At 38.0% G+C, this 63466-nt stretch overlaps 1 protein-coding gene and 1 non-coding gene across 2 annotated transcripts; both read left to right on the plus strand.

The window, feature by feature from the left end:
• Window positions 1-9739: 9739 nt before the first annotated feature.
• LOC114136115 (G-protein coupled receptor 22) lies at window positions 9740-34251 on the plus strand. Its single transcript, XM_028003912.1, has 2 exons — window positions 9740-10183; window positions 29676-34251. The coding sequence occupies exon 2, from the start codon at window positions 29801-29803 to the stop codon at window positions 31487-31489; it is 1689 nt and encodes a 562-aa protein (XP_027859713.1). The 5' UTR covers window positions 9740-10183; window positions 29676-29800; the 3' UTR covers window positions 31490-34251.
• A 3651-nt stretch (window positions 34252-37902) lies between these two features.
• trnaf-gaa (transfer RNA phenylalanine (anticodon GAA)) lies at window positions 37903-37975 on the plus strand. Its single transcript has one exon. It is a non-coding gene; the product is annotated as a tRNA-Phe (tRNA).
• Window positions 37976-63466: the final 25491 nt, after the last annotated feature.

A 63466-nucleotide genomic window follows, 5' to 3' on the forward strand; every position in this document is an offset into this window, starting at 1 on the left:
AAGGATGCATCAGTTTAGATAACTGAGGTCTTGTCCTGATTTAGTACATAATGTCTGGCAGGTTTCAAGCGATATCTCCACCCTGGATCAAATGACAACCTCAACTTCTATAAAACGTTGCAAACGACATTGATAGTGGCCTGCTACGATAACAGCTCAGAATATATATGAGATGAAGAGTACGGCGGGACTATTACTGCTGCACAGAAGGAGTCGAGTGTATCTCAGTGGGCATATGGGACAGGACTGACAGGCTGTGCGTGAGGATGAGGAACAACTAGTGCAGGTATGGAGACAGGACCATGCATGTCAGACAGGAGAGCAAGCCTCAGAGGAAGGGGTCAGAAAAGAGAGAGTCAGGGTGTGGAGGCAGAGGAGGGGGTAGAAGTGTCAGGTCAGTGCACGTGGTTCATCTTTCATCCATCATGCAGCCCCTTTGTGGTTCAATCAAACCACACATGGCTTGACTGAATTTGACTGCAGGTGCACAGCTGAATGTGTATTCATGCAGACATCTGCGCCTACTTGTGTGTTGTACAGTGAGTACTGAAGGTATGCACGCACTTTTTATGGTTTTTTTATATTACAACATCCAGCTCTGATGTGTTTCATTTGGATTCTCATATTAAGGACACAAAAATGGCAGAAAAATCATCCACGTCTTTCTGAAATTTTTAGTAATGCGAGCTTGAAGAACATGGTGATCATTTGTTTTCTGTCTCCTGAAGTTTTCACTTTGTAAAATTGTACCTATTTGGGGAAGTCTCTGCCAGCTTTGAAAATGGAAAAACAAGCCTGGAAGAGCCAATTTTTCCTTGCAGAAAAGTTAAATCTCAATCAAACAGGATGAATACCATCTATGAACAATAAGTTTTCTAAGCTTTACAGTAGGATCTATTTTAGTATTGAGTTTGGACTTTCTCCTTTCAAGATGTAGCTCCACCCACATTTTGATGTCTGACCATTGTTAAGGAAAAATGATTATTTTTAATGCTTGATACAGTTAATCTTAAAAGATATATGGAACACTCTTATTTTGAACAGGTTTGTGTTAAGCATTTAAAACTAAACCAGATGGGTAAGCATTCAGAGACACAGGAACCAAATGCTGATTAAGGGAGATCTCTCAATGGGACCCCCGCTGTGTGGTCAGACCACAGGCGAAGCCATAAGATTAGCATTTTTCCTTGGGAGACAGAGACTTCAGATTTCACAGGTATCTGTGAGGTCTTATCTCAGGATTTTACTGTACTCAGAATGACTGTGGGAGCCACGGGGGTCAGAGCGCAGCGGTTTGTTTCTTTGTCTCGGTAGAAGGCAGATGGTCCTTTGATCTTTGCGTAGATCAGGGGGAGTTTCCAAGTTTCTCTGACTGCTTAAGGGAGTTTCCAGTTGGTTAAAAAGAGGAACGCCTTGAGTGCATAAATTAAATAGAGAAACACCTCTTTACTATAAGATTTCGTGTTAAGAGAGAGCGGCCACCATTTTGCCTTTTTGCATTGGCTCTCTCTCCAAAGACGTCTTTGCCTTTTTGTTTGTCTTTTGTTTTGTGTTTGTTTGTCTCCCTTTGTCTGTCTTTATTTTTATGAGAAAATGCATATCTCTGTTCCTCTGCAGCTTTGTTGTTCATTGCTTTGTATGAGATTAAACTCTGTGATCTGTGACGTCAACACGCAGTGTTGTGGTTTCCTTGTCGCTGCACGTCGCCCACGGAGAACGTCACTCGCCGAGGATCCCGGGAAGATTAAAAAGAGGAAAGAGCCAAACGCTTTGTCTAAAGTTAACGTTAAATTAAACTCTTTTTTTTACACCATCTTTGCTGTTCCTGCAGTAAAAAAAAAAACATTCCCATGACATGATGCTGCCACAATGTTTCATCATGTGGTTTACGTGTCATGCATAGTGTGTTGCTGTATTCAATCTTGGTCTCCTGACCAGATCACCTTCTTTTACAAGTTTCCTGTGTTTTCTACATGGCATGTGGCAAACTGCAAATGGGACCTGTAGATATCTTTCAACAATGGCAATTTTTGCCAATTTTTTTTTCTTGTGGATTTGTGGCATATATGAATAATAGCTGAAATGAGTGAAAGCTCTATAGTCTCCCACCTGAACTCTGAATCTCTGCTCCTCATCCTCCTCTGATCAGTGTGCTCCTTGTCTCTTGGGATTTTGTTTTAAAATTCCTGCCTGATTTAAATTTGCTAGTAACTTCATCACTGACCTGTTTGCTGTGTTTCTTAGTCTTCATAATGCTGTTTTTTCTATGATGTTATTCACAGAAGGGCTGGATTATACTGAGACTAAATTACAAACAAGTGGACCAAGTAGCTGGATAAAGGAATGCATATGCACTCTGTACTTTTCAGATTTTTATATGTTAAAAAAACATTTAAACCATGTATTTCCCATCCTTTTTTCTGTTAAAGAAAACAATATTGAAATTTGTGTCTTTAATGTGATGAAATATGGAAGAGTTCTACTTTTGCATTGACTATCCACTGAGCCGTATTTCTTATTTATTAACCCTGGATATGGAAATGGATGTGCACATTTACAACGGGAAAATGTTTTAAATTGCTGTACTTTGTGTAAATTAGAGCAAAAACACTTATTTCCAAAGCCTGCCTTTGGGGGACACTGGGTATGGCAAAATTGTTCTGTAGCCATACTGTGTGCAGTGATAAAACTAATTTCACAGGCCATTAGACTTATTTGAAAAGCAGCAACCAGGCTCGCAGTGAGGTACAATGTGTCAAGAAAATTGTAGTTTACGGTACCTCCAAATACCAGTTAAAGATGATTGGCCGGCTGTGGCGGGTCATGTGGGCTCTGTCAGAATGTGACCTGCTGTGCAGGTCCAGGGCAACTTCCTGGGCCCGCTAATGAGGGGGTAAATCAAGCTGTCAGGCCACCCCCTCCTGAGCAAAGCCACCATGATGTTATACAAATACACCTCAGGGGTGGCATTTACTGAACTACCTCTCTGTGCCAACTCTTTGTGCTGGCAAAAGGTAAATTTGTTCACCTTCATTCATAATGCAGGGTGGTAATTGGCTGGAGCATCGATCAAAGAGCAGAGTCTAATTTTTTTCTCTGAGCTTGGCCTCTCTCCTTCTGTACTTTCCCCCCCTCCCTGTCTTTCTCTTCACTTTTCTTTACTGGCTGCCCTTCTCACTCCGCCTCACTGATAATCCTCTCCATCTGCCCCATACCCCTGGCTCAGCATTTACTTTGCTCAAACCTGGTCCCAAGGTCGTTTTATCATGCAACAGTGGCTTCACAAAGTGTTTTTCTCTCCCTCAAGCATTTTTCCCCTAATCAGGATATGATTATTTGTCATATCATCCAGTGCATTCACCTATTAGGGTACAGATTTGCAAAGTCATCTTTTTTTTTGCAGTATTAGTTTTAACTTCTCAGTTTATTTTGTTGCATCAAACCCTCTCAGCAGCTTCATTCATTGGGATTCAGTGGATGACAAATCCCTGCCTTTACTCCGGGATTTTTATTGCTTCCTCATCTCTCAGGTCTATCTGATCAATCTCGCCTCTTGTTTTCAAGTGCCTTTCATTTGAGCAGGAAGTGGCGCTGAGTCAGTGTTGGTGACATGGTGAAAATGTTGTGACATTTTAATTTGTGCTGCCTCTCTTTTTATGGGATGCTACATTCGGTGATCTTTCCTGTCTATCTGTAATAAGGTCAGCTTGTGTCCACAGCATGTCACAGTCAAGGGCACACCCGGCAGTTTGTGAATATAAATCATTACTAAAACGTAGCTCAATTATAATGTATATGAACTATGCTTAGAGTGAATATAAAAATACGTTTTTAAACCTGAAAGGTGGCAATCATTCCTGCTGTCGGATCTCTAGATGCTTTATAAGGAGGTAACATTTGCTTTTACATAAAGTGTAATTGAAATTTATGTTCAGTTTTTTTTTTTTAGCAATAAGGACCACAAACATTTATTTTTTAGATAAATATTTACATATTTATTATGACTGTTGTCATGAAGTGTCATTCAGTTATGACAAAGTTGCAATAAAAGTGCATTAAAAGTGTCAACTTAGCATTATTCTCTAAATTACACTTTCAATGCAAAGTTGCATTAAAACTTGCATTAAAAGTCCAATAAAATGATCAAATTGCATTAGAAGTATTATTATTATTATTAACTGAATGAAACTTCATAGCAGTTGTAAACATTCATGAAAACTCCTTCGTCTTCATGAATGGGGTTATGCCGTGTTTATAACAGTGTTATGTCAGACTTATGCACAACCCGTCAAATAAAGTGTTAACATATAATCGTAACATCAATGACAAGTTACAGGTGCCTTATGAAACTGTTCATACTAATTGAATCTTTCAACATTTTGTCATGTTTACAACCAAACACTTTAGTGGATTTAACTGATATTTAATACGATGATCCAACAAAAAGCTGCACATACCTCTGATGTTGTAGAAAAAGAATAAATGGTATTCACCATGTTACTGAAAAAATCTGAAAAGTGTGACTTGACTCGGATCTGAGCAAATTGTGCAGCTTATGAATAAAATGCATCACAAGCATCTCTTGTATGACTGCTTGGTAAAATGTTTTGATTATACTAATTTTTTGTTGAGCGAAATCAAGTTCCATTTAATGAAAGTTAATTATATGCATAGTGTTGGGAAATTTCACGTGAATGTCCATCAGAAGTTGGCTTGAGTAATTTCAAAAAAGCTGCAGGTTTATTATCTTCTTCCCTTCTGCATAGTCAGTCTGTAAATCTTATACAGAGCATAGTCTTTCTGATGCCTCAGCCCCAGTACTTTTCCTGCATCCTTTTCAAACCATCTTGTAACTCAGCTCTCCACCACAGCTCCTCCTTTCCTGAATGCTTCTGGCTTAATTTACGTCATGTCTGCGGCCGCTGATGCTGATTTGTTCTGTCTCTTAAGGGGTTTTTGCTGCTGCTCTCTCTGCCTCAGGCAATCTACAACTGCAGGTAGAAAAAGCAAAGAGTTTTCAGGACCTATGCATGTCCTAAAATACAAAATGCAGTCATTACTACTATTGCAGTAGTCAGTTTTAGTTTTGACCAAAATAATGTTGATTCCAAACAAGGCTTGATACCCATCCATAGGCACATTGTTTAGACTATGATGCCCACCCACCAACTGAAGGAAGCTAATACCAGCTGCTTGTATCATCTCATTCTTTAGTTCGTAATTCTTAACTTATGACCATAACGGATGAGTGTTGGAAAGAAGATGAACCGGGAAATTGAGTTTGAACTTTTAGCTCAGCTCTTTTTTCACCCCAACAGCCTGGAGCAGCAGATGTGTGAATACAAAGAAGGGCCCAATCCTTCTGCCCACTCAACACATTTTTCCCACTGTTTCTCTTAAACCTTCACAGCTCTCTTTCATTGAGATTATTGTCCATACATTTTCTATACCAGGTTACTTGCAAGCTCTAAAGAGGTTGGTGCCTATATCTTCAACAGTTAATGGGTGAGAGGCAGTACACAGCATGGACAGGACGACAGAGAGACAGATGCAAACATGCACACACACATCCATATCTAACCTAATTAACTTACACATGTTTTTGGATGAGCTGCACAGAAGCACAGGTGTTAACACTGCTGTTTCTGATGGAGTCCGCATGTTCTCAGCCCATAAACATGACTGTTAAGTTAATTGATTCCTCTAAATTGTCTTTGGGTGTGAACTTGTGTGTGTGTTTTTTTGTTTTTAGGTCACCTGTGATGTACTGATGACATGTTCAGGGTATAACTTCACCTGTTGCCTATTGATTGTTGGGATATATGCTGCAGCCCCCCAGCAAGATGAAAGGGTGAAGAAAATGGATGCATGTTTTTGGACTGTGGGAAACAACCTGAGTACCAGGAGAAAAGCCCAGCATACAGAGTGAGAAAATGCAAACTCTGCACAGAAAGATAAAACATTCTTGATGCAGCACAACAGCGCTAACATCTCAGATTACTGTCACACTGAAATCCACATTTCAGCATCTAAAATATACACATTTGTCAATGTGAATGACATAAATAACTCAAATGTTTCACATTCACATTGCTCATAATTGTAGTGTAGATGGCTTCCATTAGCCAGCTTGTAAATAAAAGATCAAATCCAGTGTTGAAGAATTTGATGACACCTTTAGGAAGAAAAATCGTTCTCCACCGGTGGTGACATTTGCAGAGTTATTAGCGAAGTATGACCTTTTGTAGACTCACCACATAAATTAACAAGGCTGCTTGCAGTTTGGTTAAAGATTTTTTTGGTCGATCCTGAGAATAAGCAGAGAAACTTTGACAGGCTGAGATGTTTTCAGGGCAGCTACAATGTCTTTTTGGTAGAAAACTTTTTTACGAAGGCACATCACAGATAAATGTCATAGTTTGATATCAGCTTTTAAAATCAAAAGGGAAAAGGCATTCTTTTCAGGCCTATCTTTCTGTTGTGACATTTAACAACTCCACGATATGAGATCTTGCACAGAAGGGGAACAGACATGTCACTCTCTGTTGACAAAGTCACGTGTTAGGTTTTGAGGTTCTTGACAGAAAGCCCTGCGGTTCAGCTATTGCTGCGCCACCTTCACCCACAGTTACAAGCTGCAGGTTGATGCCCCATCTTTTCTCCTTTGAGTGAATTGCAGTAAATATTTCAAATCTGTAAAATGGATCAGCTGGATTCTTTTATCAGAAGTCAGAGAAAGTGGATGGAACAAAAATCAGCAAATATAGTAAATGTATGCCAAAAGATATTTTCCTTAAAATGAGAAGCAATCTAAATCCACACTGAAGGATCTCTTAGCATACACTGCAGTGTTCACCCCTGCAGTTCAAATGCAAGGGTTTGTCCATACCGGGCTAAGAAACAGGTAGACATTATATTATGATATTTATGTATTTTCAATTTCTTTTAAGTGTTGTGTGTGCATGTTTGTATGTGTTTCTGCATTTTTCCCTCCTTGGCTAAGAGGCGCAGGCATATGGCACGTGGGTGTTTGGCAGATGCTCCTAATCACAGGCTAGCTTTGCATTTGTATGTGACTGTTTTCATAAGAGATTCAGATCCGTAGCAAGGGCAATGGGATGCAGCAGTGTTTGCTGGAGTTAAAAAAAAAAAGAAGAAAAGATGCAGCTGGGGGGCTCTGCAGGGTGCCCTCAATGTCTTGTGAAATATGTGATGTAGTGAAAGACAAGAAGTGGAAAAACGGGGTACACATTTTCAATGAGGAGGTGGGCCGTGAGGGGGGAAGACTTTTAAAGAATGACTGAATTACCTTTTAAACTGAGCGACTTAAAGTAGTGTGTGTGTGTGTGTGTGTGTGTGTGTGAACATCCTCAGACTAAAACTTTGTTGAACCACCTTTTGATTTCATTTCAGAATTTAAATGGCAAAAGACTAAAATTAAATTGTACAGAATCTGTTCAGCCAGAAACAAAGTTCAGCTGTTTTTGAGGATTTATTCACTAAGTTGCATCCTTGACTGACGCCATAATTTAAATCTTTAAAGGAATAATGTATTAGCCATGGGAAAGATAGAGATAGATAAACAGATATCAATGACTTGATGAAATGTGTAACAACAGAACTAATCTGGATGTTTTTCCAAGAAGGGAGAATCAGAACAGAAAATGGTGATTGTGGCGGCCAAGACACAGTCAGCCACACTACAAGATCTACAGGAATTTCTGCCAAGTACTTTTTGTATACATGTGGGAAGAGACTCCATTTTCTCTTTAATATGTCTATACAGAGGATGTAAAGCAGAATCATTTTCTTTCAAATGAATCACCTGGGTTTGACTAAAACCTTCTGGTCTGAAAGGAACCAAACTTGAGCTTTGAGCAGCAAGTCCAAGAGATAAAGAAATAGCATATACACAGAAATAACCAGAAGAACACCATATCTACAGTGAAATGTGGTGGTAGCAGTGTATTGATCTGGGTTTTCTTTTTTTTTTTCTTTTTTTTTTTTTTACAAAAACTAGGCTTTTTGTCATGTTGAATGAAAACATGAACAGTTCCACATGCCAGTCAATTTTAACCCAAAAGATGAGGGATTTCAGCATCGCAGATACTTCAAACATTCACATTTAAGTCGAGAAAGACATTTCTTAATGGAAAAAAAAATAAAGTTATACAGTTCTCTAACTGGAGTACAGAAGTAATTTTGATTAAAAAAAAACTTTGAAGGCACCAGAATGAGGTTTTGGACAATTATGTTCTCACAATTTGGGAGCCTTTGCAAGGAACTGTGGGAAAGCATGGTAAATCAAGACATGTCAAGTCATCAAAAATGCTGAAAACAAGCAGAAAAGTTCACCAATTTTTTTTTATTTTAAGCTTGTATCCACTTTTACAACTAGGTTATTGGAGTTTTTAATTATTTTTCTGCAGTGGAATTGTTTTTTAGTTGAGATGCACAGAATAAATGTCACTTTATGCAACAAAAATTCTGGAAGAATTTTTACATAAAAATGCCAATTTAGTGTGCCACTGCAAAAGAACCAAAAAAGATATTTCATCTGTGTTACACTATCCACATTGGTATTGTGATTATAATAACTTACTCACCATTGGCCTCTTAGATTCTCCAGTCTCTCCCATACTTTTTCCCTGACAGTGACAGATATTTCTTCTACATCTTCATTCAGAACATTTGGAAACGTTCCCCTTCACCATTTCATATCTTTACTCTTTTGCTATTTTCATGAATTCTGTTTTTGGGGGCTGAACAAAATCTTTCCCAGGACCCCAAACAACCCAAGGACGTCCTTGTTTTAAATTGTCAGCAACATAATGACCACATTTCTCCAAGTCAACACAAAAATAAATGATTCAGACTTGCGATAATTCATGCATGCACAAGTGTATCTGCATTCACTCAGTTTGCTTCTGGAGCCCTTAAATGTTTGTTGTTCAAGGTTATACGTTATGGTTTATTAGCATGAAAAGGTTAAACACAAGCGTCAGATGAAATCAAAAGCTTTATGGAACATTTGCACATTAGAAAACGGCTGCAGTTTGTGAAAACAAGACTTTTAAATACACCCTAATTACTTGTTTTTGTCTGATTATTTTTTATTTTGACTGTTGATAAGGGAGTTTGAGGCTCCTGCTCTCATCAGAGAGCCTTCTATCTTTATCCTTCTCCCTCACATTATCTCACACATTCAGATGGACATTTAAGTCTCTCCAAATCAACGTGAGCAGCACTGGCAGGTACGTTTTATTTATTGTGCTACAAGGTCACAAATTCAACAGCCAGTGACCTTGACACAGCTTCTGACAGAGTGCTCAGCAGAGTGAAAAATGCTCTTTAGCTCGTAAGCATGGCTCGGGACCTATGAATCTGTTCAGCTAACAGCTTCACAGGAAATCCCTACGTGTTGCAGCAAATGTGAAATGGGTCTTAAAGTCTCCCCCAAAGTGGAGGGGCGCCGATCATAAAATCAAGCCCCTATATCCTGTCATGTCTTCATCTGAGGGAGATCAAGCAAGTGTGCGTAATGCGTTTTAGGGCAAAGATGGAAGGAGGCGCAGTTGGGAAATCTCACTGAATCACAAAACGCGCGTTCACCCTTGAGGAATTTCAGGTCGTCCTTGTGAAACGCTACCCATGCACACCACCAACCCCTCCACCCACACCTCCTCCTGCCTCCCTATCTCCTCCTCCCCTTCCAACAAACCCCCTTCTCTCCATCCTCTCTGCCTGCCCTCCCCTCCCCGTGCGGATCGCCGTATTGGTCGCTGGAATGGAGTGACTGCGCTCCAGCGTGCCGCTAGCTCACGATCATGCTTGCGGCCGGTCCGTGTGTGGGATGCTGTGCAAGTCCGCGCTTTGCGAAAGGGACAGGTGTTGGGGTGCCGTCTTGAAGAAACGCTTCAAAAACAGGGAAAATTAGTGGATTGGTGATCGGACAGCACACTGTAGCGGCTGTAGCGCTCTGCATCTTCAGGCGCGGAGGGTTTCCCCCCCTCCCGCTGTAATATTTATGACAAAACGGAGGCGAAATATTCTGGTCACGTTTTTGGCTGACAGCCGGCTGTCCTGGAGAGCGCTGGAGTGGATCGAGGGTCCAGTGCTGGAGAAGGCGCAGCGCACCGACACCTGCAGTACGATGTAAAGGGAATTCCCACGAACAAAACTGGTAAGTTTAACACTTGTCTTTGCCACTTCTTCTCATGAGACTATTTTTTCTCTCTCTCTCTTCTATACGCTATATTAATCCGCTTAAGGCTGCAATTTTTTATTTTTAACATAAAGTCTTATCGTGATTCTGATATGCAAATATGCATCTTGCACATTTGAACTGGGGAACAATGTGAAAGATTCAATCTTATAAAATAGACACTATAAGAACAATTCTCTGTAATTTGGCACAAACAGTTGCTGCAAGACCTATGCAACTGTTGGGACTGCGAACGAGGGGAAGCAACAACATAATCAGCAGACTTTCAATGAGGCCTTTAATAACCTCGTTTTCATTTTCAGATGAAACAATTAATTGGTTTGCCAAAAACTCTTTTAGAAAATAAGAACATTCCCAAAAAATATCATTTGGAAATATGCACGACAAGTAAAGGTACAAAAGGTCCATTTCCAGTATCTTTTAGTTTCATGCATTCACGACACTTACCATGGAGGTTGTACCTCTGATCGTCTTAATTTCAGCGTCTCAGTCAGCGTGTTTTCATGTTTAATGTTTTGGGTTCATAATAGTGCTCGGTCCTGCACCTCTGTGGCTGTAGTTGAGCTAATATAGCATATGAGATCAAGACTTCACTGTAGGTATTCACCTGTAACAGTAAAGTCAGCGCCAGAGGCTGTTCCTGCAGAAATGCTGCCCCATTTTTGCACACAGAATATAGTGGGTATAACAAAAAGGAACTTTTTGTTTGTTTTGTAAAAACTCAGATATACAGATATATTTTTATCAAATACAGCTCATTAATGCTTAAAATGTTGATCTTTGTTGAATTATAATACATGTTTCAGATGATCAGATGGAGTCCAGATTTCTTAAAAACACCAGTGAATGTTAATTGCTATTGAATTTGGAACCTCAAATCAGAATCCAACTTCCACATCATTAGACAGCCCATTAACTGGGCATCACAAAAAGCAATACAAAAACTACCATTTTGTTCAGCCCCAAATGATGGATAACTTTATCACATGCTCTGATGTCACCCCCTAATAGGTTGACACCCTGGGTTGTGTGCCAGATTGCCCATGTTAATGGCCACCACTGTTCAGTGTCACTGCTGAATGTATTATAAATTTCCTTTTAATGGTGTACGTAGCTGATCTGAGGCAAAAGCAGAGTACGTAGCTTCCTCTGTATGAGGGCCTTGTTCATACTTGAAATCTCATTTGAATGTTTCGCAAATGTACCAGATGTGTAATAAATGTCATGAAATCTTTAATTTGACATTTACATTAACACTCCTGCTGTGACGGTCACAGTACATACAATAGTGATCAATTTTTGCGTTGCAGTTTGGGACGTTAAAAATAAAATTGGCCCCTGCTTGTAATGAAGTCACCAGACCAAATAAGAAGAATAAATCCATTTACTGAACATAATTTTGCACTGAGACAAAATGTCTGATAAATAAATCAGAGTGGTATTGTTATAAACAAATAGCATCTACTAATAAATAAACATTGCATCCCAGGACTAATTAACACATAAATAATATGAAGATAGATGTTCTGCCACAGAGTTAATTTAAGAAATGTATTATTTAATAGCCTGACAGATTAACTATAAAACAAGAGAGGTTACATACAGAAACCTACAACATTTAAAAATAAATAATATAAGTGGCTTGATTCCTTTTGTGGTTTTCGGTGTGGTTTAACTGAAGGCAGACATCCCATTCTTATCAGGACTTCCTTCAACCTCGAGTCGTATCTTAATCCTTAGAAATTATTTTGAAACAAATAGCTGTGTTGAAATCTTTTTTGTTTATGTTGTCTCTTGCTCTCTGCAGCTCTATCTTATTATTTTGTTTGTTTTGCACTTGATCTCCACTGCATCCTTCTTATCGGCTGCAGACTGGTTTAATACAGATTTTGTAGTATAAGCTGTACAATAAGAACAAGTTTGTTTTGCAGTGTTTTGTGTAGCGCATCCCACTGCAGAGAAACATTGCACCTGCAAAGCTAGGTCATAGAAAGTAAATAAATTGCTTTAGTTTTCATACCTTGGCCTTTTAAAATCCAGTGATTTAGTTTAGATCTTGAGAAACATAATTTTTACTAGCAAGTCTTTCATGCGTCTTTTGTTCATACCTGCTTATTCTTGCTGGAGGTTTTTCTCCAGCAGCCATTGATGTCACTTGTACTGTGGTAGAAGTGACCAATATGTTTTGGACTGTAAGAGGAAGCTGGAGTACCCAGAGAGAACCCATGGATACACCCATGGCTGGAGTTTAGCTCCAAGACAACAGTGCCATTAACTGCTCCACTGTGCAGCACATAAAGAACTTCATACCAAACTATAACTGTGAAAATTCACTCTGCATTTTATTTTTTGCCAGATGGTGTAGTACATACTAGCAGTTTTAAGAAAAATTATGCCATGTCTGATCATTAATTATTTATAGAAGCACTGGAGGCAATGTCACAATGTATGTGTGAGAAAGAGAGCAGGCAGCGCTACACAGCTCCGCAATTAAGTAGGATTTCACTAATATTTCAAAACAAAGACAAGAATATTTGAATTCATGTCGTTCCTTTCTTTATGTTCAGCAAAATTTGGATGAGTAGTGAAATCACTGTATCTCACTAAGATTGCCAACATTTTCTATTCCAGCCTGACCCATGACAGAGAAAGTTTATTTTTGTTCTCACTTAATTTCTGAACAACTTAGTGCCAATTAAAAAAGCTCTTAGTCTCCTTTATTCTGTAACAATTACCTCACTAAAAATGTGGTTATTATGACCTGATGGCATTTGTATGGTGTGTCAGTTGCTTGGGAAATTATCTGTTTTATACCACCCAGCTGTAAACAGGACCACTCAATCTAAGAATCGTACAATGCCACCTAGAAGTAAATTTTTATTACAGTTACGTGTTATTATCATCATGTTATTTACAACATTTATTTCTTGTAATTTACATTTTTTTAAAATCCACCAATTCCAGTAACTAGCTAACTTCTTGGTGCGTCTAAGAGTATGTACCGAGTACAAACATTCAAAACTCTGATATTGTGATTAAGAATATCAGAAGGTGTTAGTCCACACTGAGATATGTCCCAATATTTTTCCCATTCTCACTCTCATTAGAGGGTCTAGCCTGTGTGTTTGCTTTGCATATGGGTCATTGTAGGTTTGCATCTAAAAATGTATTTATAGACAAGCTTTGATGCTGCTGGTGGGGGAAATATTCCACCACACGCGTGTCACTCTCTTACTAAAAGCGGCAGCACAGTTGAGGGAAGCTGTCACATTTGGTTTTGGCGCGATGAGAAACAGGAGTACTGTACCGCTGATGTGACGTGCTGATTGAGAGGTCTTATTTACGTTTTCAGATGACAATGTCACGACAGTTGTCAGGGAAATTTTTAGGATTCCAGTGTGGAAAGCATGCAAGGTTCTCCAAATAATCCTGCATGCACTTTGAATATTAATATAAAGACACTGAAGTCATTTATGTGTAGTGAAATAGTTTCCAGTGCCTTGAGAAAGTATTAAAACCACTTAAATGTATCACATTTTATCACAGTATAACAACAAACTTTAATGTTTTTTGTGATGCAACAGGACTAGAAAGTAATTATGAATTAGAAAGAAAATTATTAATTGCTTAATAGTAAAAATTTGAAATGTGTGATATATTTAGGCACCTCTTTTGGTGGCCGTAAATAAATTCCAGTTCAACCAGCCATTGGTTGAACTGGAAGTTGTATGAAAACATTAGATATTTAACAAAAACTGAAGCGTTATTGTACTGTGAAGAGATTTGTGGCTGATTTAGAACAGAGATGGGTTTGTACAGATAAAGGCATAATAAGGAATGTTTCTGTTAGACAAATTCACCGGATTAAGAGAGCAGCTGTTAAAACGCCCTTACAAAGCAGCAAACAGTTATTTGAAGGTGGAAGATCCTCCAGAGGTAAATTAACCTACTATTCGGCCACCCCTAACCAGAGCTCACAAGCAGAAACGGTCGCAGTGGACCCAGCCGTACATGAAGATTAATTTTCAAACAGACTTGTTCACAGATGACTGCTGTGCAACCCTGGATGGTCCAGATGGACACAGTAGTGGATTGGTGGTGGATGGCCACCACATCCCAACACGGCTGTGACGTCAACAAGGAGGTGGTGGAGTCATTTTTTGGGCGGAAATCATGGGGAGAGAATCATTGGTCGGCTCCTTCAGGGTCCTTGAAGGTGTGAAAATGACCTCAGCAAAGAATACGGACTTTCTGACTGATCATTTTCTTTCATGGTTCAAAAAGAAGAGCCGTAGCTTCAGTAGCAAAATCACCTTCATGCATGACAATGAATGCTGTAAGGAATACCACTGTGTCATTGGCTGCTACAGGCATAAAATGAGAGAAACTCATGGTGTGGTCACCTTCCTCCTCTGACCTCAACCCTATTGAGAACCTTTGGAGTTTCCTCAAGCAGAAGATCTGAGGGTGGAATGCAGTTCATATCAAACAGCAGCTCTGGGAAGATATTCTGACATCCAAAGAAATTCAAGCAGAAATTTTCCACAAACTCACAAGTTCAATGGATCAAGAATTGTGCTGTGATATCAAAGAAGGTCCTATGTTAACATGCAACTGGGTCTGTTAAGATGTTTTGATTGAAATAGCTTTTGATTTTAGTACATGTGACCACTTAATGCTACACATTCAAAGAATGACCGTTTGCAGTTTTTTATAATCCATAAAATGTTTAGAAAATCTGCTGTGCATAATGATTTGGAACAGTGCATTTTGAGTTTTTTAATTTTGAAAAAAAAAAAAGTGTAGCTTGTAAATTGACCAAACCTTAAAACATTTAGGGGCTTTTAATTTTTTTGCAGGCACTCTAGGTTTTTCTTTTGAGATTTAAACTTAAATGCATGCTCCTCTTTTCTTAAAATGTGATAATAAAGTAGGACGATAACAATCCACCTTACGATAGAATAGAAAAGATAAAACTCAATAAGCCACAGTAATTGACTTGTCTGCAAATGTATTGATTACTGATGACAGAAGAAACCTATTCCTCTTTACATTGTTCACTGTGTGAAATTACTTAACCCTTAACTTTTCTTTCAAACCCAGCACAGTAAATACTAATGTTGCTTTCAAATTTGCATCAGCACAGGGAAGCAAAAATCTCAAAGCAGATCTTCCCTCTAGATGGGATATAAAAGAACAAGGATGATGGTGAGAGTACTGCACAGGAAGAGCAGATAAAGGGAAGATACAATGCATCATTAGAAGAGCAGAAAACTGGAGTAGTCATGAAAGGAAAGCGATAATAAGAGAGGAAGGAGAAAACATGCGTAGGAAAACCTGCATCCACGTTCCTGGCCATGTTCTAGATATGATCTTAATATTTCAACATGCACATTGTGATGCTCCTCACTCACCTGCTGCAAAAGTGGCAAACTGACAGCCATAAGATGAATACAAATGTGAACCTAATTTATGTTATGCCTCCTGGAGTGTTTCATTTAAAAGTCCCTTCATGCAGAATAAAAAATGAATCCCTTGGTGCTATTTGTGCACAATCATGTCTCACACGTGTTGTTCACCCCCTCAGAGTTAAGGTTAAACCCCTTGCCTGCCATTATGTTATAATATCATAGTTGATAGCCCTGCAGTGAAGCTCTCCTCTCCTGGCCAATGATGTCCTGTCTACGGGAGATAAATGGCATTAATTGAGATCTAATTGCCCTCCAGAGTCAAATAGCTTAATCATTTCAACCTGATACTGGCTACTTCTGCACTTTTTAAATCTTTTTTCTTTTCATCAGCTCAATTTTCTCCATTGCTGTTTTTGATTGACCATAAAACATCTTTTTCCATACCTCTTTATCTGCTAAAACTGAGTCATTCATAGACGTCTGGTGTGAGTGTGCTCCAGAAATCTGGTGCAGACAGATTCTCCTTTTCTCTGCAGACTCTGAATGAAAACAGCGCCTAATTAATTTTAAGCTGAAGGTTAGCTCTGCATGAGCCCAAAACTGTCCTGATTACCATTGATTTTTTTTTCTATCTCTGCAACAGAGTTGCTAGTCGAGTCAGAGTTAATGTTTGGAGTTTTCTCTGTTGTGCCGTGGAGTGATGATCCCATCGGGGCCTTCTGTTTGAACGTGCACAAACATGAAACAATGCTACACATATTCCTGCGGATGATTTGACACAACTTCACTAATCTACCACTCTAATGAGCCGAGAAAAGCAGTAATCTGCTGAGAAGGTTCTGTTGAAAATCAATATGTTTAGAAAGAGTCTTTGTTTACAACATGGGCTCCACAGAACACAATTACACAGCTTCATCTTTATATAAACCAATTTAAGACAATCGCTTTCCACTTTTGCTATCTAAATTGTCAGAAAGAACTTCACTTTTGCTCTCTCCTGAATTTGGCCAGAGGCATAAGCAAACTAAGGGGCTGCAAAGGCCCTCTGACCTGCAGGGGCTTGAAAGGCCATTGAATTTAAACACTAATGGTCAAAACTTTGTACTTTCTATGCAGCTGTCATGTTTTGGAGCAGTATTCTAACGAAATTAAACTTTGTATCATTAAGCAATTCTCACATGTACCAAAGAAAAGGTTCAGTCTCATTGTTTCACTGCATCTAACTTCGAGTCAACTTGGAAAACATTTGTAAAAAGCCATGAAAGAAATGTCAATTTTTATTTCAGGTGTATGAGCTTACAGAAAAAGTAAGAATATCCAACCTTTAGTTATGAAGCATTTCTAAAGATTAAGATTGCTTTTGATCTAAGGTTTTATGATGGTCACCATGGCGGAAAATCTCCTAAGCTCACTGTTGGATCTGAAATCACCAAATATTTTTAAGAAGTATGTGGGGTTTTTCCTGCCCTTGCATCTCAAACAGACATGTGGAGTGAATTCTGGTGAATTCTACTGGGAATTTAAATGTGTGTGCTTTTATGCAGTGAGACCAACCCTGAGCTTTTCTGCAGCACTCCAGGAGAGTTTGGTGGTCAGGGAAGGGTTAATATTTGCCTACTGCTAAGTATGGTGGAGGATCTGTAATGCTGCGATACTGCTTCTCTTAGCAAACCCTAAGAACCTTGTTAGAGTCCAGGACATCATGGGTTATTGAAAATAAACCCCTGCTGGACTGTCCTGTAAATAAAATAAAGTTCTCATTCGCATACTCAAAATCTTATTAATCCAAAACATTTTGCCAAATTGATCAATCAATCAAATCAATTAATCAGTCACCGGACACAAAGTCAGCCTTCGTCCTTAGCCGTCTCAGGACTCAGACCTAAATCTATTGGAAAGCTCTAGGATGAGCTGAAGAGGAGACAGAGTATCCAGGACTTTGGATAATGTAGAAAGATTGTTTGAAAAGGAATCGTCAAAGATTCGTCTGTATGCTGCAACGTAATGAAATGTTGTCAGAGGAGACTAAGTGTAGTCCTTTGCCAAAAGGGGCTTGTAGTATAAAGTGCTGCCAGCAGAGTGCAAATAACAACCAATGGAAAGAGCTATTGTCATCTTACTGAAATAAATTACTTGCTGTTGGATTGCTGTATATTTTTCATAGTGAGATAATGCAGTTGCAGTAAAAGATGAATTGACTTAAAGGTTTTTTTTTGTTGTGTTGTGGTGGTCTTCCTGTCTAAGACTAAGATTCTATGCAACATTTGTTACGTTATGTTTGTTGCCAGCTGCAGCATAAAACAACGGAACAATGAAAGCTGTCATTTTTATTAGTAAAGCAAACTAAACTGACTGAACAGCTTAGCATTCCCAGTTGTAAGAAACCCAGAAAAGCAGCAAAAAGTTGAGAAATTTATGTGTTTTCTCTTATCTTTAAAACTTTTATCGGGGGATTTATGTAAAAAAAATAATAATAATTTAACAAATTGGTCTGATGAAAAACTTTATTGCATTTTTTAAGGAATCCCTGTTCTCAGTTCTCAGTCCAGCTGCTGTCACAGGTTGACCAGGACTTTATTGTCGAGAAGACAAAAAGCAAAGTTTCCCCGTTATCTGCTCCCATCCTCTGCCTGTGGGAGATTTTCAGCGATTGTGTCTGCATGCGCTCGGTGCAGCATGTGTGCTCAGGTCAAAGCTGCTGCCAGGTGTTACCATCCAGCTGCTGTGTCACAAGAGAACCAATAAAACGGTGGCAGCCCTCTCTATGTGAGGAGACTATTTATTCACAACATTCCAGCACAAAGCAAATCAACACAGGTGGGAAGCAGCACACAGGCCATTTCGCTCTGATGATTGCATCCAGACAATTAATTTAGCTCCTAATAGAAAGTGCTATTTGATTTAATTCAGAGTTTATTAAGGCCACAGCTTTAAGGAGTTTGACATCGATAGATGGTGGCAGACATCGCTAATCTAGAACAATCTCCTAAATGCGCATAAAAATAAAAATGTTATTTAGTGGTTAAAAACAAACACAATGGATGCTGATTTAGCTCTCCAGTTTATTCTGCTTCTTTTTTGTTTTACATCTACACTAATCGGTGCTATTTTCTACAATAGCATGCCATTTTAGACATAATTTATCTTCATTTCACAAGCTTTCGCTCCGGGATTTCTTTTTGTTTCAAAGAGCGGTGATTGCATGACAGCCTTGATGAGTGCATATTGATGGGACGTGTGTTTAATAGCAAAATGATATAGCCAGGACGTCACTGCTGGATGGAGGGTGCAGAGGGGTGTCTATAAAAATGGCAGAGCTAAATTAAACCCACTGAACACACTGTCAGGTGGTAATGATGCCTCACGCTGGTTCAAAGCTGTCTATAGGGAGCAATGTTTCTATTTCTACACTTAGCCATGCAGGCTGTAATAATTAACCTGTCCATTGCTTCTTTACCGATGTTCTGGTTTTGCATCTGCCTCTCAGAAAAAAAAACAATAAGGCCACTCAGCATGCAGCCATAAATAGCATTTGTAAGAAAACAATTAATGCCTTTAAGGTACAAATGTTATGAAAAATTAGAGCTATTTTGAGAAATGAGCAGCTGAGTGGAATTGGGTGGTTTTCAGTCTGACTTGCTGCTCACAAACTCAGATAGCGAATTTTTTCTGATCAGTGAAAGCACCATAGTGAGTACCACCTGGTTGCTGACTATAATGCTCTTTGGTGTGGAGGTTGTTACTGAGTGAAGAAGACAGTCAGCACATTCATAACCATAGCAAAACATTCACACCTTTTAACAAAAAATCTAATTTGTATTATAAACAATGCAATTTCTGAGGTGTTTGACTTAGTTTGGCATTTGCTTTTTATGTTTTTCGGTTTAACTTTCTGTTTGGTCTTTTATGCAGCTGAAGTTACTTTACTGTGTAGGAATTTTTATTAAACCATTCCTATGTTTTTGGACTGAGTTAGATACTGTAATGAATAAAGTTGACATTAGTTTATGAAAAAAATCTTTATGAAATAAAATAAGAATATTAAATAAAAGAGCTCTTGAAAATTTGATGAAGATACATACCTTTAGTGGAGGTATGTGAAGTGACAGACTTTGGTATCTTTACAACAAACCAGAGATCAGTTGCCACATTATATAACTGCTTACTTTTGCTGCAATGATATTTAAATAAGTGATAACTATAAAACAAATTGCTTACTCGATGCTTTTATTGCAATGAACAACCCAGAGGGTTTTTGACTCTAATTCAATTCGGACGTTCTCAGAGAGGAAACACGGCTGAACAAAGGAGAAGGAAGTGGTATGGTTTAAATTTTTTTTTATTTCCAGTATCAACGAGGTTCTTCAAAGGAAGGAACCATGGATTCTGCATTTACAAAAATCTTATGTTGACAACACGATCAGACTTCTGCAATTCATCCACATAGTGAGAGTGAGAATTTCTTTAGATAACAGGAAGGCTAGGTTTTAGTTATGGTGCTTGTCAGATTTATAAAGTTGACAGTATTTGTTAAAATGTCTAAGGAGCAACTCTCAGTCTTAAAGGGAATACACATGAATAATTATGTTTTTGAGACTTTAACCTTGCTAACTTTTCTAAGCGCTGATAAAAGAAGCTAAATACAGTTTAAATGTAAATCCTGTAATCATTTTGCTTTATTTTGTCTTTGCAACATCTTTCCTTACATGGCAGCATAGCTCCTCTTCTTAATTATTAAGCGCTCAGGAAGAAACTACAAAACATCATTTACTTCTCTTCTTCAATCTACTCATAAGTACTTGAGGACACGACTGAGTCAGCTTAAATTGCTACAGGCAGCACAAAGATTTTTAAAACCCAAAGATCATAATCAGCCACAAATTTCTGATCAGTTCAGGTCTATTAAAGATTCCTGTGGGAAGTGACATGAACATATTGCAAAGTCTCAAACCTCAAAGCCATATGCTGGTTTCTAAATAAATGGTGAAAAGGGAAGACAAAGGGGGGCAAGTGGGACTGTTCAAAAGAGAGATGGATTGTGGCAGTGAGCAGGGAACAAACATTCCTCTCCACTGAGCACACGACTCAGCATCCATCTGCACACCCCTAAGCCTTCCTTCCATCCATCATTCCCTCATTGCACCTTCATCTTGTTTTATCTATGCCCACTCCAACCTCCAATCCCAGCTCTTCCTAACTTGTCTCGGGGATAAGTGTGGATGGGGATTTGGCCATTTCCTGAGCACAAAACATGTCGTTCACCTCGAAAAGCAATCCATCTTGTGTTGGATCTGCAGGGAGCATGCAGGCAGGGAGGCAGGCAGGCAGGGAGCGAGTGCAGAGGGGCAGGAGGTGGGTGGTTGTGTGGGTGAATGGCAGCTACCAGTAGCATGTCAGTTCCGCAGGATTTCTTATAGCACATGTGAAAACTTTGCAGTGCTAACAGTTGTTTGGCCTTATGAATAGTAGCAAGGAAGGTGTTAAGCTGGAACATGTGATGAACCGTCTAAGCTTGTCTGCTTGTCACATTTTGAGCATCTGCTCTACTGAGAATCAACAGCAGGTCTTGATCTGAAAAACATTAGATGAAGATGTTGTTGCTCTTACTGAGCTCAGTCTGCTGCTGGCATTTCCAGGCTGGTTTGTTGGACGTCTGCCAGGGATACTGCTGCCCAGCTGGGGGACGCTCGTCGTTAGTGCTGTGAGATGAATGGGGTTGGAAAAAATTAAGGCTTTGATCAATTGTTTCACTGCGGACTTCAGGAATACCTAAAGCAGCCATGAGTCAGCGCTCTGTGTAAACCATCAACCTCTTTGCTTTTTCCCTGTTTTTTTCTTCTTCCCTCAATTCAGTCTTCTTCTGATTTGGGTCGCCTCCGTCTCTCCTCTGCGTCCCTTTCTTTCCCAAATGTCATCTCTGGGTGACAGTGCCGTAGTATCAAAGAGCAAAGCCTTCTCATCTTTTTGTTCTGACATATCACAGCTTTACAAGAGAAGGGAGGCAATTCTCCACAGACATTAGACTGAAGAAGCCATAAAACAGCTGATATACTTCTGTCTTTACAGTCAATGTCCTGTTAGGCAAAAGGACGAAATCAGCTATACAAACACTGAATCGGTTTTTCTAATTCTACATATTTATGTGGTTGTTAAAGTTTGTCTATTTCTGTAAGGGTGATTAGTTGAATGGCTCAGTAAAGATTGATGGTGTGCATGAAAATACTACAAGATCTGGGATGTGACCCAACTTTGAAATGATTAACTTCTGTTGTTGATCCAAATCCAGGCTCTCCCTGTTCATCCCTGGAGTCTGGGAATACTCTTGTTGTCCTCACCTAAACACTCCTGACAATTTCCATCCATCAGGTTAACCTAACAGCGGAGATTTACCTTTAGAAACTAGATGACTTTGTATACAGTGACTTGCAAAAGTATTCCTACCCCTTTATTGTTATTATTATTTTGTCTTTTACCATGACAACCACAAACTTTGGTTTATTGGACAGATTTTGTACGTGGAAAACCAATAAGTGGTTCATTTTTTAAAAATATTAAGTCTCAAGAAAAATCAAAAGTCTAGGATGCATTTGTATTCATTCTACTCTAGTATGATCCCCAACACTTCTTAAGTCACAGAATTTGTAAGCAACCGTGTGTATTTCATGGCCGGCCTAAGGCATAAACAAACTAAGCAGCCGCTTAGGGCCCCCTCAGTGGAGCTGATTTTTTATTTTATTTTATTTTGTAATAATTTCTATGTCGTTATAATATCAAAATGCGCAATTTTACTATAAATTGATTTGTTTTTACAATAATATATATTTGATAATGTATGTAGAAATTATTATTTTACTGATGAAAATAACCCTGGTGGTCGTGGTAGGTACCGCACACTTCACGGTAACGAGCTTCCGTGCAACCAAACGTCCAAAGCTACAGTCAGAAGTTAAAACAATGTCTCTAAAAAGGACTTATCCTTCAGGGAGGGAGAAAAGAAAGAGGAAGAATTGAAAAAAGCCGAGATAAAGGTTTGTTTTAATGTGCCTTGGTAATGTAATGTAAAAGATTAGCAAAGCTGCTATTAAAAAATTAGCTTGTTAGCGACTTGGAACGGTTTAGTTCAACAGCCAAACATTTATGCTAGATTCTTTGTGTGAAACAGAGTTTAAACTTTAAATGAGTTGATTCTCATGCTTGGCTCTGTATATTTCTGAGGTATTTTGGCTTCAAAACGACGTGTTTTATAAAAATAATTAAAACTTCTCAATGTTTGACATTGTCTAGCAAAATGTTTTTACGTCAGGCTACATGGCTGCTACATCGATGAGCTGCTCTATGCTGTAGTTGGGGATTTGTTGTTTGCTGCTGAGCAAAATCATTTTGTGGCTAAAACAAAGATTATTTTACATCAACTTCTAAGTTATGTGAAACTTCTGTTAAAATCATTTGAGGCTCAGAATCAGTCCAGTAAAAAATCCACATTCTCAGAGGAGAAAGACTCGCCTGGTATAAATTAAATTTTAGCTATTGGAGTTACACTTAAGATAAATTTATTTAAGCAAAGAATGTCATGAATATGAGTGTAGGGCTGCACCGATTGCAGTTTTCTGGCTGATCTCTGGTTACCAATATTAAAAAACCTGACCTGCCGATTTTGATTTTGGCTGATATAAATTTTTTTGTCTGAAATGTTGCTAAATATAGCAAAACGTCAATGAGTTGGCAACAGAGGGGTGAATATTGTTAAATGCAAACGTGCAGACCTGACCTGGTGGGCCGGTCTATCAGTCAAACCTCTCACTGCAGAGCAGAAGAGGACAGAGACTGATTTTTAAACCGTTGCTGACGAAGATAAGATTAGTGGATAAGATGGACTGCACATGTAAGTATCGGCCAATCACGATCCCCCAAAATTAAGGAAATTGGCGCCCAGAAATCAACTGGTCGATTAATCATCTGGCCAATAAATGTATTATATTGTACATGTATATAATTTAAACAGCACTGCCAGAGATGCAATAAGTTATAGCAGGTGTGTGAATGACCTAATGATCGGGCTGCTGGTTGCAGCCAGTCCACATTATTAGCAGAAATAGAGGGCCCCAAAACCACATTTCACTTACATGGAGGCTTGGGCTGGGTCTGGTGTATTTTAATCTAGTTTTTAGGGAACATTATAGAAAATTGCAACTTAATAACCAAGAAACACACCAGAAAGGCTAGAAATAAAGTTGAAGATTCAATTAAATCAGAGTTGGCAAAACATTTTACAAACTTTTTTACAGCTCTGAGAACAATGTTCAAAATGATGAAGAATCAGGTGGTCTGGTAAGGTGAGACCACAGATGAACTCTTTGTCCCACAAGCAAAAAAATAAACAAAAAAAAGAACACAGCACATCATCTTCTACCTGTACTCTCCCTCCCATCAAACACACACTGCCCAAACTCCCAAACTGTTTTTTTTAAGTGTTCATAAAACACTTAAAAAATATAATTGCAGCAAAAGTTGGTTTCTGCAAAGTATTGGCTCACATAGATACTTAAATTGTGCTCATAACACAAAATGTGCAAAAATTAAAAGGGTATGGGTACTTTAAAGTTTTGCAAGATACTGAAACTCTGAAAGGGCTTTACTTGAAAAGGAAGAAGGATTTCTGAGAACACGTATCTTTATACCTCTCAGGTCACAATTGAGTAATTAGCACCTCGTTGCAAACCTTGCACACTGAAATCACAGTCCTGTCTGGACTGTCAGAGACCAAGATGAAAGTCTGAGCGTGCTGTCTTGAAAAGTGAAGTACTTTGAAAAGCAGCAGGTGGAAACATCGATTGGTGGTAGCAGCTCAACGGACAGGGCTTACAACAAAAGATTTCATAAGGTCTCGCTGCCTCATTAAAGAAGAGAAAGTCTCTTTCTGTTGTTTATCAGAAAGGTGCTGATCATAAACCGCTGCTTCATGTCAGGGCAAGTTTACCTCTGCTGATCAAGGTGTGATTAAGGAAATAAGTGACACACACAAAAAGAGAGTTTGACCAAAGATGCAAGTTTTATTTTGAAATTTTATTTTTCTCATGATGCACATTTTTAGCATCTTTTATATCTTTTTTTTAGCATTGTCTTTATATAAAGCTGTGCTGCTGTGTTGCTATCTTATGCATTATATTCGCTGGAGGACCTAATCCTCTCATTTACTCTTGCTTCATAATGTTTGTTATTCTACCAAGCAGTAGAAGTATGTCAAAAAGCTCCTCTCGCAGCGTTGTGTTAGGAGCTACCTGAACAAAAGTGGGTTTTCTGCTTGTCTTTTGGCTCAGAGGACGTAATCAAGCCTCGAGCAGGAAATGTATTGTCTGACTCAGGAGTGCAAATTAAACACAAGCGTAGCTTGTGTGTAGGGGTGTGCAGGGCGAACACCATCCTGCCAGAGAAAAGAAAACAAAAAGAAGCAGGCTGAACTTTTCACACTTGAACACACAATCTGCTTTAGTGTTTACGCCCGTTATATTGTGAAAAGAAGCTTGACAAGTTGTCATCTCCTGCTGGACACCTATAATAACCCTGGCAGCAGGGTGCTGGGCTCTGCCAGCTCGTTGTTTTAGACCAAATCACAGAATATACACTAAATCAAACACCAAATGTGATGGGGGGGAAAAAAATAAAAACATCTGCCAAGTCAAAATAAAATCTTTGGCAGATGCACTGAGCAAACCAGTCAGTTAATTTATGCTTTTGACACAGGATGTTAAGTGAAGTTGTTAACTGAGGTTATACCTACTTCTATTCACACAAAACCTTAGTCACATTCAAATCAGAGAAGATCCAAGTCTTCTGGAAACATTTTGTTGGTCGATTCCAGCCCATGTATCCCAGGATAGGCTCTTCCAAGCTATTATACATTATTTTAACCTTTACTTGCATGATGGAAACCTACCTCCTAAAACACAGTATGTTTGGATCATAGTTCCAAAAGTAAAACTTGTTTTATTCTTGCCTGAAGTCTCTCCTGACCTTTTTCTTTCTCTCTAATGTGAAAATCACAGGCCTGATTGTAATTTACAGCACAAGAGTTTCACCTTGTTTCCAGCAATTTTCTGTTGTCACAACTCACTCTGAAGCGTGCCTTCTTGGGAACAAACCTCCCTGAAGACAGAGGCTGATTACAACAAGCAGACAGCAATAACAAGGCAAACTTGGTTAAAAAAGAAAGAAAAAGAGAAAGATGTATGAAGGCTACAGAGTAATTACTACATCTTCGTTTCCTTTGCAATAGGATTGCAGATTGCAGATTGCAAAATATTAGAATGATACGTTAAATTAACATTGTTATTTTAAAATTTGTCTGAAAGGCACAAAACCTACTAAAGTTCATTGCTCTGTCTGAACACTTTGATTTTATTGCTCTATGGTTTCTCCTTCTCTGTAGAATATTGAGACTTTTACTGCCTGCCGGTCAGAGTCACAGCTGCTCTTATGAAGGGCATGTGACATTTACTCTTGCTGAAAGCTACCAGACATTATGTACATCATTGTTTGAGTTTCTTTGTAGCTCTTATCAGTTTATCAGAGTACTAAGTAGTCCTTATAGCGGCACTCGTTCTCAGACTTTCCTTGTCCTTGTGAAAGGATACAACAGTGTTGTTAAAAGCTGTTCTGTCTCCATCCTGCAAAATCATTGTCTTGTAAACATTTGTCTGGAAATAAGAATAATAATGTGAATGTTACAAAGCGTTCAGATCACTTTGATACTCTTGCTACTGATATGACTATAACAGTATACTTTTAAGCTCATTCAAATTGGAAAGCATTAAACTATTCAAAGATATGTTAATAACTCTAGCTATTTAAAACTTTTATGCTTCATTATGTTTCCCAAAGGAATTCTTGTGCCAGTTTTTACATTACAAATCATTATGCGCTTATTACATCCACTTAGTTTTTGCTTGAAACACCAAGAAATTAGTGTATTTCCAAATCCTTGTTTCCTTTAAATATCATTTAATCTTTTATAATAAATGAAAACATTCATTTGTATCCCTCACAAGGGAAACCTAACCACTTATCATGCTTTATAGCATATTAGCTTGTTCCTACAATTATCTTATCACCTTATTTTGTTTGCTAACATGCTAGAATTTGAATTTTGGCTAAGGCTACATTTATTTTTTCTTTCACAAGTATTTAGAGGCATTTAGTGGCTTGTTCTAAAAAAAGGATCATCAAAAATATCTAGTGCATGTATCCAATTAATCTTCTTTAAGACTTGCAAAACCACGTCCCATGACTCATGTAAGTAGCAAAATTGCTACTGACTAATCAGAGTGGGAAGTAAATATGAAGTTTTCTTTGTCTAAATTAAATTATTGAATTGAAATAAACCAATGTTTCTCTTTTTTTATTTGCTGAAGTTGTTCATGTAGATTGTAGATTAAAACATTTTAGTGAAATTAACACACGTTTAATGTTTTAAAGTTTTATTGTCAAGGTTGAATATGTGATGTTAACTTAATTATATCCTCTCTCTCTATAATTTAGTCTTTTTTATACTGATGGAGGAATATGGATAATGAAATAACATAAAGAAAAAACTTTTTTGCAATAGTCAAAATGAGACAATGTGACTGGCAGAGGATATGAAAGGGATGTTTACATGCTTCTTTTCTTCAGGCTTGTTAAAGTGGCAGATCGATGATGCTTTAAATCAATGTTCCAGCACCACTGCAAACCCCATAAAACCCATTAGTGAATTAAGATAGACCACTGCTCTGCCTTCAGGTGCTTTCCATTTGATGAATGGGAGACAGAAAAAAAAAATACTGAAACAAAAAATGGCAAACAAGAAGGTGTGAAAAACAGTGACAGTCAAAGGCAATAGCAAAGACAGGAGGTAAGAATTATTGCTTTTTGATTCAGACACTAAAGCAAACTTTACAAGGCACCTGGGTTTTCTGCTGCCGTAATTCACCACCGTCCAATTGCCTCGCAAAAAACACACAACCAGGTTAGGAATCATTTCCCAAAAAACCATCGAGATGGGGAGGAATTACTTTGATATTTACCTTAAACCCTAACAGAACTTTGTTGGAGAAAGTAATACATATTTCAAATAGGAACAATGTTTCAGTCATTCTGCTATAAACTCCCTTACTGCTCATATTTTTTGTTAACTTTTATTAGGTTGTCAATTCATAAACTTTCCATAATACTTTGAACCTTCAGGGTGAAGTTTTTGAACATTTTCCATATGTTTTTTCTATATATCAAAGTCTTCAGCTTTTGTGGAGACAGGGAGGAGTAAATCCTCCAATCAAAGTGAGGTTTATGTTAAAGGCAGAATATAATATTAAACCCCTACGAGTGTTTGAAAGAAAGAGTCAAACTGCTGCTGTTTGTGCAGTGTCATCTGAAATAGTTTTTCAAGTTTGGAATAATTTCATTTTGCTTTAAAGAACCTCCTTGATGCAGTGAGGAAGAAAGTATCAACCCATAATATGCTAAACTTGTCACAGCTGTACCTTTATGTAGAGTTTGGCAAAACTTGAAATAGGTAATGAAAATTGGCCAAGAAGAATTGGTCCTTCATTGGTACATTTGATTAAGTTCCCTTTCTTCTCATCGTTGATGAAAGTTAATCTCCATTTAGTAGTCCAAAACCAACAATGCTGCTTGAAACTAAAATACAAAGATCTTCTCTGCAGTAGCTCCCTCTCATTTAGTTTTTGGGATGAATTCATTCACTTCATGCATTCTTACTTAATTTATAAAGGGAATATTCATGTTTGGTGAGGTTTCTATATAGCAGTTATGTGAATAGTTGTGTTAAATATAAAGTTCGCCTTGGTTGGAATAGCCGATAAAATTGAAATAGGAGAAGTGAGAAAGGCAATCCACTCAACATCGGCTGATGCTAATTCACATGAACAGCATTGGCAGTCGAAACACACATGACAATCAATTCAGGGTAGATTGAGGTTCATAGTCTGGAAAAACACCTTAAAGGATCTGTAAGGTTTAATATCTCACATCTACAGGGTAGATTATTGTTATCTCATCAATGTTGAACAAAGCTTACACTAAGCGTAACAACCTGTGTCAGTCATTAAACTGGAGAGAGAACAGAGTGGGAAGACATAAAATTGATGTATTAGAAAAGAATAAAAGGGATTTGTGGAGGGGGCATGGCCGTCTGTTTCTGATAGCATTGTTTATGTGGTACTGTCTGTGGATCATTGATCCATTTGTCTTCATTGCGTCTCCATGTGTGAACTATTAGCTGCTGCAGTCCTTTGCTGGATCTTCCGTGTTGATAAAAAATGCACCTTCTCCCTGACAGTCCAAAAATGTCCCTGCCTCCTCTGTTTATAGAGCCGGATACTGACAGTAGCTGGGGGATGTGCTTACCAGAGCTACGAAGCAATAGCTGTTGTCACAGGCTTGGTTGTCTGTGCTGTGAGAACAAGCAGCAATAGTTAACATGTACTGTGTCACTGACCTGTCAGCACTACAGATAAGCTGCTTGAATCCAGAATATTTGACAAAGCTTTAGCCTGCATGTATAGTTTCTGACCCATATAATGTATGCTGTGCAAGAATGAGTCAAGCATCCACCCACTCACTTTCTAAAGAAAGGGTTATCTTTTGCAGCAGAATCCACTGTGGTGTGTGAATTATGAGAAAAATGAGCATTGGGGTTTGTTAAAAAACGAACGGGTATGGACGTTGTCATCAATGCACAACAAAACGCACTGAGACCTGCATATAAGTTACATCTTGTTCCAGAACCTCTGTAAATTATTACCACTGTAACAACTGCTATGATCTGTAGGAGATCATGGGACATACATAATAACTTCAGCTGCATGACTTTAAAAGAGCCCCAGCATCACAATCACACTCCATGTGTCAACTTATAAATCATGACATGTTTAACTTACACTTGTAACCGTGTTATTTTTTAAAATAAACATGAAGCACTTCTGGATCATTTTCTGGCCCTTGCTAACTTCCTTTCTGTGTATCTTCTCTGTTTTGTTTTGCAGCTACAACCTCGGATCTGGTTATTATCTCCAACGCTGTCTCATCTGAGCCAGAGTGAAAGGAAACATAGACCATGGTCAGGTTTGGCGGCTGCTGTTGCTATGTATGAAGGACCGCTGTGGTGTCAATGGAGACCGAAGGCTATCGTGACCTCCTGGAGACCAGCGATGGTCAGGGGGTAGGCCTGCTGGATCGAGGGGGAGAGGTGGGTGTGGAGGAAGGCTGGAACACACCCTATCCTGTCGGTTTCCAGGTGTCGTTGACCACTGTCCTCGTACTGGAACTCGTGTTGGGCTTCAGCAGCAACTTGACAGTACTTGTTCTCTACTGTGCTCAATCCAACCTGGTAGATTCAGTCAGCAACCTCGTGACGGTCAACCTTCATGTGCTCGACATTCTGGTCTGTGTGCTCTGCTTGCCGCTGACGGTTGCTGTGATCCTGGTACCAGCAAATGAAAGTGGACTTAGCAGCCTGGCCACACTTTGCTGCTTCCATGAAGCTTGTGTCACATTTACAAGTGTTGCTACAGCAGTCAATGTATTGGTGATCAGTTTGGACAGATACGATATCTCAGTGCGTCCAGCCAGTCGTCTCCTGACGCCTAGACGTGCTGCATTACTCCTGACAGCAGTGTGGGCCGTCTCTCTGGCTGTTTTCTTCCTACCCTTCCTTGAAGGGGACTTCTTCTCTTCATTGGGTGAAGATACTGAGGATGAGGAGCTCGAAAGGCAGAGCAATGACTCAGAACTCAACACTGGGCATACTCCCATTTTTTCTTCCATCCCTCCTTCTTCATTACCCTCCGCTCCACCCTCCTCTCCTTCGCACCACCTGCCACCAGTATGGCAAAACAGGACACTGCTATGTGTTGGAGGGCAGGGGTATTACACGGGTATGGCAATGTATTATCACTTGTTACTCCAAGTACCCTGCTTCTTCATAGCTGTGGCAGTCATGCTTTTCACCTACTCCAGGATTCTCCAGGCCCTCAACATCCGCATCGGCTCACACATGATGAGGAACACACGGTCAAAGGACTCCACTTGCAGGATACGCTGCAGGAGGCAGAGGAAGAAGGAACTAAGCCTGCCAACAGAAACAGTGTCCTCTAACCAAAATCAAAACCTCAGTCACCCTCCACTCATCCCCTCTGCTACCCCTACTCCAACATCACCTCCACCATTGTCTTCCATGCCTCCGGGGATGTCAGATAGTGGGGCCACAATAACTACTGTGAGCACTGCTGCAACCACCCCTATTGCGACCACTCCAGCGACCCCTGCTTCTCCAACTCCCCCTTCTGCGTCAGCTCGAACCCATGCCTCCACACCTCTGCCTGCCTCATCCATGGGTGTACAGGCCTCAGTTTCAGCTATCATCGCTTTGAGAAGGGCAGTACGCAGGCACAGGGACAGACGAGAACGTCAGCGTCGCGTCCTGAAGATGTCCCTAATCATCATATCTACCTTCATGGGTTGTTGGGCCCCTCTGTCTGCAGTCAATGTTCTGATCCTTTGCATGGGCCCCAGTGACGGCCTTGTTGAGCTGCGTCTGTGCTTTTTGGCCATGGCTTATGGGACGACCATCTTTCACCCTCTGCTTTATGCTTTCACCAGGCAGAAACTGCGGCGGGCCCTCAAAACACGTGTAAAGAAAAGGGTAGTATCGCTCCTGCAAGTAGACCCAGCTCCCAGCGGGGGGACTGTGATTCATAACTCTTGGGTCGAGGGAGGAGGTCAGAGAAAAGGTCGCAAGTCACGGGTGGAGGCTAGTGATGGCACTGATAGATGCCTCACTGAGGCAGTCAGAGAATGAGGCTGCTCTTCAAAAGCAGTTGCATATCTGAGAGTGCTGTTGGGGTTTAAACAACTAAATGGACCTTACTAAGCTGATAGAGATGGATTACTTGTACATTTGTGAGTGGGCGTGAGGACAAATGAACAGCATATAATTTACAAGGATCAGAACAAACACTTTGTCCTCAAGTGTTTGGCAGATGTGGAAAGAGGAGAGCCTCAAGCTTTTATGAGAGCCATCTTTTTGCTCTCCTTACATAAACCCTTACAAGTTCACCACTGCCAGTAGGCAAACATTATAACAAACCTTGACATGACTACTCCAATTGCTAGTGTGATCCCTTCATGTAATGTAAGGGTTAAATATCTGCAAAGACATACAAATCAGTATTACTCTTCCGTGCACTTTTACCTGCATGTGCATGTACATATGCACAGTTTAACACACATCACACACACATCCACTTAATGCACATAATAAAGTCACTATCTGTGAAAGCACACAAGTATCTACCTGCACACATGTTCTCAGAGACATTAATACTTCTGAAAGACCTTAATTTTTGTTTTCATTATTTTCATGCCTTAATTGAGTTATTTGTATATTGTCATGGTGCTGAATGTCCAGCTGTATGTTTACAACAATGTTATCAACACAGAATGAAAGTATTTGCATTGATTGCAGAAAGTATAACAAAGTACTGCACCAATCAGGGATAACATTATGACCAGATGAAGTTAATTACTCTAATTATGGGCCCCTTAGTATCTACTAATTCTGGAAGACATTTACATAACCTGTATGAAAAGACAAATATCCATTCCTCCTCACTGTCTGACATTAAATCAGACAAAACTTTTTATGTTTTTTTTCCCCTTTTTTACAGTTTTTTGAACTGATAAGATTGTAGACAATGACTTTGTCCATTTCAAGACCCATTTGCAACCAATATTTAAATTTCTGGCCCGTCTTAAAGGAAGGGTATTGTGAACTTTCCAGACATATGGAGAAAAAAATTGGAAAGCATAAAGTTTTGAGTGAACTTAAAGAGGACTAGATTGCAATTGCTAAATGAATGGGTCAGAGTATCCCTTATAAGCCTTGTTGATTGCTGTAGATGAATGGACCAGGGTTGGAATAGGCTGGTGAAGCAGCATAAATTGCTGCTTTGCCAGCGTTCTGACTCCAGACTTTGACACCTTTGCTGCATGTCTTCTCCCTCTGTTCATTTTCTGTCTATTACTGTCAATAATGACCACCAGTGAAACAAAATCTGCAGAAGAAAATGATGAAGAGAAGAGAACATTCAAAAGGGCCATGGGTCGCCATGGCTGTGTGATTCAAATTGATCAAGAAGCTAATGTTCATTCTGATACAAAAGCCGTATGTACCTATCAGGGTACCCATCCTGGTCATAGTGTTATGTCTGGGTGTAAATGATTAAAAGCATAGAAACATAAAGTTTACATACTCTGATAAAATTACCAGGAAAAAGCAAAAACTAAGAAAAAAAATGAAGAAAAAAACAATCAGATTCTAGTTTAATTGTAGATTAGCAGCACTTTTTAGAAAAATGTGTACAAAATATAGTTGAAAGGCATGTTTTTATTTTTATTTTTCAGATGTGTTTTAATGGTGAAGGAGGGTTGTGTGATTATGTCAGTATGTTTGCACATTTGTAAACACTGGGTAAATGAAGACATATCTGTGTGTTAGCCAATGAATATGTGCAATAAAACACAAGTAAAGCAATGACCCCCACCTAGGTGTGAACAAAGAGAATGTTTTGTTTTCTTTTTTCTATATGTTATAATGTTGTTGGAAAAGGACAAAAGGAGACTTTTTTGTCTTTTTATAAAGAAGAGGTTGCTGAATATTAAACGTATATAAATAAATATGTGGGGCATTTTTGTATCTATATGTATATGAAGATTCACTGTAATACCATTGTAACAGCATCACTACAGTTTCAAAGAGGGATTTAAAGGGCAATACTTTGTGAAATATTTCATTAAAACTGTCTGTGAAGCCAGTGCAGATTAACAGCATAACCACGAGGAACCAAACCAATGACCTCTAACATGGGACATCTCCTCATGTTATCTCTTAGTTGCTCTGGGCGGCAGCTTTGAGGAAGCATTTTAAATGATGACAAACAAAAACAGCCTCTGGACTAAGACCTGAACACATTACACAATATAGTCTCTCTTTCTCCTCAGGGCTTTGTGTATCATTTTCAAACTCGCTTGACAAAAATAAAACCAAGATGATAACAGCAAGCAGCCCTCAGTCAGCTGTTGTGATATGAGTGTTAGAGTAGGTTGCGGTTTTTCTCACCAAGTAGATAGAGTTCACTTGAAACTTTGTATGAACTGAAGACTTGGAGGGCTCCTATGGCTTTGGGCTTTATTCTCCTTCCACCTCACCCTTTTTACACTACTTGTGAGCCAAACAGGAAGACAATAACTCTTGTGTATTCATGTACATTTTTCAGGGATGTAAATACTTAAGTGTTTGTTTTGTGTTTTAGTCAGAAATCCCTTTTCCTTTGATCACGATCATCTGCCGGACAGAAAATCAGTTATTGTGAAAAACTCTTAATGAGCAGGAGAGCTATAAAGAAGAAATATGTAAGTGTATTTGTGTTAATAATGTATGTGTGTACACTGTAATTTACATTTATGACCATGTGTATAGAAAAATATTAGTATTGTAAAAGATTTATAATATGTGCTATTGTATAGAAAATAACTAAATCTGTATTAAAAAGGTCTATCTCAGTTTACTGTGTCCATCGGTGTATGTTTAATGTCAATATCAGAGCTGCAGCTCACTATAGGGTGCCATTTGTAAAGTTGCACAGTAAAAATTTAACAGCAATATATATTTTTTTTTCTTTAAAGAAATGCATTTATACAACAATGGAAAACAAAAGCCCTGCTTGCAGATGAACTTGCAAATATCACAGGAAACAATGTAGTGTTCATGCCAGGCCTGTAGGAGGCAGTGAAACCTGGTGACGATACATCCTCTGTGTGCACCATGTGCTTATTAGACAGTGAACATGTGATTAGAAGCCTGTAATCCATGCATCTTCTCTCATGGCATTAATCTTCCACAATGATCATATTTGGTTTTAGCACTCAGCAGCAAAACAAATAAAACATGAAGGTTGACCACTGTTGTTGTTGAGCTGTCCATGGTTGAAAGAAGATCATTTTGAAATGTTTGGGTTTACACAGACATGATTAACATCTTGTTTCTAAACGTTTCACTCTAGGTCCTGTTGTCAAACCTGTGCATTTAAAACACAAAGATTTTCTGTCTTAAAGGTCAGCATATTGATGATTTACCCAGACCTCGGTTGGAATAGTTATTTAAATTGGTGTTTTCTTTTTATTGTCTTAAACCAGTCTGCCAATTCTCACCCAACATCCGACAACAGGCAATCCCTCTGCATGCTGACCTACAACCACTCCAACAGATAGTCACTTTCATGGCCACCCACTTAAAAACATCCAGAATCTTGTCATGAATACTGTTTCTATAAACAACTGTGAAAGAATAAGTTGCTCTCTGGAATTACAAAGGGACACCGTGGTGGATGCCAGCTGTGCAATAAGTCCAGGCATGAAATTTCCTCACTATTAAATATCTCATGGTCAATTCTTAGAAGTATTATAGCACAGAGCACAGTCATTGGATGCAGAGGCATTTAGTGGCAAAGGATCTTTAACTTTCTGCAGACTCAAAAGTTCAAATCTCCAAACCTCATGTGACATCACCAAGCAAAGAGTTAGATACAAAGAGTCAGATGCAGTGATGTAAAACACTAATCTAAAGCAGTAGAGAAATGTTCACTGTAGTGACAAGTCGTAATCCATCTGAGTATCCAATATGTCACTGGGTTTACAGTAACAGTTGCCTAGAGAATAACACTTACCTGTCTGACATTCTGTGACAACTTCATGCTCCCAACTTGTGGGGACAGTTTGGGGATTGCCTAACCAGTACACAAAGCAAAGTCCATGAGAACGAAGATTTGGAAGTTTAATTATAAAGAAATTGACTGGCTTGCAGAGTCCTGACCTCAACTTAATAAAGAACCTGTGGGATTAGCGCTAGTCCATCCCGTTCCAACATCAGTGTCAAATATACAAAATTTCCTACAAGCACACTTCTTTTAAAGCTGTTACAGCTGCAAAGTATTTTCTGACACAATATAAAAGTTTGTTATTCAAACTTTGTAGCAAAGTATTTTATTTTATTATGCAGATAGTCATAAAATTCTTCAAATGACATGTATTATTGAATTTAATTATACGCTATTGTCCATAAACTTTCCTTTACACCCTATTACAATTTTATTTAATGGAGTTGCATAAGCACTTTTCTTTACTGTAGACAATGGGTTTGAGAATAGAAAATGACTTTAAATCACTGCCTGCCAAAGTAGGTGCAAAACATCTTCCTGGTTGATAAGTATTGACATGTAAAAAACATCCTCTAGAAGACTATGAGATGTCCTACCTGAAAAAGTTAGGTATGAAACAACCAAAACTACAAATTAACCAACAGGCAAAATTATTTGAAATGACGATACCTGTCCCTTCTGAAACATGAAGGGACAGGATGGAGTATATAAAAATTTCTAACCTTAAAAACTGGGGGTCATTTTTCTAGCATGCAAGGCTTAGAGACAGATAATATAAGAAAACCCATTTATTAAGGTCAGCTTTTGTTTGTATATAAAAACATTAAGAGCTGACTGTATAATCCATAAATGACTGAAGAACGATAATCATGTCACTCATTATGGTTAAGAGTTTTTGACAAAACAGCAGCTGAAATGTGCAACTGGGGTTAATTATAATTAGAGTTTGAACTGAAGCTTATTCTCTAGAGCATATGGTTTAAATCCTCTCTTTTTTTCAGCCAACACTTGCTTTTTTTAAACATTTTCTATCTTTACCCCCATTTCTTTTGATCTCTAAATTTAGAAACTCTGTCCCAGATACGTGCGATATTTTAGTGATGATGGCAGAGAATCTTCACTATGTCTCACTTTTGTGTGACAACTGTACTAATCACCACTTCTAATGAAGATGAAACATGTTAGTAAGGTAAGCATCTGTGGCGGCAGCTTTTGATCCTGACAAATCTGGTGATGCATGTGTGCATGTAATTGATTGCTCTCTGTCTTACTGATTTGTGCATCTGGTCAAAACTGTCGATCCTTCCAACCTGCTTGATAATCTCATCAGCCACCCCTCATCTTCCACTCTCTGATTCTCTTCCATTGGCTCTCCCTCTCTTTATGCTGCCGGTCTGCATCTCTCTCATCTCTTATCCGCACTCGGGCCTTCCAGAACAAAAAGTGAGGAACAGCTGCAGTGTCTGTGAAGGAAGGAAAGTCACCTTGGAGGGGAGGAGGGAGATGACAAGAGGAACAAAAATGTGAGCGAGAGAATGAGGCAATATGGAGGGGAGATTACCGGGGAAAAGAGAGAAGAGAAGAGAGGCACAGAAGCTGGCACAGAGACATCATATGACTAATAAAGGGACAGCACTGCATCACTGCAGAACGCAGTCAGAAAAAATAAAAAAGGCAAACGCCAAGCCCAGAATGCTAATGTTATCAAGCTTCAGTATTTTCCAGCAAACACATTGTTGATTTTTTTTTGTAAAAACATCTGCATATTTGGGTGTCTTTTAAGAATATGCAATGGAAATCAGAGGTACACGGAGTCTAAAGGCTGCTGCCATTTTCAATCACTGCCTGAGCTATTGGTAGTGAATACAAAGAACTAACCAGAAGGTTTCAGAACCGGAATAACTACTCAGTTTTATTATTTTAAATGATAATAGTCACCGAATTTTAAAAAAAAATTCTTAAAGGACTGATTTTACTTATTGCTTTTTCAGTGTTGACATGAAATGCTGTCAATGTAAAAATTGATTGCTTACTGTAGTACAAAATAGTGTTGGTCACTGATCTGGTAACATCATGGCTACCTATCTAATAGTGTGTAGTTTATTCAATAACTGGACCCCACTAGACCTAATAGTATCTGGGACCATGACTTGTAATACGGGGCCATCTATTGACAGGGTTTGCTAGTAAAAAAATACGACTATTGTTCCCACAAAGTACTTTAAAATAACAGACTTTTATTTTATGTTTTTCTCGATAGCGGTGTGGCGTCATCTTGTGTCCAAAGCCCTTCAAGCAGAATTCAGTTGAAACACTTTCGTTTTCACCTTTGACTTATTTGCCGCGATATTTACTATTGCGAAGCAGATAACTTATATTCTTTATATTCTTTAGGCCTCGCCTGTGGCAAGTTTTTTCATCAACCACTAAAAATTGTCAAAATACTTAATGGGGTCATAGGATAATCACACCAGCTCTGCGTGTTGCAGAACGTGCGGCCGAAATAGCTCAGTTGGGAGAGCGTTAGACTGAAGATCTAAAGGTCCCTGGTTCGATCCCAGGTTTCGGCAGTGCAATGGGAATAATACATTTTGTAAGTCACTGATTCAACCTTGTTGCAGATACGGAACAGTCCTGTCGTCTTGACGCTCGATCTCTAACAATAGAAAAACTTAATCTTAACTCATAACTGGCATGCTGTTTATTTTCTTTCTTTCTTTCTTTTTTTTTTTTTTTACAGCTGTTTAACTTCATCCTGTCTATATTAAATGCCAATTTATTAAAGTTGCAGAGATTTGTAGATAATTAGTACCTGCAAATTTACACTTAGATCACTCAGGGTGGTGAACTTGAGCATATAGCTGAGCTGCATTGTCATAATGTTCTCATTTAAATAGTAGACATTTATTTCTCCAAAATGTCCCGAGCTCCTTGGTTTAGCATCAAAAAGCTATTGACAGCAATACAGCATTTTATGTATTGAATTTTGTCTACATCCTCTAACTTCAATGTAATGTTATGCATGTTCAAAAGATGTTCAAAAGATCATGGAGTATTTACAATACTGCAAGGCAATAACGTTTTTTCCTCTTGTACTGATGTTTTACTCGTAAAATTCCTAATGACAACCATCATGTAAAATTCAGAGAATAATATGAATATTTACAACTTTTCATAAGTAAATATTTAATAATAGTAATTCATTTACAACATTAAATTAGAATAACCATAACCGCAGTGTGATTTTTGCGCTGTCTAGGTACATTAAAATTAATTTCTGTAAAAAGCAACAATAAATGTAACTGTTTTCTTTATTCTGTAAATAATGTTAAAATCTAAGATTGTTTGTGAATAAAACAGTGAGGTAAAGCACTGTGATTATCTTAAATGTTATTATAATATTCCGGGTGAATATCTGCCAGAAAAAAATAAAACAAAACAAGCAAAAATATTTGAAAATAAGTAAAACAGAATAGTGTCCAGCTTCTCTCTTTCTTTCTCTCTCTTTCTAATTTGTTTCTGTACCGATGGTTTGTAAATAATTCCTGTGGGGAAATGTTGGCTCTTGTACAATAAAATGAAACTATTTTGCAGAACTTCCACCAGGGGGCAGTGTAGTTCAATAAATCACTCAACAACAGCGTTTTCGTTAAAAGGAACAAAAAATTCATGGAGCTCCTATGAAATATTTGAGGAGACATTTCAGCTTTTAACATGGAGGAATTTGGCATAGAAAAAGCTAACAGCACCACAGTTATAACAACAATAACCAGAAATGTAAATTCAAGGCAGTGCACAGCGCTATGTACAAGTTAATCTGTTTAACTTAAAGAACGTGGGTAATAATGAAAAAGTTTCAAACATTATTTCAAAATTTACCGATTGACATTGTTTTGTTCTTGTACGGATAAGAGAAAAAGTTTTATCCGCAAAATATTTCAGTTTTTTGCACATATACTGAAGAAACGACTGTTAAAACCTAGCAAACAATCAGGAGTTATTAAATAACGCTACTTCTTAAAAATGCAAAAGAAACTTTTTACATAAAACACATTTTGTTTTTGTGGTTTTAAGCAACAACACAATACAAACTGCTTCAGGTAACTTGATTAAATGGAATACATTAATATTTTACAACCATAAAGCTTCTAAATATGAAAACTAAATTAATCATAATCAGTCTGAATGTTGTATTCCTCTTTTCACAAAATTATTATCTGTAGATATTTGCCTCTCAAAAGCAGAATATGGCTACCGTGTGGGTAATCTGTAGCAGATTCTGAAACAGACTGTGTCCTTGAATTTTACAAATTACTTTTTCATTGGAAATATTCCGAATGGATGTGTGGCAGCTTGATGGAAACTCAGAAAAAGGAAAGATAATTTCTTTCAGCGCTCTGTGGAAATAAACATTTACTTGCGAAAAACACATTTTGCCCCAGGATAATGACAGAGTTGGAATCTAGCTGAAAGAACAAGCCAAAGCTTAAATAAACAGGATACACCTACTTGAGTGCTGTTGTTTGTGAGCATAAAGTTTATCAGGTACAAAAATGCTTTCATTTACTGTGGGTTGTATATTTTATGTGGCCTTTATCGGTACAAAATCTGATTAAATGTTTATTGTGCAAAATCATCAACTGCTATCTTAACTGTTACTGTTACTGCTACTATCTTAACTGTTACTGTTACTGCTACTATCTTAACTGTTACTGCTCCAGGTTTAGTCACGATAATTAGCTATAGCTGGAACTAGACCTTTCACAATAACCAAATCACTTAATCACATGATAAATTAAATTTTCATTTGCATGATTTATTGTTTTTCTTTTTTCTGTTTCTGTTTACCAAAAACCGGATGATAAAATTCAATTAGCCCTTTTTTTAGAGCACAACTTTGTCTACAAAGACTTCATAATTAATTTTATTTATTGTTTCTGTCGTCCATTTTCTGTACACCTAGGAGCCTGGTGCCTATCTCCAGCTAACGTTCCGGGCGAGAGGTGGGTACACCCTGTTCAGGTTGCCAGTCTGTCGCAGAGCAACACAGAGACAGACAGGACAAACAACCATGCACGCACAACAGAATTTAGACGAACCAATTAACCATTTTTTACTGTGGGAGAGAACCCACACATGCACAGAGAGAACATGCAAACTCCGGGCAGAAAGACCGCGGGCCGGGAATCGAACCCAGGCAAGGCAACAGTGCTACCAACTGCGCCACTGTGCAGCTCTGTTTCTGTTGTGATGTTTGTTGTTATTTTTTGGGGGATATTTAAAGTTTCTTCCAGTGTTAAATGTTCATTAGAATTTAAAGTTTGTTGATCTTTGAGAATGTGTGTTTGCATTATTATGCCATCGCCCTTATATTACTTGAAAATAGTCTCAAAACAATATTATCATTTATCACAATTACGTCTGAGAATATTTAACGTTCAGCAAAATTTTTTATCATGAAAGGCTTAGCTTTCATGATAAAATGTGGATGTGGATGTGTAGCATTGGGGTAAGAAGATGTTTAGGGCTAAAACCCAACAGAGTTAGTTAAAAAGTTTGAATGATATGAAAAACTATTTACTTAGAGAAGCATTTTGAAAACTTTTGCTGTAGTTGAGTTTAGCTATTATGGGTAAACCAAACTGATTATGTCGAGAAAAATCAGAACTGCACAACCTCTGTGTTTCTATCTCTTATAAAGTCGGCCATGTTTGAAAGAACTTCCTCAGAACATGAGAAGAACGAAGAACCTCTCTGAATGCTACCAAAATTTTAGTTTCGAAGTTAAAAATAGAGTAATTTAAATGAGAAGTTCCAAACTTCCTCTTCATTCTGCATGTATTGTTAAATGATCAGTGATTGTGTAAAGGGACCAAATTATCAAGAAAAAAGGGGAATGTACTTTGAGAAATATATGAAGGAAACTGCAACAAACCATGATTTATTTTAGTCACACAACTTTTAGCGGTGAAGTTGTGTGACTTAACAGCTATACATTTGCTTTTCTTCCGTATTTATACGGAAGAAAAAACATACAGTTTAACTACAGCAACTGTTCACTTCAGTCAGTGCAACACCTGCACACCTATCCAAGCTGCAATATTCTATTTTATGGATTTTTATCTGTTATTTGGCTTTTCTTAGTTTTTTGTTCCTGAAATCTTCAGCTGAGGATCTGTAAACTCCTAAGCGGTTGGACGTGTTTTTCATTTTGAATGGCAATAACAACTTCTCATCCTGAGTTGTTTTTTCACTCTTTTGTTGATAGTATAAATTTACCTTCCCATAAGCCCTTGTGTGCAAAACTAATAGGTCATCCTGTGGCCACAGTGACTTTTATTTGACATCCTTTAAAAATAATAAATAGCATTCCCTATTTCAATATTCAATAAATCTTTGGTTGCATTTCTGATATCTGATCAGAGTTATTTTAAGAACCAATTTAATTTTGTGTAAAAGCGTCTCAAACATGATTTTTCTAAAAACTAAATTATTCTAATTGAATCAACAAAACCACGCTGCGTTGCGTAACATGCAGTATTATTTACTATCAGAGTCAACCTGACTACATCCCTCAGACTGTGTTGGGTTTGTATGATTTGCACACATCTCCATTTTCCTTCTGTTAATACACATATTTGGACCTTTGTGCAGTTTAATGATTCACTTTGCTTTTATTGTCTGCATGTTTTCTAGACAGGTTCTGTATCTGTCATAGTTGTTTTTTGATGACTCGACTGCAGTTTATTTCTACACACCTTTTTCTTGGAGGACTGAATCCAGTGTCTTCTTATCAAGCCACATGATAGGTTTACTTTGTGTGTGTTGGGGTGTGTGAGCGTGTGTGTGTGAGAGAGTGTGTGTGCGCCCTTGCATTGGCAACGAAGCGGGAAGCAGAAGACAGGTTTGAACTTGTCTTTTTGGCTTAAGACGGTGCACTTCTCTCTATTTATAGTCAAATGTTCAGGATTTTTTTTCAGGTTCATTCAACCAACTTACAAAAATTGAAGAAATTTATTACAATTTGGAAACTAAATGCAAGTATTTGATATCAATTTTCAACCGTATGAGTGTAGCATAAGCCTGGAAGCATTTTTCAATAAAGTTTGAAACACTGTTATGTTCTGATCTCTTACCAGCGCACATTAAGCATTTGGGAACATATGTGACTTATTACCATGTGCCTTTGATGTATGATTTCATCCTCTCAGCAATTCAGGGACTTATTTGTCTTATTTTTAGTTTAATAGAGTTATCCGAACACTTCTAGTTGTTGACCGGACAGGACTGCTGGCAGGATAATTTCAGAGGTTACGTTATTTATTTTAGTTGTCCCAGTTGCAATCGATAGTGTTGGCACCTGCAAAAAAAAAACCATATGTCTCTGGTTTATTTAGTTTGATTTATATGATTTATATGGAGTGCTATTTGATGTGAATTTAATAACATAAAAACATCATGCCCCCAAAAAACTAAATGCTTGAGGACTTGTGCATGTCGTTGCATACTTACAGTATATGTGGCACCAAAGTGTTAGAGGTGCAAGAACACACTTTAACAATGCAGTAAAAATAATTACATTTCTTTAGATGTCATTACTGTCAAAAATGTCACTTAACAATTAAAATTAAAAAATTAAAACACTACAAAGTGACAAAGACCAACAACAAGTAGTACCAAAAACAATGGGAATATGGTCTCACATAAATACTGCTACACTTTTTACACTTTTTTTGTTATTTTTACCTTAATAGTTTTTGAAAAATGTTCCCAATTGCTAATAAAATGAAACTGATTTAGAGTGGATAGTTCAACAGACACAAAATGCTTTTATTTATGAAATAACAAAATGTGGGTATTACACGGGTAAGGGGTTAAATGGCCAATCAGAACCTTTATCATTGAATATACTGTAGCTGTAATGTACAGTAAAATCTTCAGAAAGTTCTATACAAATTAATTAAAATTAATTACATAGGAATTCAAAGAAATTGATATTTTGTCATAGTAGTTTTTTAAAGTAACCTTGAGTGCCTTGAGAATTAAACTAATTGTTTAGTACATGAAAATAAAACTGTTACATATGTGTACAAAATCTGGGTATAAATTCATAGAATTACTAAAAGTCAAGTAAATTTTAGTGCCACTGTTTACTAAGTGCTTTACAAGATCTAGACATATAATAAACACAATTGTGGTCAAATAATATTAAATATAAAATAAATCACTGCTGGTACACAGGATGAAGTTTTCCATCTTCCAAATTTTTTAGCACAAGTATCTTAATCTTTACTTGTCTTTGACTTTCCAGGCATTGGGACAGAAAGGGAGCATCATTTGACTGAAGCAAAAAGATTACTGAGTTTTTAGTAGCATAAAAAGAGGGTGGCAAGTTTTTCATCTACAGACCACGGTATTGTGTAGCAACCCATCATGAAAAGCTGTACGTCTTGTGGTCACCATCAGGATCAGTTCATGCAGTGTGGTCTCTCGTCTCACGTCATCTGAGTTTTGTTTTTAAGCTGTCTTACAAAAAAACCTCCGTGAGAGTCTCAGATGATGATTCAGGTGTTGTTAATTCCTGCCTATTCACCCTTGTGTTGGAAACCCTTTTTGGATACATGCGATGTAGTTGTGCTTGTGAGTGCATGTCAGATCCTTCATTATCGTTTCATTTCAATATAGAAGTTCTGCTTTGCTGCAAGGTCTGCAGGTGGGGAGCGCCTGAAAGCAACTCAGATCGGCAAAACTGAAACCTCTGAAACTTCCTTTAAAAGGTGGAATAGCAGCCCTGGAAATACAGTAATCAGATAGATGGGATGCCACTAGCAGAATGTGAAAGTGCAAATACAACTAAAGTAGACTGTTGGTAGGGGGTGTGTGTGTGTGCGCGCTGGTGTGTGTGTGTGTGTGGTGAAATATGGTTCATAGCTGCAAGGAAACATATAGAATTGGACATTTTTTTAATCTTTTTTTGCACTTCAACCTAACTGCCGGGTCAAATTGACCCGAACAGTATCTATGTAAAAAGTAGACCCAGGAGGGGTGTAATGTGAATGTGAAATGTGTAAAATGAATACATTTTCAATTTATATGTAGAGTGCACCTATTAAGACAAATAGAAAAAGTTTTGTGCAAAAAAATACTTCCAACTATTTAAAAAAAAAATTAAACTTTAAAACGGGTCAATTTGACCCGCAACATAACAGGAGGGTTAAGCTCCACTGACTTTTTGGGCTATGCTGATTGATTGTTCACATTTGAACTTATGAACTCTGTGCTTAGACAAAAACAGTTCAAATTCAAAAATATTTTTTTCTGCATGAATAGGGAGTTACAAGTAACTGTATTTTTGTTTTTGTAAAAGACATTTAAAATATATTTTTTTATGTTTTCATGATGTAAAGCAATTTGAACTGCCGTGTTTCTGAAATGTCTTCAACACATTTGAAATGAAACCGACCTAGATTGATGTTGTAGTGAATTTGTTGCATGCTGTGAGCGCACAGGGGGCAGGATGAGAGCTTTGTCTGGTGCAGACACTTAGAATAGTCTCACTTCCTGTATTTAGCAAGCCTACTCCCTGTTGTGCTTCCTCTTTTCAGATCTCGGCTTGTCCCTCTGAAGTCCTCGGTTCACTCGATGTAAAGAAGCCAATCAGTGGGAACAGAGACAGCTTGTGTCGCAGAGTAACACACAAACTGAATTTAAAGGAAGTCAATGACAGGATAAAAATATACAAATCATGTTCCTCTTTGGTGTTTCATCCTGGACTAATATAACATGTTGAAAGCAGGTTTCCTGGAAGCTGCTGCGTCATGAGGTGTGACTTTAAAACAACTAGTGCTGCTCTCATCTTGTTAGCGTTTAGCCGTTTCACACTTTGCGCAGCGTTTTGGAGCGTTCGCCCACCCACGGGGCGAACGCTCCAAAAATAGGGTCTTCTTTACGTTAAGAAGGGCCTGCAATAAAGCAGCAAGGATTGACCCCTGGATTATCATGTTCCTGTTGTAGCTGTGTTCTGTTACTCAGCTTAGCAAGAAACAGTGTTGCCATGGCGCAAGTGCACATCTTCTTACTCAGCACTGACTCCAGCAAAAAACTAAATTACATTTAACGCCCTGAGAGTGCTGAGTATCATTTGCTGGCTCCAAGATAAATGGTTATTAGTTCGTTAGGTCATCTGATGAAGGGGAGGCTCTTTTAACCACAACCTCATGATGCTCCTAGTCTGATGATTCACAGAGTCATTTATTTAAACACCTGTGGTAATGAGAGAGACTTCACCGCTGTCTTTGCCATGTGCATTAAGCAAAGCGGGAATGCCGCTTCAGCAGATCTGAGATTTTATAAACACTGGGTGCAGCAGCCACATTTCTGCACGCCTACCAATCATCCTCCTGTCCATGTATGTTTACTTAGCTAATTTCATGTCACCAGACCCATCTTGCTGTTTACACAGATCTTGAAGGGAGAGAGAACAAAAAGCAAGAAGAGGGCTGAGAATGCACTTATGTTTGGCTGTATTCTCCTAGGAGTCTGGCCTCCAGGAGACAATAAAAACACATCAACATTCAACTGTATTGGTTACAAATGTTACAATATATCAGCATTATTTATGTGTCAGACACCTGTGCGTGCAGCGACGTCTTTTAATATTGGCAGGATGGTAAAAATGTTTCAAAAGCATAAATAATTATTTTATCTTTATTGCAGTAGCATGATTTTACACTTACCTCCTTCGCCATCATCCTGACTGCATGATTATGAGATGAACATAAGTCTTCCTCCAGCCACATCTGTGACAAGTCCAGTTGTAAACATTTATTTGACATACTGTGTGTGAACCAAAAGTCGGAGGAAGCTTAGCAGATGGAGTATAATTTAATAAGATCTTTATTTTACTTTGCTGTATATGAATTTTCTTTTTCAGGGTTTCAAACCCCTAAAACATTTACAGAAATTAAGTGCCAAATACAAACATTTATTAAATCAAAAACAGCTAATCCAGTGCGAGCAGTGCAGCAAACCGAATGGCAAAATTAGCATTTTACTTTTAAAAATCAAATTAGCAGACAATTTAAAAAGCATATAAGCACTTTAGTCATTAGGCCTGTTTTACTTTTACATTTACCTGGTTTAACTTTAAGAAACAAAGCAAGGAAGGTGAGTAGAACTGAGGTTACAACAGAAAATAGATTCATAAAATGAAACTTAAATTACAGAAAAACCTCCAACTGAACACAAAGTAATTTAAATGGTGAGATATCATGTGTTTTTTCTAATTAAACTCTTATGTAGTCAGATAATTATACATAGATTTAAAGGCAAATTTGGGTGATTTGCTATTCTCTTGTAGATAATTCATGACCAGTGATGATCAAAACCCACATCTTAAGTCTCTTATGTTTCCCATCTTAAAGGGGAGCAAAGACAAATGGGTCTCTGTGTCACATCATTTATACCACTGGAAGAATTAAATGTTCCTCATCTACCTGTTCATTTTTAAATGCATACACTTATTTTTTAGGAATTATAATCAACACATCAGGAATTATATTTAAAAAAAAAAAACATCTTTATCAGCAAAATAAGCACATTGAAATTAAAGGTTGTATTTTCTATATTTTCTGGTGCGAGATATTTGCAATTAAAGCTGATTGTTGTAAACATTTTAAACAATCTTTGCCCAGGGAAGATAAACATTTAAATAGAATTTAAACATGCGAACCTCAGCATATTGAAATCTATATTTTAGCAATATGAATTTAGTAATCTTACTATTCATCCATTTACCCATCCATGAGCCTAGGATGCTGAAATATGTCATATAAAAGTCTAAAGAAACTACACTGTTAATTACATATTAATGTCTTTTAAAGTATATTACTGAAGTAAAAATAATTTTCAACTTTGCTGAAAGCATAAAAGAGATTGCGTTGTAACATTTTATAGTTTTGGCTTGAAGCTGGTAACACATCATTTCCAGTTGGGTTAGTGTATGATCCATTAAATCTGCTCATATGATTTGATTTGAAAGGTTTGATGAGTTCCCCCTGAAACAAGATCACAGCTAAGATCACGAGTTAACAGCAGAGCTGTCCCAATTAGCAGGAAGATTGTCACCCCCTGGGTCCACTCAACCTCACGTGTTGAGATCATTTTACAATTTTTTTTTGCTTCAAATTCTCATGGGAAGCTCAAAAAGAGTCTACTGGGTCATTATAATTATGTCCCAGAGCTCATTCTGTCTTTTCTGTCCCTGACACACATACATATCGATTTTCTCCAGAGTGGAGTTGGCTGAGCCATGCAAACAGGTTCTCCTGGTGTTATATTACTACATCCCGGAGTATCAGAACACAAGGTGAAGAGGCTAAGATGAATAAATGAAGCTCATATTCCCTTCACTGGAGCAGCCATGAACATGTACAGAAATCTAGATGATAACCAGTTTTGTGCTCATGCCAGGCTATATGCCAGCAGTCATTCATCCAGCAGCAAGTCGTGTTTTTGAGTTAAAAAATGTTTAAAGTTGACAGGAAATTTGAAAATATCAGTTGATAGTTATGCATTATTGGAAGACTGGAAGATTAATCCCTAAACACTAACTATAAAGCCTTTTAAAAAAGGTAATAATTTAAAAAGCCTAAAATAAATAAACAACGCTAAGCCTGGTGTGGGCACAAGTAAAGCCTGGTGGCCCGCCAGGCTTACAATGCACTGTGGGAACCCAGCACTCAGTAAAATACATTTGTGGTTGCAACGTAAAAAAAAAAAGGGAAAGGAAACAGTATCGAGGGTTCCTACTGTTTGCAATGAAATAAAGTCACAGAATCCTGTGATATTTTCTTCCACACAGAACAACGTGACTCATTTAGATGTTTCATGTTTCTGCTAAAGCAGTTTTACATAAGACTTTCCAAAAATAATTTTAAAAAGCAAACTGATCTCCGTGCAGCACAAGACTGCAGTGCCACTGACCCTACTTATACTTAAGTTTGCTGCATGTAATGGTTCATTTGCGTCCTGCTGCAGCTTTGTTAGGCTGACACTTGACAATGAATAAAGAAGAACAATGACTGTTAAGAAGACGGTCATGCAAAGGTGCACATTCACTCATTCTGATGGATTTTTGTCCATTTGTGCCTTTTAAAAGAATACTCAGAAGATGCATGAAGAGTCCTGAGGGATTTGCTGTGACGAAAGCTGGAGCCTGAGGCAGGATGTTTGACATTTCTCTTTGACCCTTTGTTTACTTAAAAGGGAGCTGGAGCTGCTCTCTGCAGGCCTCTTTGGATGTAAATGTTCTTATTGGATGAAGAAAGGATTATGTAGTTTATTTCATGACGATTTTTTTTTTTTGCTCTTCCCAAATATTAGAATACCCTTTTGTTCCAAAATCTCAGATCTGACTAACTTGTTGTGCTGCAAATCCATATGAAAGAGCAAATAAAACTTACTTGTGCACTTCTATTATTTAGGGCGATCAAATTAAATGGGGCTAAACAGAAACAGAGGTCACACATTTAAGATTTTAGTTGTAAAAAAAGTTCACAGGGTGTGATTAACTTTGTAAAGTAATGAAGACCTTGTGACCATTCTCCATTCTGCACATTTCGTCCTTTCAGTGATCTACTTTGTTCCCAAATAAACACTTTGTTTTAATTTTTTTTTTCTCTGTATCTGATGCAGCTGGTGTGTCAGCAACACCACCACTTTGGCAGCTCCGGCCTAACCCCTTATATCAAATCTGAGCTTCTCAGCTGTTCTGTCAAGATGGGACTGATGAGCTTTCCTGCCAGATCTATCACCATTAACACAGCAGAGGAGACAGACAGGTAGTTGTTTGCCTCCCAAACATGGCTTTGCTTTTGCATGAACAGAACAAGATGTACAAGTGGCTGCACCTGTTGTTGTTTGCCTGGTTCACTGCGGGAAAAAATAAATATTTGATACACCACCAATTTCCAAGTTTTTCCACTTAAAAAAGAATAGGGCTTTAATTTTTATAGGTAAACTTTAACTATTACAGCAGAAACTAAAAATAATCACATTGAGTGATTTTTACATATTTAATTTGGATTTTATTGAATGAAATACAGTACAGACCAAATGTTTGGACACACCTTCTCATTGAATTCAATTAGAAAGTGTGTCCAAACCTTTGGTCTGTACTGTACATATTCCCAATTACACAGGTCGAACATTGGTTCTTGATCAGGTTTACACACATTTCAGCAGGGATTTTCCTCTATATAAATATTTTTCAAACTTTCAGTTTCCTTCAAAGATTTTTCCATCCATACTCTCTTCAATACAATGCAATTGTCCCGCGTCCTTTGCAGGAAAGCAAACCAATTCATGATGTTTCCATGTTGATGCTTCATAGTTTGGATGGGGTTAGAAGGATGTACGTATCCATCTTCTGCCAACCACAACAAGTGGAGTTCATACCAGAATGTCCTCTTCTGGTCTCATCTGACCACACAGCCTTCTTTAATGCCTTCTCAGATGGTCACTGGCAAACTTCAGACGGGCCTGGACATTTGGTGGCTTGAGTATTTTAATTAGACTGGAGTAGTGTGTTACTAATGGTCTTTTTTGAGACTGTGGTCCCAGCTCTTGTCAGGTCATTGACCAGGTCCTCCCATGATGTAAGATCTTGTATGGAGGCGTAGTTCAAGGGAGATTGACATCATCTTCACCTTCTTCCATTTTCTAACACTTCACTGATGTCCTTAGATAGCTTTTTGGTTCTTGCCCAAGAACCAAAAAGAGTGAAGACTGACTGACATGCAGACAGGTTATTTTTATTCATATAACAGGTTCAATCAAGGGCATTTAATACAGGTAAAAGTGAAGGATAGGTACCTGGTAAAAACCAGCTCCTTGTTCTATGTGTCGCCTTGTACAGAGGGTCTGGACCCTCGACTATTGAAAAACAATTGATTACTGGAGGACTCTGTTGAAGTTTCAATACGCAATCACTAACATTTGGCCCTGACACATGTATTGCAACAGCTGGATGCTACAAAGCTTACCGGAAATTGTATACAAACTTCTTCCACTACCAAGAGAGAAATGCCGAAACCAAACAAGGTGCATGCTAATGTTAGTTCAATATTTGGAGTCATGGTCAACACGGACTGAACAGCTTCGTACAGTTCCTCCACTGCCAATGATAAAACTACAGATAGACTACAATTATAAAACAGCACAGAAAATCAACGTCTTCGTTCACAACCTTTCCTTTTGTTTGCTAATTATCTTGGTTGAAATTCAGCCAAAGCCAAACAGGTCTGTGAGAGCCAGAATTAATGCTGGTTACCAGGTGATCAAATACGTATTTCATGCAATAAAATGCTAGTTAATTACATACAATGTGATTTTCTGGATTTTTTTTGTTGAGACTCTCTTTCATGCAGTTGAGGCGTTTACAGAGGATACTGGTCACTCACTTCACCTTTCTAATGTCTACAGTAGGGATCTTCAAATCCAGTCCTCTCGGGCAAGTGTCCTGCAAGTTTTCAATGTCTCTGCTTCAACACATCTGAGTCAAATAATGAAGTCATTAGCAGGACTTTGCTTGACTGGACTGAATACTGAGGAGGTAATTCAGCTATTTGATTTGGTGTGGGACCAGAGACAGATCTAAAAATGACAGGACCCCGGTCCTAGAGGACTTGAGATGAGGAACTCTGGTCTAAAGACTGGACATGTTACAAAGCAATGCATTTGTTCACGGGAGGGAACTGAGCTATTTTTTGGTTGTTTGCTTTATGAGCACTCCTTCTCTCAGACACAGCTAAGCCCTCAGCAAAGAGCCATGTCGCTCTTTTCAAAACCAGTACTAGAAGGCAAGTCATTACGTGAAATGTGCAAGTATTTCCCAAACATACAGTACATTTCTACTTGCTGAGATCTTAGTACTCTTAGGTAACTGTTTCTATTCCGGTGCTCAGTAGATATTTAATGACTATACTGACAGAAGATATGTTAAAGAGCTGTGGAAATAAAGGGACTTTAGCTCCCTGAGGATTCAGTCTCAATTCCATATGTTCCCTTGGCTACATTTATCTGTTCTTGTCTTTTAGCACATTCTAATTTACCTATCTTCCTGTCCAACTAAAATTGCTTCAGCTGTTCTTCCAACCATGTGATCATTAAGGATGTGTGTAGGTGGTAAGCTTAAAAAACTTCTCATCTGATCCATTGCATTATGTTAGCAGCGTGGTTTCTGCTGACACAATTACCTCCTAAGCTGACTTGTTTGCACAGGCTGTGCCACTTCAGTGCTCCTTACAAGACAAGTTAAATGGTCACGCTGTTCATCGGGAGTTTGTGTTGGCATTTGCTGCCACAGCTAAAGCCACTGTCTTTACTGGCAGCGAGCTTTGTCTGCAGTCTCAAAGCTCCCATCCATGCTGGGTCCTCAGCGCAGAGGACCAGATGCCCTTTTGCTGCCTGCCAGAAACAGCTTTACATCCCCTGCTTCTTCTGTTTCATTCATTCTATCCTTTGGCCTTTGTGTACTCTGTCTGATCCGTTTCTTGATCTCTGGGATTTACCACTGGTGGTTGTAACGGTGGACCTGGGTGTCCAGGGTTATGCAACCCCGGGATTATTCCTCAGGACAAATTGATTCAGACAGGCTGAATAACCAGTACATGCACAGCAGGTTTACAGGAAAGAATACACAGCATTTTATGTCAAAAGCTTGAAGCTGATCACACTACGACCTGCAGTACAACCTTTGGGGATTTTCTTTTCCCTTTTTAGTTTACTTTTAGAGTTTGCACAAAGTTTTTACTTGTGACAACAGATGAGCAGGACCTGCTCCATTGGCCTACTTTGGCCTAGATCCCAGGCCTTAAAGGGATTCCAATAAAACCCCTCCTGCCAGAAAGGCTCACAGGGTCCAGTTTCCTTTGGCATCAGAAAGTGACAGAAAGAGAGCAGTGAAAGTTTCAGGAGGGAGTGTTGGAAATTCCTCTCCCCTATTTTATTATTTTTTGCCCCTTTTAGTGAAGGGATCAATTAGCATGTTGTTTAGCATGTTTTGTTTTGTTGACATAATTTGTGATTCTTACAGTGAATAATTACTGTGAATGCAAATAGTGGTTTTGTTTTTACATTTTCAGCAAACTGGATGGAGATTCATATCAAGATTTGGTTCTGCTTAATTCCACATTTCCAAGCTCATTAGTATTTGGTAGTAAACCTTTCAACTAATATAGAACCCCATCCCAGCTGTGTAACAAAGCCTTAAAATAGAAGTAGCTTAATCTCTCACTCAAAACTTTGGAGCAGTTCATTAGCACTTGATTTTGAGATTTTTTTATTGAGATATTTTATCATGCAGCTTACTGTGAATGGTAGCAAAATACAAACATTTCTTATTGTCCTGCTGTGTTAATTATGGCTCCACTCATTTTAAATGTTTTAAGTATTATTCTAGTTTAAGTTTGTTTCAGTAAGTTATTTGTAGCAATTTACCGTAGCCACAGCTGTCTTACCCAAATGATTTGTTCTCTTGTGAGTTTTATGTTGAACAGTTGCTGAAACACATCAGCAGCTATAGGGATGCACTGGTACAAAACATATGGTTGGATGGATGGATTATACAATAATTTTTGTTTAGGAATTAATGCAGGAATGTGAAAATATCTAAAGTTTTAAATGATTCTGGAGTTGGTTTGATATTTATTCAGTGCTGTGTACACCATCTAAAAAATAAAACACACATCTGGGAAATCCCCTCTGGTCAGATAATAATGTGCTGTGCAAAATTTTTTACTGGTTGTAGCAGTGATTCATTACATAATGTGTACAAAGTTGCCAGAGATACAAATTGCCACAAATTTCTTCAGCCTTGACAAAAATTCAGTATCAAACTTTAATGAAGTAGGATAGCAGTACATAGGTCCTGATATAAAACAAGTATTTTAAAAAATGTTTTTCTGTTGTCTTATGGCAAGCATGTTTGTGAAGAGAGTTTTACGTAGAATAATTACACTATAGCTCTTACCAGCAATCCTGGTCTTTGAGGGCCGGTGTCCTGCAACTCTTAGATGTCTCCCTGGTCCAACACACTTGAATCCAATGGCTGAATCACCTCCTAAGTGCAGTGAAGTTCTCCAGAATCCTGCTAATGACCTCATTATTTGACTCAGGTGTGTTGAAGTAGAGACACATCTATAAGTTGCAGGAGACCGGCCCTCGAGGCCTGGAGTTGCCCACCCCTGCTCTAACCCTTGTAGAGAACCTACATAATTTTAATTGCCACACATGTACGTTTCTGTCGCCATAAATCAAAGTCAGCTGTTCTAAGAAACCACTGCAAGCCGACCCTTGCTCCATGCCACAAGAAGGCAACAGCAAGTTCAGCATTGACCTGTTGTGCAAACAAACTTATAAATAGATCCCCAAACTTGTTTTTTGTTGGTATTCACTGTGTCTATTGCACTACTTTTTATTTATACAAGACTTTATTTATATTGCTACATTTAACTTGATGTTACATTTTGTTAGATTTTTTTGTATTGCGGATTGACCATAAAATATATTTTCAGTTACTTTTTTTGTAAATGTTTTGCTTCTCAAAATTTTAAATTTGTTTTTGGTTCTCTGTTTGCAACTATGCCAAATATCTTCATACAACTGTTTACCTCCACCGTTAATGATACAGAAAAAAATAATCTACAAAGTAACTTCACTATTGGTTTCCTGGAGGTATTTGGCTCCAGTATTTAGCTGGTTCTTCAACTTGAATAAACATCCATCATCATGGCTGATGCAGAAACTGAAGCCAAATCTTGAGATATGGAAGTTGTGAAATACAAAGTCTAGCAAGGCCTACTGCTGTATTATTATCATCTAATTCTGTTTTACATGCCCTATCATATTCTAAACAGTAAATCAAACATTAGAGAAATCAAACATTACAGTATTCACTGTGGTGAATAAAGTAAACTATATCCATTAACAATAACTGTTTTTTTGTACTTAATTCTGTGAAAATCTGAATTCCACGTGTTTTGTTTTTTTTGACCTACTGAACACCTAAAACAAGTAAATGTATCAAGTATAAATCAGAAAAACTCTTATGTGTCTCCTTTTATGCAGGTGGATGAGTAATGGAAATGTGAAAATAACCCTTACAGAAGCATGATACATTATGTCATGTTCTTCTCATCACTCTTGAAACAGGGAAACATCCATGGTGTGAAATTGCTCACACGCCTTCCCCTTCCGGTTCTTTTCTCCATCAATCTCGTGATTATCCACAGTGACCCGACCCAAACGGAGCAAATTGTACCCTCAGGACGTCCCCGGATTGCACCTATTACCACAGACACTCATTGTTGCGCCGGCGTCACACTCACAGAATGTCATTAACACATTTGCAATCACCTCCTCCACTTTCACAGCAAAGATGCTGCAGTGTCTGACTGTGACTTGATTGTATCTACATATATATTCATCAAACCCTGCAATGAATACGACTCATCCTCAACCACTTATCTAGATATCCGTCTGAACATTAATGCACAACCTGCTGCTGCTGAACATATGACCCCATATATATATTTTAGGTTATGTTTATAGGTTATCATTTATGTAATTTATTGTATTTTTTAATGTAATTCCAGTGTAACTTAAACCCACAGTAAAATAATAGAAACAAAACGTTTTACAGTGTGAACAGTTTCGATGTAAATCTAGTGTTATATGTAGTAAAACGTTTAAGTTTGTTCTTTTTTGTGGCTCAAATGATCAGATACATTTTTACTAGCTAAATGTAGAGACATAAAATGTAATAAAATTTTAGGAAAACAAAAAATATATACAAACGATGAGTGTGAATAGATTAATTTAAATACTATGTATGTAAAAGTCAGGTGCTTTCACTTCTTTTATGCTCCCCAGCTCCTGCAGCTATGTTCCTCTACCCATGTTTATTATAATTTACTTTATTATCTTATTTTTTAAATAACCTGAGTGAAGAAAAACGATCTCAAACTCGTCTTCTTTTTCATCAATTTGTCCATCTGGTATTTTTCCATTAACATATGAGAAATGTGGTGATGGATCCTTCCCCTCAATGGCTCAGTCTCTTTTTTTTATGTCTCAAACAGCACTCACGCTGCCTGCTTCCTTTTCATCTCTCTTTCCAGCATCACGTCGAGCCTCAGCACTGCAGCACTTGGAAAATTCCACACTGCAGCAAACAGAGGGGTGGCGATGGAGAGCACGGCGCAGGTGCAGAGAGGAGGGAGCGAATGAGAACACAGAATGTGCCTGAACACAGTAATCAATGATGGGGAGATTGTCAATACATCGTGGGAGTAAGACATTGGCTCTGTGAATGGAGCAAGTATCACAGGAGCAGTGGGAAAATAGAGGCAGGGACAGGGTAGGTGTGAAGCTGCGTCATTAAACAATAATGAAGTTCACATGGAAATCATAGAGGGAAGTTAAAACACCTTGTAAATGTTGAAAAAAATGTAAATGTCTATCATCCTCTAGTAGTATAAATAATGAAAAAAGCAAAAAGAGAGAAATGATAAATGAAGAGAGAAGGGGATTGAATTCTGGAAGGGCGAGGTGATGGAGTAATAGATGTGGAAACCTCTACAAACGTGCATCCATCATCACGTGCCTCAGAATAAGCAGAGAAAAGCACTGCAGCAATTTAAAAGTGCTGCTCTGTTCAGGCAGCCACTGACTCTACAAACACTACAGAACAAACTAACGTTTCTCACATTATTCCTCCATGTTTAAGGGACATATGTTTACATTCTCATTCATAAAGCCTGTGAATACAAAAAAATAAATTAATTATGTTTAATTTATGGAAACAATTATCTTTTATTCTGGGTGTTTTTCTGCACATTATGGATATTGGAAAATGTGTTAATATATAATCTTTGTATTTTCTGTCTGAATTGCTCTTCATGAAATACTAAAGGAATAGCAGAGCTCTTTTGTTGTGAAATTTTCCACCCAGATGGTACACAGCACATTTATTTAAAGCTTAGCATTATTTGTTTAAAAGTCTTGGATGTGACAAAACTAGAGGAACATTTTATGAATTTTTGCAACTCGAGAACCCTTATGTATGGCATATTTCAGTACAGTCTTTTATAAGTTGTAACCCTTAACTTGTTGAACTACAATGGTGAAAAATTACCAAATAACTTATTTTTTTTCCAGATTCAAGAGCACTCGTATCCTCTTTCACAATGGAGTTTGAATGCCTTCAAAAAGCAAATATTGAAGTTATTCAACCCATTCAGATTGACGTGATTTGATCGTTTACACATTTGACAACATGATGCATGTTGCACTATAATTTTTAAAGTTGTCTCAGGGAACCTTTTATTTTTCTATGCCAGGTGTCTAAATAGGTCAGCCAATATACTGTTGAAACCGAGTCTACCTTGTATAAAAAGTCTCATGACCTTTACGTCGTCACTTTAAATTAGACTATGCTTGAACCTAACCAACCAAAATGATTTCTCGTTGCTTAATGTTCTTTATGGCATTTCAGTTAAATAATAGCAAGCCTGGAGAGGCCACACCTCAACCACACTGCTTTTATGTGTGATATCATGGAAAAATCAGCCATAATATCAGGAAGAGAATCACCAACCTCAACAAGCCTGGCTCATATTTTGCTACCATTTCTAAACATCTGGAGGTGACATAATCATTGTTATAAAACACATATATGCAAGTGTAAATTGGATGGAAATCTCTAGCATTCATTCTAGTTACAGGTTTTCCAGATTTTTGATAACCAATGAGACTGAATTATGAACATAAGCTCACATTCAGGTTTTTAAAAAGTTCTGATGGTCTCAGAAATGGGATTGTAAATATTCTGAGGTAGCAATGTGAGAGCAGCTTGCACTGTTTTGACTGTGAATTGAGCAACCCACCAATGTCACACTGAAACAAAGTGAGCGCATCGGCACAGACGTCATAGTGGTAGAGATCAATCACTCTGCTATAACGACCTACACCATTGTGATTGGTTCGCAACAACTAACCAGGTCCATTGTCAATGCAGTAGAACCCAGTTTGCAGTTGGACTGATGAGTATTTGGAAAACTAGGGAGGATCCCAACACGTGAGACAATGACACGTGTGCAGCGAACACTTATTAAAAAGCTCATTATAAACTCATTTTTAGATGCTGTCATTTATATTGAGGTTAGGCCGCGCGTGACGCTCATTCTAACTTATCACCATACTGTTTTGAGCCACAGGGGAGGTTAAACGCTTTGAGTCAGTATTTTAAAGGTCTGATCAGTGAAGTAAAACAAAGTTTGTGTGAAGCTGGCGCTGCAGCAGAGCTGCATTTCTGACTCAGAACAAGCAGGTGAAGGGCTTTTTTCTGAAAACTACTTTTATGAACATCAGATAAGTCCCTGCATTCTGCAGACTGAATGAAAAGGAATGAGCAAACACATTAATAACCCGGCTCTTATCAGTGAGCATTCATAAAATAGTCTTGGTATGTGTGTCAGTCCCATGGCCTATTTTTAGACACAATGTTTAAAAAAAGTTATTACATAAATGGTGCCACTGCATTCCATACCAGGCAGAACTTTCTTCTTGTGGGGATTTTCAGTCTCATGTCCATGTGAAAAGGTAGAGACTGAATTGGATAAGTCTTTGATTTTTTTATGCCAGCTATTAACTTTTCGCAGCAAATATTGATGAGGCCAATTCAGGATCACACCATGCAAACATGACGCAGTAATCCCCTGCTATTTGCTGGGGTTAATACATAGAAGAAGATGTACTTTTAGATCACAAAGCACATCTTCTTCTATGTATTAACCCCAACAAATAGCAGGGGATTTGTTGGGGTTGCTTTTAGGTGCGCTTTCAGATCAGAAAGCACACCTAGAAAGTGTTGCATACAACCAGCACTGTACATCATCCTGATCACACCCAGGTAAAATCTTTTGGGAGCAACATCATATTGTTAGGGTGGCTTTCAGAAAAGCTAATGAGAGTTGTTGAGTGGATGGTTGGATGTAAATCCAGGACAATTCTGAAAGAAAACCTGGAAAAGTTTTAAGATTGGGGTAAACATTCACCCCAATCTCAAAACTAAACATCCAAGTTTACCCCAAGTCTCTAAATGTACAACCAGAGCTACAAAAGATAAGTCAACGTGTGTCCATGTGACAGAAGGACTCGGTCAAAGTCCAGAGCTAAATCTGACTCAGCATTTCTGGCAGGACTTGAAAATTAATGTTCAGAGCTGCTCTTCATCCAGTCTGACTGAAGAAGATTTGAAGAACCATTGAGATAAAACCCACATATAGCTGTATCAGATTTAGTGGGAAAACCCCAACTTATTTAGAGTTTGAATGGGTTGAATAAATAGAGTTGTAATAGTAATGAACCTTTTCATAACACAGACGTTGCAAAGCATTTTTACTTTGAATTGTCCTCTTTGTGTACTAGTCACTGTGGACATCTGAGTTACTGTTTTATAGACTGTGATGATGATAAAGTTTTATTGACTACTTATGTCTGTGCTCTCAGGGAAACAATCGCAACATGCCATGTTGTTTAGCAAAAGCAACAAAACAATAAAAATCCAAAAATTCAGCTTCTGCATTCATAGAAACAAATTTCTGCTTTGCTCTCTGCTTTATGCCGCTCTTGAAGACAATCTGTTGGATTAACCTGCCTTCCTGTTAGTGTTCAGGATAGAAATCAACATGCAGCAGAATAGTAAAAAGGTTTATTTATGTTGTGTGTTGATGTTAGAAACCAGCTGGAGACTCATGGGCAAGATAACAAGGAATAAACAAACATCATGTTGGCTCAGTCACAAAAAGGAAAAGGATTGCTGAAGATGGTGCCACAGCAGGGTTTCTGAAATAGAAAGCTAAAAATTCTGTGGAAGGGGGGCGAACCTGCTAAACTTCACCTGAAACAAACACAGGATAAAACTATGAAGCAGACCTGAAAAAAAGAACCAGAGAGACCCGGTGGTATTTATATTGGCTAAACACAGATGGGTGATGGGTAACAGAAAACGCGTGGGAGGTGGGGAGGAAGCAAAACCAAAAGTAAGACAATGAGATATGAGTTTCACAACAAAAAGCAAGCACATTTAAACCATGGGAGTACAAAGATCAAACACATAAACTCATTAGACCACAGTGAGGAAAAGAATTTGCCCTCTTTCAGATTTCTTCTGTTGGCAAACATTTTATTATCAGGAAAAAAGCCCTAATTAATGTTGATTTAATGTTTTGATGGAAAGATGTAGTCTTAAGCAGCCTGGTCCTGTGTGAAATATAATGTATCTTACCCAGACAGAAGTCCACACTCTCCAAAAACCCTGTTTGATTTTTATAGTTTTCGGAGGTCACAAACTGATGGGCTGGCATTTTCCTTTTCGATCTGACTGAACAAGTGCCAACTCAGCAGTATTTTGTCACGATTGACTAAATCTTATTTTGGTCATGCTATTTTTTAGTGATACTTTGTAGCAGTCTAATGTCCTTTTGAGTTTAGGGTTTTCATTTACTGTTAAATGTGTGTAATCAATCCGTTATTCAGCAAAAAAACAGGGTTTCACTTTTTTTGAAATAATTAATTAAAACAACTTTTCTAGTGTATTTTAGAACTTAGTTTATTCTAATTTATTAAAGGCATTGATCAGTATCTGTGTACTTATGGGAGCCAAAAAACAGCTGAATATGAGGAAGGAATGGTCCAGTGCCGGCAACCCAGTGGTTCCATAACACTTGCACCAAATATGCTGATTCTCTCTTCATGCTGTCTCTCTTGGGTAACTGAACCTCTTAGATAATGTCTTTTTCCCTCTCACTTATCCATTGCTACCCACTGGTGTCAACATTGGACCACTGTGGGAGTTTTTCCACCACACCGGTTCCGATGTTAAACCCGTGTTTGCTTAGCAACAATGTTTTCTGAAAGCACTGACTCTGGCACCATAAAACGTGTTTTATTCTGGCACCAAGTTTTTGTTGGGCCGGAGAATAAAACCACTTCCTCCAGCAGCTGTTTGTAGGCTCATATAAATCAACAGTTAATAGAAATGAACATTTTGTAAGATATTTGTAAGTTTCTCTTTTGCTCAGCGTAATCCAAAACAAAAACAATAAAAACATTGAACTCTAGCATCAGTAAAATATCGGATTATTACTGGGATACCGCAGACTCACTCCATCTCATCGTTCCTGTTTGTTTTCATTTCATCTGTCTTCTCGGTCAATATTCTGCATACAGCTGCACTTAAAATTGCTACTTTCAGCTGAATTTATAAACACTGTTGTTAACTATAATCAGAAACACTTTTAATATCACCAGATAGTGGTAATAAATCTGTTTGGAATAGGCATGTGGAGCTACTGTTTGCATGGCTCTACATAAAGCATGAACCAAAGGTCAGAACGGGAGAAAGGGAAAACATTCAAACACACCGGCTGTTGTTCAAATCAGTGTTCATAAGCTGAGCTGGTGCCTAGGCGTTAGTTTGCAAGGAGTCTAAAATAAAACACTAGAATTTGAGTCGATAAACTGTCCCACACTACAACCCTCTACTGAAATTTAAAATGCATCAGAGATGTGATGCATTTCAGTTAAAGAAATGCTTATAAAAACCTTGTTTTTATAAGTTGCTGTTTTACTTCTGTTCAGTTGCACAACGTGATCAGCAGGCCTCATGCATCACCACAAACTCAAGTTTAACAATGCATCAAGGTGTCATCATGTTTGTCTGGTTTAGTCATTGTTTTGACTGATTGTTGGATGCTGCAGAGTGTTTGTGCTAATATCATAAGCAATCCCCTCACCATTCTAGATGTGCAACCTCCATGTTGGTTGATTACATATTTCATGTCAACAAAGTTCAAAGAGCGTGTAGCATTTTTGTCTTAGAGAAAGTTTTAACAGCATAGGTCTTTCATTTGGAAAGAAATATTTATACTGAAGAAACATGAGAATTTAATTATAACCAAAACTGTCATCACATATTTCAGGAATATTATAAGAATTACATAGTTTATTGATGTTGTGTAAGGAAGTTAAGTTTAGTTCACTAAAGGTTGGCATATTTTACCTCATCGTAGTGGTTTGTTTAGTCTGCAGGATGTTTTCTTCTGTGTTTTAACAAAGGAATAAGTCGTCACTAAGGTAATTTTATCATTATAGCATTTTTATTTTCCCTAATATCTGATTAGATAATGACATTTGACCTTCCTATACAGATGGTAGAAACAACAATAAAAGTGTAAGCAAATGCAAGGACTAACATAAAGCTTTTGGTATTTGTGTGCAGGCAGGTTTGAAATATTTGAACAGTCTGTGCTCTACATCATGTCATGGGGTTCAGATATAGTCTGATTGGAACCAAAGGACTCTTACATAATAGCTATGAGCACACAGAACCCACATTCAGCCCTTCTTCTATCTCAAACACACACACACACACACAGAGGCAAGCACACTCATGTCCAGGATGTACATAGACACACACACATATGCACCCACACATATGTGAGGAAACTCTAGAATTCATGACATTTGCACAGAGAAAACAAAACACACCCGCCATGTGCAGCCAAGCGGAGGCGGAGTCTGGGTTCTGACTTTTAACAGATGATGTTTACTTTGTTTTTCCAGGAAAAAGGAGAACGATGTATGCTAAAGTTCATACAGTGAAAAGGGAACCAGTTCGCTAAAAGGCTGCATTTTCATGAACTTTGCTCCTAAAAGATCTAATTTTAACTTTTTATCATAAATGTAAGGACAGAAGAAAACTTGTTTGTCTGCTGCAGCTATAATAATCAGTTCCAAATACAAAGTGCATTCTTTCACAGAATCCTTCTGTAAGACATTTCACTCTAACTATTTAATTAAAACTTTATATGACAATACATATTTTTTCAAAAGATTTTTGGAAAAGCAATACATTTACAGGAATCAAGCCTTGCTGAAAGAAAAAGAAAAACAGGAAATAACTGCTGTAGAACTGCAAAGCTATAAAAATCGTCATGCGACCTGATGAACTGTAGTTTCTTGGAAGCCTTGGCTCGAAGCCTCCTGTTCATGTGAGATTCACTTTCTGTGTTGCACTTCTGAGCGTGTAGAAAACATACATTTTCTGTGCAGGCAGACATGTGTGTGCATGAAAATCAAAATATTGTGTTTCCAAATCTTGGCTATGCTTTGTGCCACGTGATTTTTTTTTTTTTTCTTTTTGCAGCACATGTGGAGAAAAGGGAGGCGATATTCTTATATGAATAAGTTCTTCTCTCCTGCTGTTTCTTGACATTCTCAGGGGTCATATGGAACGTGTTAATCTGCAGTGTGCTAAGGAGGAAAACACAAAGCTACAAACACATGTTTTACCACTTAAGCTTATTTGTAGCTCGGTAAACTCTTCTCAGTGTCACAGCAGTCATTAAAGCTGGCATTCCTGTTTTAACTCGGTGGATTTTTATGACTTTCCTGAGCTTCAATTTAACTTCAGTTTTAGGTTTTCTCTTATTAATTAAGTGTATTTGCTCTTTTCCTACTGTTATTTGTTTTTACCTTAAAGCCCTTTGGAGGGCTCTGTGTATACAAAATAAATTTGACATGCATTGTCTTTAGAACATTTTGGGGTTGCATGTGTTAAAAAAAGTAGTTTAGTTTTGACAAGTTTAAGTTACCTTGTCGAGTTATGCTCTCTTCTGGTTTATCTTGAAAATATCTGCATGTGTGTTTGTTGCACTTAGGAAAACTTAGGAGTTCTGCAGCTGACAGGCGCTGACAGCTTGCTGGACTATGAATACAAGCATAAGGGAAGAGATACTTTATTTAATGAAAAGAGGAACAGTCTTTAGTCTAATATCCATTGCATGCCATTGGAGAATTAAAAGTTTTAATCTTAGTACATGACAAAAAAAATAAATAAGTAAAAAATTGTCAAATTGACAAATTTCTAAACTAAAACCTGATTTGCAGGATGGTCAAATATTTGTTGCTTTTGTGAGGTTGAACGAAGATTGCAT

Source organism: Xiphophorus couchianus, chromosome 20 (assembly GCF_001444195.1).
Source record: "Xiphophorus couchianus chromosome 20, X_couchianus-1.0, whole genome shotgun sequence".
NCBI classification, from domain to species: Eukaryota; Metazoa; Chordata; class Actinopteri; order Cyprinodontiformes; family Poeciliidae; genus Xiphophorus; species Xiphophorus couchianus.

What these genes read in the sequence shown, in the direction of transcription:
- LOC114136115 (XM_028003912.1), top strand. Translation starts at nt 29,801, where the DNA reads ATGGAGACCGAAGGCTATCGTGACCTCCTGGAGACCAGCGATGGTCAG.